We start from the raw sequence: 71582 nt of genomic DNA, 5'->3' as shown, positions 1-71582 counted from the left end.
GAGGCGGGGCGGCCTCCTCCATACTCCAGGTCACCTGCCTTTAGGGTTTACTTTCCCTAGGTGCCCACTGGTGCCATCAATTTTCTGTCATCAGCCTGAAGCCCTCCTTTCTTCCCTAGTATCAAGTGTGGACCTTCACAACGTGTTCTAGTGCCTGGGAGACTCAAATCTATACTCAAGGCTGGTACATAAGATAAGCCTGGGCTGAGCACATGGAAGGCATGCCTTGGGGAATTCTGTGGGGCCTTGTGATAGGATGAATGTGTGTGTGTCCCCAACTCCTAAGCCACATATTGAAGTCCTAGTCTTCAAAGGGACTTTGGGTCTAATTTAGGGTATGAGTTATTTGGCCCTCACAAATGGTATTTGTGAGGGACGATTCATTCATTAGAGAGTATTCTATTGCTAGTCTCTGACCTGCCCTTTTCCAAGCTGCCTTTTTTCCCCCTCAGTTTATCTTATGCGCTAGGATCACAGGTACAGTGGGCAAACACCCCGGACAGCAAACGGGCATGGGTTTCTTGTCTTCCAATATCACAGACCTGGATGCGTAAACAAACATACTGCAAAGCAAATGGAGACCACTTGCTGAGCTCCGACCGTTTCCTGAGACAGACAGAATGCACCCCTCTCCCCCCAGAGATGCAGCCACTAGCCCTGTCACTGATAGCACTCTGTGCCTTTCTTTCTTTTTTTTTTTTTTTTGGTTTGGTTTTTCGAGACAGGGTTTCTCTATGTAGCCTTGGCTGTCCTGGACTCGCTTTGCAGACCAGGCTGGCCTCGAACTCACAGCGATCCGCCTGCCTCTGCCTCCCGAGTGCTGGGATTAAAGGCGTGCGCCACCACGCCCGGCTCTGTGCCTTTCTTGTCACCAAGAAAGAAGTAAAGCGCTTGTAGAGAGGCTTATTCGGAGTTTGGAGGCAGGATGTGTGTGTCTCATGTGGGTGTATGACTCTCGCCATCTTATATGCCAAGTGGCTTGAACTCTTCTGGTTTTGAGGGACCAGAGAGGTGCAGGCTGATGTACAGACTGCTCTTCCCCTTGGGAACATGTAACCCACAGACCTGGTGGCAGATAGGGTTGTGTAGCGGTCAGAGGACACTCTGCGTGAGTGAAGGCCTGAGTGGGTGTGTGTTGTTGACATGGGCACGGCCACGTCATGGACAAATGCCTCAGCTCTTTGGGAATGTCAAATAAAGCCTTTGTGGGTGAGGCTCAGAGGGATGGCAGAGCCTTTCCTTAGGGGGGGCCAAGTTAAGGGACCCCAAGGTTTTCCAACCAGTGTCTTCACTTTAACTGCATATACTCTTCGGTGGTGAGGCTTAGCTCATGGTGAGGTAATGAAGCAAGTGATGAGTCCTTGCTCCTGGTTTTTTGACAGTTTTAGCTCCACAGTTGGAGCTGGAGGATTAGATCTCAGGGCCTGTTGTTTCCCTTTGTTATTTTCTCCAGCAACGCTACCAGTAACCAGCCTAGACCGTTGTATGTCTTAGTTTTCCAGAAACATCTCAAAGATTTTTGTATTGAATCATTAAATCCCTTGCCTGTCACAAGTGGTGAGTCACAGACTCATTCATATTATATAATCCATTAAAGAGTTCTCCTTGGAGATAATGTCCCCTCTATTATCAAGAGGAACTTTTTGTAACTGTAGGCATAGTCAAATTAGAGTCAATATGCCCCCCCCCCCAAAAAAAAACCCTACTGGGCATATTAGAAACATTTATCCTTACAATTCCAGTCCTTAAGGACCATGCTTGGTACCCCCCCCCCCAAAAAAAATCTGTATTAGTCAAGGTCCCTCAGAACCAATAGTGTGCATGCATGCGTGTACATGTGTGTGTGCGTGTGCATCCAGGACAGCCAGGGTAAAAACCCTGCCTTGAAAAAATGACAACAAAAATAATAAGATTTTTTTTATACTTAAAATCAATGCACCAGACATTACAACAAATACATGGCCATGATGGAGGTGTTACAGTAGGCAAATTAACTGGAAGACAAACATACGTTAAGACTTAAATAGGAGAACTTGCTTTTTAGTTATTCTAGGGGCTAGTGCAGTCTCCTACTTAACAGTACAGGATGCAGTGAGGAAGTCAGCTATGGTAGAAAGAGAAGGGGCTAGGAAGGGACAGAACACAGGAAGTTTCAAAAGCAGGAGTGACAGTAACAGGTTTAAAGGAAGAACAAAAGAAATAGTTTTTAAATATGGGAAAAATCAAGAAGAAGTATATCGTAGGAGGAAGATAAATTCACTTAAAAGTACAGCGAGTTTAATATAAACTCTGTTCCGGGACAATATAATAGGCCTCAATGTGGTAAGATTCAGAAATGAGTCTTTTAAAACTGTCAGCAGGCAAAATTGAGTTGTATATAAAGAAAAAACTTGAAAATACTTTAATTATAGCTTGTGCCAGTTGGGTGGCATTTTTCTACATATTTTTTTTTTTTTTACTTTCTTCTTATTTCCTCTTAATCTCTCTTAGCAATTTTGATTTGCATATTCCTCTCCACAGAAAAAGAGATAATGATTATAAAGTAACAAGCTGAGCTTCAAACATGCAGGAATTTATCCCAGATGGGTTTTCAACATGCATCTTGGCTTTTGTGGAATGTTGTTTGAGCTGTTTCAGAGCTGACCTATAGTCAAACAAGAAATCCAATTCTAGGGCCTGTGACATGGCTCAGCAGTTAAAGGTACTTACTTACCAGCAAGACGAGCAATGACTTTGAGCACCAGAATCTACTTGGTTGAAGGAAAGAGTTCACCCCTAACAATTGTCCTTTGATATCTGTAAGTGCCTCGTGACACACACACATACCACATATTAAAAATATATAAGGCGCAGTCTTGGGGGAATCAGCTCTGCTGGGTGATATTTCTAAGCTTGGAAGCGGATCTTCTGCAGAGCTAGGCGATACTCACAACCTATTCTCAGGAGTCTGGAAGAAGAGACCAGGAATTCACAGACAGTGATGGAGTGTGTTCAGTGGCTGTGGGAGTCTGGGGTCCCTATCTGGGATGGGGGACACCCAGTATGTTTGGGACACAGGGTCCTCGTGCAGGCCACATGGGTGGGTGAAACTGGTAGGAAGAGGCTGGGGGGTCCCAATATGGAGAGGGAGGACCTGCCATCAGGCGAGAGATATGTGGTCCTCAGGGAGGCTACGGGATGCGAGGGTGGCATTGGCAGTGTGAATCTGGTGTGCCTGTCTGGAGGAAAAGCACAGAGTGGGTGGAGTTGGTGGTACGAGTCTAGGGACCATTCCAGGAGAGGGGGGTCCAAAGAGTAGACCACTGGGTGGTAGCAGGAGTCTAGGGTCCCTACGTGGAGATGGGACACCAGGAAAAGTAAGGTGGAGGACTTGAAAGCCAGGGAGCGGGGCAGGCAGCGCGAGCTCTCCAGGTGAATGTTACTCTCCTGTGGCTGGGCTGCGCTCTCGCTGTAGTGCTTGTTATGCTGGCTTTCAGCTTCCTGACCAGCCTGGAGGTGAGCACATCGCTTTGCATGGCTGCTGTCACAGGCAGGAGCCAACCCCGCCACCGTGTGTCTCCTGTTCCTTCTCAAACCGAGGCACAGTTCTTCACCCTTTAAATTATTGCCATAAGTGGTTCTACCACAGCAACAATACAATTAGCTCTCATGCATCTGAGTGTACTCAATGCTAACTAACCATATAACTAAAATGGCTAAAATGGTAAATGTTATGATATATACTAATATATATACACAAACCCAAAATATGTCAGTAGACAAGGAGAAAAGAACTAAAATAACATCCAAAATGATCCTCTTTCTCTACCAAAAGGGGATTTATTAGAATGACTTACGGGGGGGGGGGGGGGCTGGAGAGATGGCTCAGAGGTTAAGAGCACCGACTGTTCTTCCAGAGGTCCTGAGTTCAATTCCCAGCAACCACATGGTGGCTCCCAATCATCTATAATGTGATCTGATACCCTCTTCTGGTGTGCAGGTGTACGTGCTGGCAGAGCACTGTATAAATAATAAATAAATCTTAAAAAAAAAAAGAAAGAAAGAATGATTTACGGGCTGTGGTCCAGCTAATCCAACGATGGCTGCCTATGAATGGAAGACCCAAGAATCCAGCAGTTGTTCAGCCCATGAGGCTGGGTATCTCAGATGGTCCTCCGTATTTTCCAGGATCCAGAAGCAGGCTCTAATGCCAGTGAAGGAACGGAACTTGCCAGCTGAGGAGAGGGCAAAGCGGCAAAGAGCAAAAGCTTCCTTCTCCCATGTCCTTCTGCAGAAGGCGGAGCCCAGGTTAGAGGTGAGTTTTCCCAGTTTAACAATCTGGATTTAAAATTGATCTTTCCACTTCAAGTTAAGCAGAAACCTCTCACGGGTGTGTCCCTCCATTTTTGGGTTCTAGTTAATTCTGGGTGTAGACAAGTTGGCCACCAAGAACAGCCATTTTCTTTTACAATGGTGCTTGCTTTACCTTATTTTACCATTTTTGGTAGAGAAGACAGTATATCTCCAGCAGCCAAGCTCCAGGTTCCATGAAAGAAGCTCTCAAAGGAATAAGATGGAGAGGGGTAGAGCAGGACACACACACACACACACACACACACACACACACACACACACACACACACGGCCAGAAAACCTCAGCTAGTTAACCCGGCTCCCCAAAGCAAATATGCTTGGTACTAAACGAACTTCAGAGGACCCTGCGCCCATTTCCATTTTGCCTAGGAGGAGAGCACATCCCATGGTCTAACAGAGAGATGCTCTGAGTGGCGCTAAGACTGTGACTGGTCCAAACGCAGGTCTTGATTGTCTCTGGTTGGCACTAAGAAGCAAGGTGCAGACTGGTTCAAAACACAACAAGCCTCAGTGCCTGATTGACGCTGAGAGATAAGACGGTGATTGCGAGCAGTTCTCAACCTGTGGGTCGTGACCCCTTGGGGGGCGGGGTGTCCCACATCAGATATTCTACATATCAGATATTTACAGTATGATTCATGACAGTAACAAAATTACAGTTATGAGGTAGCAACGAAATAATGATACAGCTAGGGGGTCACTACAACACGAGGAACTGTATTAATGAGGTCGCGGCACCGGGAAGGTTGAGAACCACAGGAAATGGTTGTGTTGAGCCAGATATCTCTTCCGGAACTATAATTAGTCTCCTTAGGCTAGCTCAGTGAGTCAGCCGGGAGATACTCTTGTGTTACCCAAATGACAGGCTTCTCCTCAGAGACCATTTCTTGGCTGTAGTCAGTGGTGCGGGCTGAGGTGGTGACGTGTGGAGAAAGCAGCAACAGAGACAGATGGCTTGTGGCAGAAGAGAGGCAGGCTCCTGGTGGTGACAGGCACGTTGCACCCCATTGATCCCCGCACGCACCCTGAAGTGTCCTTACTGTGGAAACGCTCATCTGGCCAGACGCCTGACAGCGGAAGACACACAGATTCACGGTTTCAGAGCAGCCAGACCAGGAAGAAGGAGGGCAACGGAAGTAGAAAATGGGAAGAGAAGGCAGAGAATTGAGACGATGGAAAGATAAAAAGTTGCAAGGAGCTAGAGAAGAGAAACTGTAGACATTTGTCACTGGAGGAGTTCCAGGCACCTGTTATGGTGGTGGCGCACGCCTTTAATCCCAGCACTCGGGAGGCAGAGGCAGGCGATCACTGTGAGTTCAAGGCCAGCCTGGTCTACAAAGCAAGTCCAGGACAGCCAAGGCTACACAGAGAAACCATGTCTAGGAAAACAAAAACAAAACAAAACAACAACAAAAAACTAACCAACCAACCAAATAAACAAACAAAAAACCCAAACTAAACCAAAAACAAAAACCAGGCGCCTGCAGAGGGCCAGAGATACAAGGATGTAACACTAGAGGGCGCTGCTTGCAGCAGCTTCAGCCTGCAGACTCCTCTTCACTGCTGCCAAACATGAGGAGAAATCTGCAGGTTCCAGCACTTGGAGAACTTCTTGCCTGTCCATAATGTCTAACGTAGTGGAGCAAAAAGACCCCTCAGCCAGCTGATGATTAACAAGACTCCCTTTGAAATTTGTGTGGTCTCATTGATTTGGAGAATGACACTTTGGGTCTTATTAAAGAAGCTGCTTCAGGTCTTATTAAAAGAAACTACAGCCGGGCGTAGTGGTGCATGCCTTTAATCCTAGCACTCAGGAGGCAGAGGCAGGAGGATTGCTGTGAGTTCGAGGCCAGCCTGGTCTACATAGTGAGTCCAGGACAGCCAAGATAACATAGAGAAACCTGTATTGAAAGGAAAGAAAGGAAGAAAGAAAGAAAGAAAGAAAAGAAGCTGCAGTCCATAAAGCTTCTTGTAATCCTCACTCACCTTATGACATAAAAATTCAGTCAATGGGCTGGAGAGATGGCTCAGAGGTTAGGAACACTAGCTGTTCTTCCAAAGGTCCTGAGTTCAATTCCCAGCAATCACATGGTGGCTCATAACCATCTATGATGAGATCTGGTGCCCTCTTCTGGTATAAGGGATATATGCAGACAGAGTACTATATAAATAGTAAATAAATAAATCTTTTTTAAAAAGTTCAGCTAATACAAACACTTTAGCTACAGTGAGAGACTTGATGAATATACTTAGCTACAGGAAACACAAGGATACCGAAACAGTTCCATGAGAATTTACTTCTTATTGAAAGAAAGGGTCCTAGTCTTTAAAAATCCCACTCTTAGAATCAACTTCTGAATATTCAGGTTAAAAAGAGTCAATTCCAAGTATCAGGAGACCCACATATATCTTACCTGCTGCCAAAGTACTGGCTTGGCTGGTTCTGTAGCTTCGTATACGATGTCTGGAGCAATGCATAACAGCCACCTTTTCAAGCCTGAGGGTGGCCTCCAAGAGTTAATACACCTCCTAAATATTTTAATGTCTTCTTTAGTTAGAGGTTGGAGCTCTCTCTTTCTTTATGTGGCTCCAACGTATGGACCACCAAAAATGATATTTTGAGTCATCATAAATGGTAGCTCACTTTAATCCCAGCACTCGGGAGGCAGGTGGATCGCTGTGAGTTTGAGGCCAGCCTGGTCTCCAAAGCAAGTCCAGGACAGCCAAGGCAACACAGAGAGACCCTGACTCGAAAAAACCAAACCAAATCAAACAAAAATGTTAGCTCACTTCTCTTTTGAGGGCTCCAGAGTTCAGGCAAGGGCTATTGATTCAGTCTCTTGAGAAAAATATGTCTAGTGTCTATGTGGAAGGTTGAGTCCAGTGACCTCTGCATGGTTACTATTGCGTAGCCGGCTTTGTGTCGTCTGAGATCTGGAGAGCCATTCCCAGGTAGTCTGTCAGATCTGGTGTGCTGGAGAAACCAAACCAAACCAAACCAATCCAAACCAAAAACAGCACCAGCCCTTGCACACAATTCAGGTGTGTGTGGAGAGGTCAGAGTGGTGGGGATTTAAAGCCATTCTTTTTTGTTTGTTTGTTTTGTTCTGTTTTGTTTTCGAGACAAGGTTTCTCTGTGTAGCCTTGGCTGTCCTGGACTCACTTTGTAGACCAGACTGGCTTCGAACTCATGGCGATCTGCCTGCCTCTGCCTCCCAAGTGCTGGGATTAAAGGCGTGTGCCACCATGCCCAGCTAAAGCCATTGTTTTTAAAGAGTTACATTGGGGTTATCAAATTGTATGGTCTGATATTTACCTAGCCTCCTAGCAGTCAGCCAGTATCTGTTCTTCTGTTCCATCAGGATTGAAGCCGTAATACTGTACAAATATGGTGATTGGCTGCTCAAATATAATATATTCAGCTCCTTTTAGCAACTCAGCACTGGCTGCCAACACCTGAGCGTTCATCCTTCCTGGAGGGCAATTGACTGTTTGTGTGTCTACTTATTTTGAATCACAAATTGTCGGTGAGAAGGCCTCTCCCGGTAACTTCCAGGAACCCCAGCTTCCTGTGGTTAATGCACGCACTATCTAAATGGCTTTTATAGAGCCAGAGTAGACATTAATTGATCTTTGAGAACGGTCCAAGCGGTTTGATGCTCTGTTATCCAGGTTACTCCTAATTAGGGCCTTTGTTACAGGTCTGTAATTATGCACCCATATTGTGTGATAGTCTACCATCCACAGCAGTGTTAGCTAGCTGCTGGGGAGTCTTGGGCTCCTGAATGCTGGAATTGCCTGTTTCCAGTTGACTTCTAGGCTTGGCTAACCTTGCTGCAACTGAAGCCCCAGGTAAGTCACTCATCCCTTAGGAATTTGTGCTTTAGGGGAATTCTTTATATCTATATCCAGTGAGAGGTTAAGAGTCTGGATGGTATTTTCAAGGCAAAATTCTTTTCTAAAAAAAGATGTGTGTGTGTGTGTGTGTGTGTCCTATCTGCATGTACACCTGCAGGCCAGAAGAGGGCATCAGATCCTATTATAGGTCGTTGTGAGCCACCATGTGGTTGCTGGGAATTGAACTCAGGACCTTTGGAAGAGCAGATAGTGCTCTTAACCGCTGAACCATCTCTCCAGCCCCCAGGCAAAATTCTTAAGTCAAAATGGCAAATAGCAAGTGGTGGTGGAGCAGAAGGAATTTGCCTACGTCCAGTAGAGTAAAATAAGATTATTGAGTACACAGCAGCAAGGACAATGACAGAAACACGGACTGCTTGTAGATAGTGGCCCATGGGAGTCTTGATTCAGCAGCTATCATCTGTTTGTGTGTGAATTCTCCTTCATATAATTCCCACCATGCAAATGAAGGCAGTCCTGATTGGCCAATGTTTGACTCTGGGTAGGGGGTGGATTTACAGGGCTACAGATCTGTGGAACTAGGCTATGGTTAATTGGATTGGCCATGCCCAGTCATGTGATCCTCTACTCATGCTTTGTACAGAAAGGCACCCGTACTTTCTTTTATGGTATTATTAGGAGTGCTTCCTGAACCAGTTTGTACTGTGGAAGTCCTTAGTAGAAACCCATTCCTTTTTTTTTTTTTTTTTTTTTGGTCTCTCATGATTTTCTTTCTACACAAACACAAGTGACTGCATATTCTAGTGAAGTTTCCTGTGTTAATGTAATATTTAAAAACCATTAGCCAGAGGCTAGAGAGATGGCTCAGAGGCTAAGACTGCACTTCCAGAGGTCCTGAGTTCAATTCCCAGCAACATCATGGTGGTTCACAACCATCTATAATGTGATCTGATGTATACTGTATACATAATAAATAAGTCTTAAAAAAAAAAAAACCCATTAGCCAGCAGAGTGTGGTGGCGCACGCCTTTAATCCCAGCACTCCGGAGGCAGAGGCAGGGGGATCACTGTAAGTTCAAGGCCAGCCTGGTCTACAAAGCGAGTCCAGGACATCCAAGGCTACACAGAGAAACCCTGTCTTGAAAAGCCAAAAAAAAAAAAAATGGTGGTCAAGTTTTTAAATACTTGGGGAAAGATTGCCCAGACATACTGGGAGGTGGGTTTTTTGATTTTTACTTTGCTGAGGAGTGAAGGTTTGTTCTTTTGAACTAATTGTTGCAGGGGTGGGGTGGGGTGGGGTGGGGTGGGGTGGGGTGGAGGGGTGGCTCAGCGTGGAGGCGGCTGCTATTCCAGAGGACCTGAACTTGCCTCTTAGAAATGCCTCCATCCTGCTGCTTAGGTTTGGATATGTTCGACTGTGTTTACTTCCTGCTGTTTTTGCTGTTGTTGACATGCAACTTTAACCCATGGTGGTCAGATAGGATGCAGGGCGTTAACTCAGATTTCTCATATCGCTGAGACTTGGTTTGTTTCCTAGTTATGTAGTCAAGTTTGGAGAGAGTTTCATGAGCTGCTGAGAAGAAAGTATGTTCTGCAAGTGTTTCTGGAAGGTTCTGTGGATGTCTTCTCTCTAGATCCATTTGATTTATGACATTACTTAACTACAACATTTCTGTTTCGTTTTGGTCTGGGCGACCTGTCTACTTGGAAGAGTTTCATAATGAAGTTGCCAACTGTCACTGTCTGAGGGGGTCAGTGTGTGATTTTAGCTGTAGCAGTGTTTCTTTTATGAACTCAGGTGCCTTTGTGTTAGGTTCATGGATACCAGGAACTGAATATTGTCTTGGTGGATTTTTCCTTTGATGAGCGTGCAGTGTTCTCCCCTATCTCTTATGATTAGTTTTGGTTTGAAGTCTACTTTGTCTGATATTAAAATGGCTATGCTGGATGGTTTCTTTGATCCATTTGCTTAGAATGTCTTTTTCCATCACGTTACCTGAGGTGATTGTCCTTGATGGTGAAGTGTGTTTCTTGGATACGGTAGAAAGTCAGGCCCTGTCTGCTGATCCAGTCTGTTAGCTTGTGTCTTTTTATTGGAGAATGGGGACCATTAATATTTAAGTTATGAATGAACAAATGTGGGTGATCTGTGATATTTATGCCTGTCAGTTTGGAATTCTTTTTTTTTTTTTTTAAAGATTTATTTATTATGTATGTATAGAATGTTCTGCCTGCATGTACACCCGCAGGCCAGAAGAGGGCTGTCAGATCATATTACAGACGGTTGTGAGCCACCATGTGGTTGCTGGGAATTGAACTCAGGACCCCTGGAAGAGCAGACAGTGCTCTTAACCTCTGAGCCATCTCTCCAGCCCCCGAGTTTGGAAGTCTTACTCTGTTATTTTCATAGACTATAGCAGTTTGAAAGCTCACATTGAATCTCAGCACCTCATTCCCAAGCTGTGTGGCCAGAGACAAATTATTTAGTTCATTGATTGACTTCCTCTGTTGCTGGATGGTTCTAAGGAATCAATGAAAACAAAACAAAACAAACAAAACAGTGTCTTAGTTAGGGTTACTATTACTATGATAAAACATTATGACCAAAAGGTTGCAGTTTTTTGTCAGTATGTCCTAATAATGTTTATAAGACCTATAATTATTATTATGGCGGTATTTTCTAACCTGCTAGCAATCAAGACACAGACACCTGTTATATTTTAAAATAGCCTTAGTTAACCTGGGGTAGGGCAGATATTAGTTCCCTAAAGTACATCCTATATTGGGGCAGGTATCATCCTGCCCCAATCCCATATCATCTGCTCTTCTTCTTCTTCTTCTTCTTCTTCTTCTTCTTCTTCTTCTTCTTCTTCTTTTTCTTCTTCTTCTTCTTCTTGGTTTTTCAAGACAGGGTTTCTCTGTGTAACCTTGACTGTCCTAGACTCACTTTTTAGACCAGGCTGGCCTCGAACTCACAGATATCTACCTGCCTCTGCCCTCAGAGTGCTGGGATTAAAGGTGTGCGCCACCACACCTAATTTCCGTCGAGCTACCTCCCATCTATAATCCCAAATACTTGCTACTTAACATCATCTGGGCCAAATCTCCATCCACACCTGCCATGTGCTTCTCCTCCACCTGACCCATGGCACAGCCTTCTTCTTCTTCTCTTCTCCTCCTGTTGCCCTCTTTCCCAAGATCCTTTCTGTCTCCCAAAGCCCAGGGAACCTTAGCCATGCCTATCCTATTTGCCCTGCCCAGGTGTGATGGCCTTTTACTGGTCAAACAGCAAGGTCCTCAGGCAAGGATATATTGTAGTCTTGGGGCAGCAAGCAGTAATTAGCATCAAAATACATCAGACCAGCCTCCAAGAAAAAGGAATTTGGGCAGGAAAGGATTTGTCTTAGTTAGGGTTTCATTGTTATGAAGAGACACCATGGCCATTGCAATTCTTATAAAGAAAAAAGTTTAATTAGGGGTGGCTTACGGTTCAGATGTTTAGTTCATTCTCATCACGGTGGAAAGCTCTGTGGCACACAGGCAGACGTGGTGTTGGCCAGATAGCTGCGAGTTGAACATGTGGATCAGCAGGCGGCAGGAAGAGAGAGCCACACTGGGCCTGGCTTGAACTTCTGAAACCTTAAAGTCCACCCCTAGTGACACATTTCCTCCAACAAGGCCACACCCACTCCAACAAGGCCACACCCACTCCAACAAGGCCACACCTCCTAAATGCCACTCCCTCTGGACCTACCAGGACCATTTTCACTCAAACCACCAAAGAGTTTATTTGGCTTACACTTCTGTTTTGTTGTTGTTGTTGTTGTTGTTGTTGTTGTTGTTTGGTTTTTGAGACAGAGTTTCTCTGTGTAGCCTTGCCCATCCTGGACTCACTTTGTAGACCAGGCTGGCCTCGAACTCACAGCGATCCGCCTGCCTCTGCCTCCCAAGTGCTGGGATTAAAGACGTGCGCCACCACGCCCGGCTTTGGTTTACACTTCTGGATCACTATAGTTCATCACCAAAGAAAGTCAGCACAGTAACTCAAGCAAGGCAGGAACCTGGAGGCAGAAGCTGATACAGAGGCCATGGAGGGATGCTGCTTACTGCCTTACTCTTAATAGCTTGCTGAGCCTGCTTTCTTATAGAACCAGGACCATCAGCTCAGAAGTGGCCCCACCCACAATGAGCTGGGCCCTTGCCCATCAATCAGTAATTAAGAAAATGCCCTACAGGCTTGCCTACAGCCTCATCTAATGGAGACATTTTCTTCATTAAGGTTCCCTCCTCTCAGATGACTTTAACTTGTGTCAAGTTGACATAAAGCTATCCAGCACAAGAACCTATAAAAATTGCCTGACGCAGTGAACACTACATAAATAATTTTTTTTTTTTTTTTTTTAAATACAATACCAATTGGAGTTTGCCAGGTTTGAACTTTGGGAAAAGAATCTTCAGGGAGAACTGTGTATTCAAGACCTCTGGACTATGATTCAGCCAGAGTCAGCTGTCAAATTTTCCCACAGCTCAACGGAAAGTCACTGAACTCAGCAGTGGCAACCCTCCAGCGTCAGTCTGCTAGAACTCATGGCTGCCTCCTGAGCTCCGACACAATGGTGTTCTGTCAGGGATTGGAGTCTAAACAGGCTTGATAGGTTTTTTTTTTTTTTTTTCTTTTTTTTCCCCTGACTGAAATGCTAAGTGTCTTCAACTGTTTGTTTGCTTGCTTCCTTTGTTATCTATTTATGTTGCTATACCAACGGCACACTAAGACTCCGCTCTCTTCTCAACTGAACAGTGAGGCAAAGAAGAAAATATTTTGACTTCATACCGTCTTTCCAACAGAGACAATGATGTAGTTAGAAATTGTCACCGATCTAATCCCTAATCTGTCCCTAATCTCACATGTAGGTGCCCTAGGGTCCAGTCAGGAGGGATATTGTTATGATTGGATTCAAGGCAGTCGGTCACAGGCCTTTGTTGGCTGAGTCAGGAGAACTGAAGATTCCAGGAACACCTGGGCTAAATAACTAGTGATCCTGCCTCAAATAAAAACAGAAAAGAGTATAAATGCCTTCTTGAAATATATATGCATTAAGAAAAAAAAGACAAAATAACAAAAAGACCAAAGAGGTTGAGGGATTTAGCTCAGTGGTAGAGCACTGGGTTCAGTCCTCAGCTCTGGAAAAAAAAAGATGAAATATATATGCATACATGATATTACATATTATTTAATATACACTACATATACAGTTGAAGGCTGGCTGGTCTACATAGCTAATGAGACCCTAGCTTTTTTTTTTTTTTTTAAGATTTATTTATTTATACAGAAGAGGGCATCATACCACTTTTTTTTTTCTTTTTCATATACCTTTCATTTTTTTTTTTTTTCATTTTTTTATTAATTTATTCTTGTTACATCTCAATGTTTATCCCATCCCTTGTATCCTCCCATTCCTCCCCCCCCCCACTCATACCACATTTTAGATGGTTGTAAGCCACTATGTGGTTGCTGGGAATTGAACTCAGGACCTATGGAAGAACAGTCAGTGCTCCTAACCACTGAGCCATCTCTCCAGCTCCCGAGACCCTAGCTTTACAAAATTGTTTTGACCCAGTGAGACAGGATAAGAGAGGTAGTGGGGGCAAGCCCCAAGGGGCTCTCGAGGAAATCATTAAGGAAGTTAGCACCTACATTAAGAAAATTGGCTACAACCCCGACACAGTAGCATTTGTGCCAATTTCTGGTTGGAAAGGTGACAATATGCTGGAGCCAAGTGCCAATATACCTTGGTTCAAGGGCTGGAAAGTCACCCACAAAGATGTTAGCGCCAATGGCAACACACTGCTGGAAGCTTTGGATTGTATCATGGCACCAACTCGTCCAACCAACAAGCCCCTGCGACTGCCCCCTCCAGGATGTCTACAAAATTGGTGGTATTGGCACTGTCCCTGTGGGCTGAGCGGAGGCTGGTGTTCTTAATCCTGGCATAGTAGTGGTTATCTTTGCTCCAGTCAATGTCACAACAGAAGTCAAGTCTGTTGAAATGCACCATGTAGCACTGAGTGAAGCTCTTCCTGGGGGCAATGTGGGCTTCAATGTAAAAAATGTGTCCTTCAAAGATGTTAGACGTGGGAATGTTGCTGATGACAGCAAAAATGGCCCACCAATGGAAGCAGCTAGCGTCACTGTTCAGGTGATTATCCTGAACCACCCAGGCCAAATTAGTGCTGGCTGTGCCCCTGTACTGGATTGCCACTCCCCTCACATAGCATGCAAGTTTGCTGAGCTTAAAGAAAAGATTGATCGTTGTTCTGGCAAGAAGCTGGAAGCTGGCCCTAAATTCTTGAAGTCTGGTGATGCAGCCATGGTTGATATGGTCCTTGGAAAGCTCATGTGTGTTGAGAGCTTCTTCTCTGCCTATCCTCTACTGGGTCGTTTTGCTGTTCGTGACGAGAGGCAGACAGTTGCTGTGGCTGTCATCAAAGCTGTGGAGAAGAAGGCTGCTGGAGCTGGCAAAGTCACCAAGTCTGCCCAGAAAGCCCAGAAGGCTAAATGAATATTATCCCTAACAACTGCCACCCCAGTCTAAATCGGTGGAAGAACGGTCTCAGAACTGTTTGTCTCAATTGGCCATTTAAGTTTAATAATAAAAGACTGGTTAATGATAACAATGCATCATAAAACCTTCAGAAGGAAAGGAGAATGTTTTGTGGACCACTTTGTATGTGTGTGTGTGTGTGTGTGTGTGTGTGTGAGAGAGAGAGAGAGAGAGAGAGAGAGAGAGAGAGAGAGAGAGAGAGAGTTTTAAATTATTAGTTTTCAAAACCAGTACTTTTTAATGAAAACAAAAAAATCTGCCACAGAATTTTGAGACCCATTAAAACAAGTTTAATGAGAAAAAAAATTTTGTTTGAGTCCCTCCTCTTTATAGATCAGACATTATTGTAACACACATACATTTTTCTTTATGGGAAAATTATGTTTATATATAAATGTGTGTATCTATTGTATTTAATTTTTTAAATTGACACAGAATAATGTGTGTGTGTGTGTATGGCACCAGGTAATATTTTGGTGCACGTGTGTATTACATAATGTTCAACTCAGGCCTAAGATATGACTTCTTATTTACCACTTTTTGGTAATAAAAATATTGGCATTAAATACAAGAGTAGGAGGAAAGGTTCTCTTATTGAAGGCAGTTAGAACCCAGGCAAGGACACGGCTCTGGGAAGCAGAAGACAAGAGGCAGGGATCGCACTGTGGACCGATGAGGAGGTGCAACTGCGTGACACAAGGACCAAGACACAAGGAGAGTTGAGGGTCGACTTCCGCCACACCCTCAGCCCACTTGAGAGTCTCACGCAGGCAAGCAGATGCGCCAGCCTCTCTGGGTCCGTGTATTTCTACAGCTGCGACTCAAGAGCTGCTTATCTTCCCTCCAAGAGGCTTCTTGGAACGGAGCCAGTGGGAGTCCAGGCTCTGGGAGAGTCTCAACGGAGCAGATGGGGCAGCGGCAGCCAGCAGGCTTGTTGCCTTTGGCGGAGAGCACCATCCTGGAAGTGGATGTCTTGTGAGTGAGCCCGGGCAGGCTCTGCCATAGGTCTGAGCCAGGCAGCCGGCTTCTAGAATTTTCCCCATCTTCTCTGCATTTTCTGTGCCTGTTGAGAAGTTAATGCTTTCGGTCCCATGGAGTAGTCACAAGCGCGTGGTGCGCAGGCTCAGGGGGCCTGTGGCCAAATTGTCCTTCCCTGGAGCCACAGTGTTGTCCACTCTAAGGCTGTTCATAACAAGTTACGTAATCTCACTGGATTCTTTCAATAGTCTCCTCTGATGTGTGTGCTGTTACTGTCTGACTTTTACAGATGAGGAAGCAGAAGCTTAGACTTTTCACACCCTAACTACCCATTTAGACTTTGCCCTCCTCTGGCATGGTGAGGTGCATCTGGAATCTCAGCTAGTCACCAGTTTTAAGCAGAGGATCACTGGAGCCCAGAGTTCAAGACCAACCTGGGGAACCTAGCAGGTCTGCGTCTCAATTTTTTCCATCCTTTATTTACTTATTGGAGGAGGGGGTTGTGCTTTCTCCACCGTGCTCATGAGGAGGGCAGAAGATACTTGGCTGTGATCACTCTCACCTTCTTTTTCTGTTTTTGTTCGTGTTTTTCAAGACACGGATTCTCCGTGTAGCCTTGGTTATCCTGGACTTGCTTTGTAGACCAGGCTGGCCTTGAACTCAGACATCTGCCTGCCTCTGCCTCCCTGAGTGCTGGGGTTGAGGGGCTTGGTCTCATCTTCTACCATGTGGATCCTGGAGAGCCATCTCCAACTGTTAGGCGTGCCGGGCACCCATTGTGCACTTTCTCTGCTTGATTTTGGTCCTAGAATTTAGTATCCCTTACTATGTTACTTCTGTTACTTTTTCCTCCAACCCTCTCTTCCACCAGACCGGAGGTCCCTCTAGGGAAGGTCTTTGCTGCTGTCTTTATTGTTTGATCACAGTGTCTGTCCCCCAAGGCCTAGAATTATGTACTTAAATACAGGTTGAGTTAAAATAGTAATTCTTGGTAGGGATGTAAATTGGTATAGATTCTACGGAAGCTTATTCAACAATGGCAACGCTTGACATATCCTGACTTGGGCCCTTGCACCATGTAACTGTGAATTTAGCCTAGACACGAAAGGTTCACATGCGTGCACAAGATCATGAGTGAATGGATGTTCACTACAGCATTGTTTTCTAGTAAGAGGCTAGAAGCAATCAGCCTGGTCATCAATTTAGGGACTCTTTAAACAAGTCCCTAAAGTCTTACATGGATTCTAGATAGGACGAACAGAGACATATAAATATTTTTTGTTTGGTTTTTCTTTTTCTTTCTTTTCTTTCCTTCTTTCCTTTTTTTTCCCCCCGAGACAGGGTTTCTCTGTGTAGCCTTGGCTGTCCTAGACTCACTTTGTAGACCAGGCTGGCCTCCAACTCACAGCAATCCACCCGCCTTTGCCTCCTGAGTGCTGGGTTAAAGGCGTGCACCACCACGCCCGCCTTGTTTGGCTTTTCGAGACAGGGTTTCTCTGTGTAGATTTGGCTGTCCTAGACTCACTTTGTAGCCCAGGCTGGCCTCGAACGCATAGCAATCCACTTGCCTCTGCTTCCAGAGTTCTGGGATTAAAGACATGCGCCATCACACCTGGCTGGCATCCAGTTCTTGTACCTCGATCCTGGACCATAGAAATGGTTGGATAATACATGTTTGTTGTCTGAGGCCACAAATATTAAAGTCATTTGTCCTGCGGTAATAGACAGTAACACCTAATGTACTGTAATGCGTGACAGCGACAGACACAAGACCCAGCTCAAATTGTCCTCTGCCTTCTCCTTGCCCAGAGCAGCCTCTGCCTTCTTTAAATGTGCTCTGTGCTCACTGGTCACTTTGCACACTGCTGTGGTATTTTTCCATCCTCTCTCGGTTTTTGCCCTTTTCAGTAACCAGAGGCCAGAAACAGCTTACTTTCCTTTTGCTCCTTTGGAGAGAGCAAGTGTTTGAACAAAGAGATAAAGAAGTCCGTTTTGAGACGTGAGAATTGTGCCAGGAATGAGCTTTTCATTCATGCTTGGAAGCTCACTGATTTGAGGAGTGAACCCCAAGCAGGTGTTCAGTTTGGGAAGAATTGGGTTTTGCCTGCATCAGAGGTAAACGCCAGCGGCCAGTCCTCCTTGCAACTGGTTTCTGGTGATTTCACCCTCCTTGTGGGCAGCTCAGCCTTGTTGGCAACTGCGAGCGGCGACAGAGATGGCAGCTCTTGGGCACTTGAGGTCACTTGAGAGGAGAGGAAGCCAGCTATTTTCTCAGGCCTCCTTGTCTCACGTCTGTTCTTTGAGGGGCCTCTGCGGCGGCTCTGGCCAAAGCCTGTTTCCTACACGTAGCACCCACTTCTTAAAACACAAGTCACACACACACACACACACACACACCAAACCAAGCGGAGGGAGGAGGAGGAAAAGCCCTGAAGTTCAGAGTCACCGAGAGGTCAGGCTAAGAATAGAGAGGAGCTCTGAGAGCTTCTTGGCTGTGTGACCTCCTGCAGGGACTGGGCGAGAGGCCAGGGCAGCTCTGTCCTTCCTCTGCCTTGACAAAGAAAGAGCTGGCCTCAGAGGCAGGAGACTAGGTACCAGGCTGGACTCTGACAGGTCTGTCTCTCTCTCTCTCTCTCTCTCTCTCTCTCTCCCCCCCCCCCACCCACCCCCGCCCCCGTGACCTTGGCAATGTCTTTCTTTCTAGGGCTCATTTCCTTGTTTCTAAAATTGAGGGGTTGGACTAGGCTTCACGATTATCAAGTTTTAAGTATGAGAAGGCACAGAAGAACAGAGAGTGAATCAATGCTCGCTGGCATTCATTCACGCTGGCTGCAGGACGGAGAAGCCTGCCTTTGCATCCCGACTCTTGGTTCCTAAAAACCTGATCCCTAGGGCTGGAGAGATGGCTCATTGGTTAAGAGCACTGGTTGCTCTTTCAAAGGATCCAGGTTCCGTTTGCAGCTCAAAACTGTCTGTAACTCCAGTTACAGGGGCTCTAACACCCTCACACAGGCACACATCCAGGCAAAACACCAAGGCACATGAAATAAAAATAAATCTTAAAGAAAAGAAAAGAAAGAAAAGGCCTGATCGCCACTTCCTCCTGTATAAAAGGTGCTATGTTCATTCATCCAGTACTTGATGAAATGTTTCCTGACCACACACCAGGTGCCTGGCTTGGCGGTAGAGATGCAAAGGTGTGTCACACGCTCACCATTTGCATGTGAGTTTCCAGTTTATTGGACAAGGCACAGGAAGAACCCATGCACTGTAATCGACTATACAAGTGAAAGTGTGGCACTTGGTCATAGTCTCCATTACTTGCAGTGTCTGTGACCCAGTTTGGGGGGCACAGAGAAACCCTTTAAAGCTATCACTTCTAAAGCCAGTATCCTCAGCCTCCCTCCATTCTACCCCCGGCCTGCTGGAGATGCACTGTCTGGAACCCTCCACCTCACTCCTGTCTCCCTCCCTTCACCAGTGGGCACAACTGACTCATTCGTTGACAGGGATATGAAATGTTTCACACCAATCTGCGATTGAAACGTTTGAGTTCCACATAACCTGGTCCGTCAATGAGTTAAGGACCCCAGTGGTTGGGTAGGTCAGGGCAGGAGAGATGGTGCAGCATGTAAGAGCACGGACTGTCCTTCCTGAGGAACTAGGTTCGAAACTCAGCACCCACTGGGTGGCTAACTCCAGTGCCAAGGAATCTGACATTCATTTCTTCCCTTCTCTGGGCACTGCACGAATATGGTGCACAGACACACATGCAGGCGAAACACTGATAGACATAAAATAAGTAAACTAACTTACTTATTAAAAAGAACTAATTAGGGGTTTGTCTCCTCCCGGTCCCCCCTGCCCCTCCCTTCCCTCTCCCTTCCCCGTCCCTTAGTCCTCAGAATAGGGAAGCCCTCCTCCCCTATCAACTGACCGTAGCCTACCAAGTCTCATCAGGACCGCCTGCATCCTCTTCCTCTGTGGCCTGGCAAGGCCACCCCACCAGGGAGGAGTGATGGAAGAACAGGCAACAGAGTCCATGGCCAAGACAAGCCCCTGCTTCCCTTCCGAGGCGACCCCTATGGAGACTGAGCTGCCTATTGGCTATAACTTCTACAACTTAGCAGGGGGCCTAGGTCCTCTCCATGCATGGTCCTCGGTTGGTGCAGGCCCCCTTGGACCCAGATTTGTTGGTTCTGTAGGTGTTTTTGTGGATCTCCTGTCCTCTCCGGGTCAGGGTACAAAGTCCCATTCTTTACCGCTGGACTGGAAAGGTTCCTGGGACTTCTAAAAGATACACCAACCTAAGCTGGGGGTCAGGGGGTGGGGGGCACACACCTTTAATCCCAGCACTCAGGAAGCAGAGGCAGGTGGTGGATTGCTGTGAGCTGGAGGCCAGCCTGGTCTACACCATGAGTCTAGGACAGCCACAGCAACACAGAGAAACCCTGTCTCGAAAAAACCAAAAAAGAGAAAGAAACTAGACATAACATAAGCAATTCAGTTTTAAAAAATGGACTGTGGAAAAAAAAAACAATCCACATACATTTGTAACTAAGCAACTTGTTATATATTAACAGACTATAAGCAAGCAAGGTAATTTCTCAGCCAGCTTTTCTTTTTTTGGTTTTTTCGAGACAGGGTTTCTCTGTGTAGCCTTGGCCATCCTGGACTCATTTTGTAGACCAGGATGGCCTCGAACTCACAGCCATCAGCCTGCCTCTGCCTCCCAAGTGCTGGGATTAAAGGCGTGCACCACCACGGCCGGCTGTATTGTTGTTTTTAAATTGCCAATATGACCTAATAATGTTTATTATCAGGCTTATAATTTCTTTCTTTCTTTTTTTTTTTTTTTTTGTTTGCTTTTTGAGACAGGGTTTCTCTATGTTATCTTGGCTGTCCTGGACTCACTTTGTAGACCAGGCTGGCCTCGAACTCACAGTGATCCACCTGCCTCTGCCTCCCGAGTGCTGGGATTAAAGGCGAGCACCACCACGGCCGGCTTAGGCCTATAATTATTATTACTTCAGTAAAACCCACTGGCAATCAATCAAGACTCAGACACTTGTTATATTTTAAAGTGGCCGTAGTTAACCTGGGGTAGGGCAAATATCAATCCTCTAACCTACTTCCCATAGTGGGGCAGGTATGGGATCCCTGCCCCAATCCCATGCCATCTGGCTCTAATAATTTCTATCACGCTACCTCCCATCCATAATCCCAAATAACTTGCTAATGTTCTTCATCTGGGCCAAATCTTCCATCTACACCAGCCATGTGCTTCTCTTCCATCTAACCCATGGTGGCCTTCCTCCCCTCTCTCTTCTGGTCTCTCTCCTTTCTTTCTCCCAAGATCCTCTCTGTCTTTCTAAGCCCAGGAACCTTAGCCACACCTATCTCCTTTGCCCTACATCAGATCATCCTCCAACAGTGGGTTCTTAGAAATAATTTATTTTTCATGTTTGCTTCTCACCTATAATACATTAAATATTTGATCACATGACGGCAATGGGGAACATGTTTTCTACTCACTGTAATCATTCACTTGAAGAAAAATAGAATGTAACCACATTGTGAATTTGTACTGCTTGAGAGGTCTTGCTCGGATAGATAAGCTATGGGAGAAAGAATAAAGTTGTTGGAACTCTTTGCAGTTTGTTCCATCTACCAAGATGTGTGTATCTCTTCAATGGGCAGGCATGGGGCCTCACGGTGTCTACAGGCCTTTGGTGGCCAGCACACCCTTGAGGCCAAGATAAGCCCATGGTCTCTGGTACAGAAAGGGATTCAAGGTCCCTAACTGTCACCTTAGTTAACAGGCTGAGAGTACAAGCTCCCTCAGGGCCTGTCCTCAGTGTCCTCTCCAGACTTTGGTTTTATTTCCCCCCTCCCCCACACCTCTCAGAAGCTGCTTCCTGCACCAGCACCCAGTTTTGCTTGTGCGATCTGTGTCTGCTTCTCACAGCTGGCCCCAGCCTGGCAGTCCCTAGCTCTGAGGATTATCCAATTATCCCATTAGCCCAGCGTGTCCTTCCTTCCTCTGAGCTTTTAGCTCCCCCATCTCTCTCTCCCTTTCCCAGGGTTTCTCACAGCCTCCCTTACTATTTCCTTAGCTGGTTCTAAAGCTGAGCCCACCCCCAGTCATAAGGGACACACACACACACACACACACACACACATACACACACACACACACACACACACACGTCCACCCATCTGCTCCATCATGCAAGGAAGGAACACACTCCTCTTAAAACCAGAGTCACATGACCAGTTAGTGGCAGCAGAGAACCACACCTGGACCTCTTGTCCTCAGGGCTGTGAGTTGCCTCTTGGATGGAGATACTAACCTGAACCAGAAACCCAGAGCCACAGAAGAATGGTGGAACCAAGGAGCTGCAGGCAGCCGTGACAGTGGCAGAGGTGAAGCCACAAGAAAACAATGGAGAGAGTGGCAGCTTTGACATCAGCAATAGTAAACAACACTCAAAAATAAGGCTAAAACCAGGAGGTGGGGAGGAGGCAGACACAGGATGTGATCCCAGTTAGCTCTTTGCCTATTCATAGGCAGAAAAGCAGTGTCTGCACCAATCGCAGTAGGTTTCCTTGCAAAAGAAGGGCTGTGTTCATGCCAGTTGTGGTATTTATCTCCACGACACCAGTCACAATAATCCCTCTAGGCCACCAGGGGAAACAGGCTTTCAGGGATGTCTAGAGTTCAGTGAGACTTGAGATGCCAAAAGGTATAACGTACAACCATCTATAATGTGGTCTGCTGCCCTCTGCTGGCTTACAGGTGTACATGCAGGCAGAGCACTGTATACATAATACATAAATAAATAAATAAATCTTAAAGAAAAAGGTACAGCACAAAAGGTACAGCTGAGGCTGGGGAGTTACCTCAGAGGCTGCTGTGTTGTGCTTCGGCAGCGAGTAGCTACAACCACTCGATAGCTTCCTCAAGCCCTCCCTGCCAGCACACGGGGAATCTGGTTGGCTGCTTCACTGACTGTTCCTTGTACAGGATCTCGTCCAAGGAACTTCCTGAGGGACAGTGGGAAGCCTGGTGACACACGCCTGAGACCCACAGGGAAGGCCAGCAAGAAGGGCAGGCTGGGACTCGGGCTGATCATCTGCTCCACATATAGATGTTTCTGGTGGCACCCATCGTGCCATGGGCAACCGCTTCTGTGTTTGCCATGGGATGCAGGGGCATTAATGTCTTCAAACCAAACCAAATGAAGAGCATCCCAGGCACCTGGAAGCAAAGAGAAAAACTCATTCTTTAAGACTCTGTTCCTCTGGGATCGCGTTTGGCATCGAAGTCTGTATCAGTTAGACCCAGCCAGAGGCGGAACTCGCAGGGTATATATTAGGAGATGCTATGAGGATGTGGAGGGCGTGGTGGTGGCGGCTGGCCAGGTAACTCGTTAATAGCCCCAGGGAGGTATTCAGGGAGGCAGGTTGAACTTGTCACCAAGGGCTGGAACTGCTGTCTACGCACAATTCCTTCCTCCCCACAGAAGGCTCAAGGATGCTCATTAGCACTGTAAACAGATTGAGCGAGGCCCACCTTAGTTTTATGGCCTCATCTCACTCAGCCAACAGGTTATAAACTTTAGTCACATCTGTAAGATTCCTTTGCACGGGGCTGGGCACAGTGGCGTGGACCTGAGTTTAAGACCAGCCTGGGCAACACAACTGGACCATGCTGTCTCCCCTCAAATCCTTTGCATATCCTCTGCCTGGATACTTGGGCTTTCAGCTAAGTTGACTTAGCTCACCCTAACAACAGCCTCGCCCCCGGGCCCCCTTCCCCCACCTCCCAGTCGTGCTACTGCCTCTGTGACTCTTCACCTGCCCAAACCCTCTTCTCACTGGTACAGGGTTTTCCAAGTTGACCCTCAGGGATCTGATGGAACCCTGAGACAGGATTGGGATAGACAAGGGGATCGCGACGCTGGGCAGGAGCAGGGAAGAGCCGGGACTGGAACTCAGCCTGAGGTCTGCCTGGTCCCTGTGGCTTCTATGACAGACACAGATGGAGACCAGGGGTGGAAAGCTGAAAAGTCTATCAAAGCTGTCAACTCCCAGGTATTCCCTCATCCCATCCTCCTCTGGGCCAAATCCTTTCAATGGCCTGGATATGAGCTTATAGCATCTAGGAATTTCTTAGCCTGAGGTAGAATTTGCACTGAAAAGAAAGAAAGAAAGAAAGAAAGACTTTTAAAAAATATTTATTTATTTGTTATGTATGTGGTGCACATTTGATCACATTATAGAAGGTTGTGAACCACCAAGTGCTTGCTGGGACCACTGGAAAAGCAGTCAGTCACTGTTGAGCCATTTCTCCAGCTCTGAAATGAAACACTTTTAAAGTATGCAATCCAGTTACATTTAATAAAGTCTCAATATTGCTGAACAATCTTTTTAATCATAAAACATTTCTAAGTCCTGAGGGGGAAAAACCCCATATTCATGATTAGTAGTTATCCCCCAATACTTGCCCATTTTACCCTCCTCCTGCCTGGGTAATGAAAACCCCCTGTATACATTTAAAACTCATCCACTGGGGCAGAGACGTCCTCGAACCTAACCTGAGCTGGGGGCTTGGACCAGGCCTTCCTTCACAATGTTGGGACTATAGTTGGGTTTGACAGCTTCAGTGAGCTCCCGGGCATACATCTCCAACCGGCCTGTCATCTGAAAACAAGACACACAGGTTTGGGAAGATGTGAAAATCTAGCCCTTACTCGCCATCACCTTTGGCCACTAGGGGGCAGCCACAGGACAGAAACGCATCCACAGCGTGGATTGACAGGGCTATTTGAGACTGTAATAAAGACAGGGAATTGCATTGTGACCTCATAGTGGGTTCCAGTGAAATTCAAGAACGCATGGTGATTCACACAGTCCATCCCAGGTGACCTTGACCTCTCAGACCAGGAGGTCAGGTAGCATCTTGTTGTAGACACAGATGGAAACCAGGGGTGGGGGTGGTGGAAAGCTGGGAGACCTATCAAGTTCCCTCACAGCCTCCCCTGTGCCAGTCAGTCCCTCCCACCACCCCTCGGAAGGCTTTTGTTTTGAGAAAAGGTCTAAGAAGAAACCACTCTGCCTAGAGCTCCTAGATACTTGGTTTAAAAAAAAAAAAAAAAAAAAAAAGCTGGCCACATTCCTGGCTCTAATTTCTGACTGAAAAGGAATCGTGTGTTAACCGCAGATTCTCACCCAACCTGGGTGAGAATCTGAGTGTCTGGAATATGAGCAGGGACTCGTACTCAGGTAAAATCAGGTAACAGGGGGCTGGAGAGATAGCTCAGCGGTTAAGGGCACTGACTGCTCTTTCAGAGGTCCTGAGTTCAATTCCCAGGAACCACATGGTGGCTCCCAACCATGAGTTCAATTCCCAGGAACCACATGGTGGCTCCCAACCATCTATAATGTGATCTGATGCCTTGTTCTGACTTGCAGGTGTGCATGCAGGCAGAGCACTGTATACATAAATAACTTAAAAAAAAAAAAAATCAGGTAACAGAGCCCAGAGTACACACCTGGCCTCCTCCAGTCCCACAGAGCAGAACATTCATTTTTCTCTGTCTGGGAACTGTGGGTGGTGAGTGTAATTCCAGGAGTCCTGGCCTTGGCTACCACTGTCTCATCCCACCCAGCATGCCAGGCACCTGCCCTCTCAGACTAACGGCCCCATAGGCTAAGTCCTGGGGACGGAAGATGTTTGCTCCAAAGGAACTGAGTAAGGTGGAGTGAGAGCCAGGCGGAGAGCCAGCTTTCCCACGTGACCCCGATTCCCACTATTGTCTCACTGTGGGACTGTGGAGCCTGGTCGCAGGCAGAATGAGACAAGCACATTTATCTTGTGACAAGTGCAAATGCCTGAAAGGGGGGAAAAAAAAAGGAAAAAAAAAAAAAAAAGGATTACAGAAGCCAACCCACTGTGTTCTCTAGACAAATGAAATTGAGATTAATTTGGGTGAAGATGCCTAGACTCTAAATCAAATGAAGGGAGCATGTACTGAGCTCTTCTGCCTGTGCATCTTTTCACTCAGGGCTTCCTCCCCAAGGACAACAGATTCTTGGCCTTCTGCTCTGGAAAGAGCTGCATAGTGGTGCCTCTTCCCGACTGCCGGCCGGAGCAAACCTGCTCACGGAAGTTCCTGCAGCCGCAGCCTGGATGGAGGCCGAAGCAGAGTAGCAGGGACAACAGAGAGGGACGCAGGTACCCACCTTGAAAGTCCAGAAATCATTAATCTGCTGGCAGAGATTGAGGTTGAGCTCAGCGACCAGCAGCCCATCCTGATTACGCGAGAGGCCGGGGGTCCGGCTGCCGTCGGGAGCTGCCACGTAGCTCGAGCCATAGAAGTAACCAAGGTCATGGTGGGCTTTAAAGGAGCAAGGGGAAGTAGCAATGGGCTTGTATGCAGGGTGGGCTCTGAGGAAGGGTGGGCAGGCAGGCACGCGGCAGGATACCACCTCTCCTCTCCCCCTCCCCGTGTTTGCCAGCTTCCGGTCTCCCTTCTCAGGCCTAAACGGTCCTAGGGAAGGAGGTAGAGCTTTGCTTTCCTGCCCCTGAGGACATCTGTAGATGTCTCACTTTAGGTAGGTTAGCCCTTCTCTTTCAACAGAAGCTGCCCAAATCCAAAGGGGGGGGGGCGGTGTCTCTAGCTCTAGGCATGTTCCGTGTCACCCACTTCCGGTGGCGGGCCTGCCCGGTGAACGGAGGGTCCTGGATGTGGCAGACTTGCCCTTCTTCTGTATGCCTGAGCTCTTCACCAGCCACACAGCTGAGTGGAGATGGACCCTCTCTCTAAGACACCCCCAGAACCTCCTTTCCCACTTCTCTCTGTCCGTCATCAGGATGCCTCTGGGATTGGAAGCCCTCAAGTGTGGGGGTACCATCTGGGACCTCAGAAGGTGGAGTCTAGGAGACAGTTCTGTTTTTCCGCCTGTATCTTTTAGAGGGGGACCCACCTAGCCAGGTATAACATTCCTTTGGTGGGGGTAATTGCCTTCAGATCACAACCACCTGAGGACCCCAGGACCTATGGCAACCTATGCTGACTCAGGGGACATCATCAGTACCAGCTGGGTCAGGGGGGTGGGGGAAGGAGAAGGAAAAAAGATGGGAGCCTATGTGAGAGCCCCCCGCCCCTTCTAGAGCTCACAAATGGGCTCCCCATAGCTTCATAGTCAAGTTTCACACAGTCCTGGGGAGGCAGAGAGACCAGCCCCATTCCCTGTTTGATCCCCATCTGGGGAACAAGGTGGCCACCCGTGGAGGATCCACACCCTAGCCATAGACTCCCACACTACACACAAGGAAGGAGAGGAGAGTTGGTGCTCCCTTCCTCTGTGGCCGATGAGCAGGCACAGGCTGTGGAGCAGACCCTGCCCAGAGGAAGTAGGTGGAGCGGGGTGGGCATGGGGAGGAGATGAGGCCCACAGACAGGAAAGTTCATGAACATACCTTTCTTTCCATCTCCAGAGGTAAACTCATTGGGGTAGTGTTCCTGTGAATTAAGTGCAATGCTTAGAGGAACCTCTAGGTGGCAGCACCAGGACGGTCATTCCAGATCACTCAGCCAGCCCCAGAGCAGCCAAGGGCCCAAGCAGGAAACAGTTAAAGGGAGGCAGAGGGTCTGCACTCAGTGGGCAACCAGCAAAGTGTTTGTTCAATGTTCAGCAGGCCAGCAATGGGCCTTAGGAAGCCAGCAAGGAATGTGACAGGCAAGGCAAGACCTGGATTTTATATTTGGGTTTATAATATTGGAGCAGGTAGACACTGGGTACCCGCAGTTCTCAGACCTGGGAAATAATATGTGAGGTCAGCCTGTCTGTGGAAATAACGCCCTACCTTGAATAAGAGAGAAGAGAGGAGGGGAGCAGAAAGGAGGGGAGAGCCAATATGAGAGGAGAGGTGGGGAGGAGGAGAGGAGCAGGGGAGGGGTGGGGAGAGGAGAGGCCCCAAACCAGAAGAAAACTACCAGATCAAGGCATTTTCTCTCAGTACCCTAAACTTTGTGGGCATGCACGCAGAAGGAGCAAGCAGACAGGTGAAGTGTCCCCTCCGAGGCAGACACTCAGTGGCCCCTTCCCTTAGCTGTACCTCAGACACTTACCTGACCCACACGGTTAATGGCACAGGTAAAGCAGTGATTAGCAATGGCTGCGTTTCTGGCTTCGATTGGCCACATGGACTCACTGTGAGAGGGTAAGAAGGAAGCAGGCTGTAGACCTCTCTCGGGCACTCCGAAGATGCTCAGCTCTAAGATGCAGGGCTGGGCATGGTACCAATCTAGCACTTAGGAAGCCCAGGCAAGAAGTCCGCGTTAGAAACCAGCCCAGGTTACACAGGGAGGGCCGGGCCCGCCTGAGCGAACTAAGACAGGTCGGGAAGACAAAAGACCTACAAGCTGATTGTCACTCAGCTGGCAGCTTCCTAGGGCATGCCAGCTAAAGGTAGGGTGCATATGGCCGCGGTCTACTGGGGGTCAGACAGCCCTGTATCAAGCCTTTACCCCAAGTCTCGGTCTCCTCTAAAACATCCCACAAGTGAGGTGCAGCAGCTTGAATGACCATGACGATGCTGTTCCACACGGCTGTAGTTTTCTGTCATGGAATCCAAGGCTAATGTGTTATCAGAGAGGAGGTACGGGTTTAGAGAGCTAGTGTGTAGCCTATGTGGAATGGGCTTGGAAATTGTGACACACCAGAGGGGTTTCCCTAGCACTGTGTGTGTGGGGGGTGGGGTGGGGTGGGGGTGGAAAAAGAAAGAAAGAAATGCAAACACTCACATATTACTTTAAGAAAATTTCCCAGAATCCCTGCCAGCCTAATAAACTAGTTGCTATCATTTTTCCATTCTGTATGACTATCCTTGCCCACAGCCCCTCCCTCCCACACACAGACGTCGCCGGCTTCTGACCACATGGCCACATATAGCGGGGGGGGGGGGGGGGGGGGGGGCATATCTCACGTCTTCTCATTGTGTGTAGATTTTATCATCATGTTACCCCGTCTTCACAGTGACTCAGTGTCACCAACCCGTAGAAGGAATAGCTTGAAATTTCTTTAACCCTGGCGTTTCTGCTGCAGCAACGCTTCTCTCACGAAGACCGTCGCTGCCACCACATCCATCTCACGCGTAACTTGGTCCTCTCTGACATTGTGCCTTCCTTGGGCTACCATTCTATGCTCACTGCTAACCGGTTAAAGGGCACGAACTCAGATGCTCATCCCAGAAAGCACACTGCTTTCCAAGAGACCAGTGCAGCATTTCCAGCTCACCGCACCCTTGGAAGTGGAAGGCTGCGGAATTCTTGGCCAAGGAAGGAAAAACCAATCATTATTATTAAGGCTGCTGTGGACATAAGAATTTACCGGCATATTACATTGGGGCTACTTCTGTTTGCTTAATTGCAGCTAAGAAAAGCTCAAGATAACAGGCCAGGGAGGGGCCTTTGCATACATAACCTGAGGTGGCTCTCTGGGTTTTCCCAGAAGCCAGTTCACACCCATGTGCCCAGGAAGTAAACTTTGGGTCCCTCTAGGGAAGCCTGAGGGAAAGGGGGAGTTCCCCAAATGTATTTGAAATTTAAAAAATTAGCACTTGGGAGGCAGAGGTAGGCGGATCGCTGTGAGTTCGAGGCCAGCCTGGTCTACAAAGTGAGTCCAGGATGGCCAAGGCTACACAGAGAAACCCTGTCTCGGAAAAAAAAAAATTTAAAAAATTATATCTTTTTATTTATTTTTGTGCGTGCATTCGGAGGTGAGAGGACAGCTTTGTGGGAAGCTGGCTCTCTCCTTCTGCCATGTGGGGTCCTGGGGAATGTACTCAGGGTATCAAGCTTATACACAGCTGGTAGGAGGAGGATACTTCAGGATGTGGCCTCAAAGTCCTACTGAGACCCAGTGGATGATAACTACCAATCATCGTGCCTTTCAGCTGACAATGGACAGCTACTTGCACTCAAAGCACCATGAGACATATTTTCTGGGTGGAAACTCTGAGGGGGAAAAAAATCCAAAGTCTGATCTTTTTCCTTCTACCTAAAAGCATGTCTCCTAGACCCAGACCACAGCGCCCGCGCCCGCGCGCTCTCTCTCTCTCTCTCTCTCTCTCTCTCTCTCTCTCTCTCTCTCTCTCTCTCTCTCTCTCCACATATGCACCTAACAGCAGTTCACCCAACAGAAGAACTTCATTCTAAGTCTCTTAGGGGCCTGCTTTGAAGACTCTGAACTTGGTGGTGGTGATGGTGGTGGGGAAATGTTACTCAAGAAAGGAGCATCAGTGCTTCAGAGTGAACGTAAATAAAAAGAATTGCATCTGACATTTAGAAGAAACCGGAATAAAATCCACTGAGCGTGGGGTGCTTTTCCCATGACCCCCAGCCCTATTGGGACAGAATACAGACATCACAGGCACAGGATGGAAGCCAGCACCTCCTGCTGTGCCCATCCATCCTGCTCTGGAGGGAGGCGGATCCAGGTTGGGATGTTTGCATGTAAATTCCTAGAGCGGGTAAAACTTGAGCCGGTAATTTGGAGTCACCTAGGAGACACACTCCTGAGCATACATAGGAGGTTGTTTCCTGAGAGACTTAACTGAGGAGTGTCCCACCTTTATCCCCCCCACGCTTGGGCAGTACTCCTGTGACCTGGAGTCCTAGACTGAAGAAAAAAGGATGGAGGACAGGGCCAGCTGGGCAGCAGCCCTAATCTCTCTCTGCCTCATCCTACAGATGCTGACCTCACACTCCCACTGTCATGCTTTTCCTGGCCTGATGGGCTGAACCATAAAACCACATGCTTTCAAAATAAACCATATTTCCTTTGAATTACTTCTTGCCTAACTTTTGGTTCCAGTAACAAGAAACACAACTGTTTAGATAACATATTGGAAGTGGGGCCTTTGCTTTTTTTCTTTTTTGGTTTTTTGAGACAGGGTCTCTCTGTGTCAGCCTTGGCTGTCCTGGACTCGCTTTGTAGATCAGGCTGACCTCGAACTCACAGCAATATGCCTGTCTCTGCCCCCCTCCCCCCAGGTCCCTGAGTGCTGGGATTAAAGGCATGCACTACCACACCTGGCATGGGGCCTTTGCTGTGAGAAACCCTGGTTGTATAACTCGTAGGCTTTTTGAGGGAAACACTGAAGTTTGGCGCTGTGGACCAGAGATGACAAAGAATACTGTAAGGGAAGTTAATGGGCCATTTTGGTCAGAGTTGAAAAGACCTGAATGCTAGCCAGGCATTGTGGTGCACGCCTTTAATCCCAGCACTTGGGAGGCAGAGGCAGGTGGATCTCTGTGAGTTCAAGGCCAGCCTGGTCTACAAAGCAAGTCCAGGACAGCCAAGGCTACACAGAGAAACCCTGTCTCAAAAAACAGAACAAAACAGACTCGAATGCTAATATAAATTTAGGTGGCTAAGACTCTATTGATAAAGTGGGGAGAATAAAGGCTATTAGGAAGTGGGGTACCATCCATTCTAGATTCTAGCAAAGAATGAGGCTATATTTATGCCAATATACTTTAGCTGGAATCTTGAACAAAGCTGAATTCAAAAACAAAGACTGATTTGTCTGGTCAAGGAAATTCCAAGATAGCATAGCTTTGGCATGGATACTCCTCTCTGCTCTTACCCATGTTTATAGTGAGAGAAAAAGAGACTGAATGAAGGCCGGATGGTGTGCACGCCTTTAATCCCAGCACTCGGGAGGCAGAGGCAGGTGGATCACTGTAGTTCAAGGCCAGCCTGGTCTACAAAGAGAGTCTAGGTCAGCCAAGGCTACACAGAGAAACCTTGTCTCAAAGAGAGAGAGAGAGAGAGAGAGAGAGAGAGAGAGAGAGAGAGAGAGATTGAATAAAGGAACAAAGGAGACAAAGGTGTCTTGGGGGGCAGAATCCAGTTTATAAAACTCAAATTTGAAAGAAAAGTGACTGAACTGAGAATGCCCTCCCAGGGGTCCTGTGCCAGAAAACTACTAGCTCGGGGAATGCTCTTCCCCAGGTTCAGCCACCAGGCACACAGAGGCCGCTGTGGCTGGAGTAGAAACGGCAGGCAGACTTCATCTCAAGCTAGCACCAGAATTTGACGGCTTTGCTTGCACAGTACTGGTTTTTCAGGCATGCAATAGAAAGACATAGATGGCCATGATGGCTTAGATCAAGATTCCAGAAGGCCACGTAGTGGTAAGTAGGGCCAGATTTCTAGCAATGGGGTCCTTAAAGTCCAGCGAAGGAAGCTGTGAAATCTAAGTTGCTATGGAGACCCCAGGACATTGGAGATGTGGGGACTGTGGGACCTCAACTGAGGAAATCGGCAGGGATGAGAAGGAACTGGACTAAGAGAGAGGCTACATGGTCTGCTTGCGATAGAAATAAAGAGTTAGGTCTCCTCAAGACTGTAGGAGCCCAGGCGATGCCATCAAGAGCCTTAGAAGCCAGACATGGGGGTTCAAGACTTAGTGTTTTCTCTGCTGGACCTCAGTCTTGCTTGGTCTGATATTTCCTTGTTAAGCTCCCTTTTTAAAAAGGAATGTTTACTCTGGGTCATTGTTTGTTGGAATTGTGACACCGCCCACCCCCTTCCCCAGGGGCTTACAGATTTCTCTGGGTCTCAAAAGAGACTTTGGATTTCTGAACAGTTAGCATTGTTAAGACCAACAGGAGACTGTTTGCGTTATGAGATAGAAATGAGGCCTGAGGACCAGCAGTGAAGGTTATGAGTTAAAAGCTGTGTGTTTAGGCTGGAGAGATGGCTCAGAGGTTAAGAGCACTGGCTGCCCTTCCAAAGGTCCTAAGGTCAATTCCTAGGATCCACATGGAAGCTCCCAACCATCTATACTGAAATCTGGTGCCCTTCGTCTGGCATGCAGGTATGCAAGCAGGTGAAACACTGTATACATAATAAATAAATGAATAAATAAATAAATAAATAATTTAAGCCATGTGTTTGTGTGTCAAGTGTAATGAATCGACTCATGGTGGTTAGATCTCCACTGTCACAATCATCTCAGAGGCCTTCTGTGGGCGAGTCTATGAGAACTTCTCCATAGATGTTTAGAAGAGGAAAAAAGACCCATCTTAAACCCCACTCCAAGTCAGCATCAAACCAAGAGCTGGTGTCCTGGCCTAAATAAAAACTGGGAGCCAGGCATGGTGGCTCATGCCTGTAATCGCAGCACTCGGGGGAGGCACAGGCAGGTGGATCACCGTGAGTTCGAGGACAGCCTAGTCTCCAAATCAAGTCCAGGACAGCCAAGGCTACACAGAGAAAGCTACCCTGTCTCAAAAAGTCTAAACCAAACCAAACCAAAACACCTAAAAACCAGGGGAGTCTCAACACCAATCTCTCTTTGCTTCCTGACTGCAGATGCAATGTGACCAGCCAGCCACCTCAAATTCACTCCTCCTACCTCTTCACCGTCACGGCCCAAACCTTCAAACTGTGAGCCAAAATGAAGTCTCCCTTCTTTGAGTCTCCTTAGAGATCGATACACAGCAATGAGAAAAGTGACGGATGTACTTATAAACCTCCCAAATGCTTAGCCAAAGAGGAAGAGAGACGAAGTGGCCTAAGTGCAACCATATGGGGGTGGGGGGCTGCTTCAACTGTCTCCCTGTCCTATAAGTCCTGCCCAAGTGCACACTCGCCGCAGCCCTTGCCCAACAAAACAGTTTAACCTAGATTAGAGATGAGGCTGACAAGAAAACACTTCCCAGTCCACATAGTGAAAAGGAGACTTTTCATTGGTTAAAAATAACTCTCCTGGCTGATTCCTTGCTCCTGGGGTGGAGTTACTGCCTCTGTTCCTCTCCCCTGGAGGACTGCTCTTCCTAGTGGGCGTGGTGGAATTGAGGCTCAGGATTCTGAAGACCCCTGTCTAGGACCTCCTGCTGGCCAGACACCTACTGAACTCTACTTAGAAGTCTGGCTTTGAGACTCCTGACCATCATGCAGAAGGGTAAGGATATTATCTTTGTGCCAGTGTTCAGAATCCCAGAGAAGGTTGCTACCAGTGGTAGAATGCCTCTTTAGGGAGGTCCGATTTTGCACGGTCATATTGAGCAATCCCCCCCGCCCACTGAAAACCTAGTTAAATGTGCAACATGCAACCCACAGGGCTGGGATCTAGACATCCTGGTGTTCGTGCCTGCTTCCTCCAATTCACCAAACCCAGGCCTGAATCTCACAGATCAGCCCTGGGCCTGAAGCAGCAAATGAGCCCTAGAAAGACCCTCCAGATATCTCCCACCCAAGTTACCTGAGCTCTCCAATGGTGGCTGAGGGGTTGAAAATGATCTCGGCTCCGTTGATGCTATACATGAGCCAGTTGAGGGGGTGGTGCCGCCCGTAGCAAATGTTCACTGCAATCCTGCCAAACTGGGTCTGGAACACGGGGTGGCCCAGGTTTCCCTCCATGTAGTAAGTGGACTGTCAATTACAAACAAAGAGCTCTATGTTGGTGCCTCAGAGCAGGGAAAACACTTCTGCTTTCTTTAGACTTGGCAGAAGTGAATATCACCAGTAATCTAAATTTAACATTTGGGTTTGACTCTATTTTAAATGTTAGAATTCGGGTGTGTTAGAGCACACACAAGACCCAGACACAACAACAAAGCAAACCTAAGGGGAAAATACAATAACCTAAGTATTTAACCCACCATCTGCTTTGTGGTGTATCATATGGTTTCCGGGATAACCTATAGTACCGTTTCAATCACCACACAAGAGAAGGTGCAGTTAGGTCGATGCTAATAAGAGTCCTTACCAACCACATGCAGAATGCTAGAGGTGAGAAGACCCAGGCTCACCCAGAGACGCTCTTTCTTTTTGGAAACTGCGTGACACTTGAGTTGGTTTGGGACTTTCCCAACTAAGACCAAATCCGAGACTAGAACACATACTGTGCACACAGAGGCTTGAGCATCTTGCCTAGGGTTAAGGGTCCCCTGCAGGACCAGCAAATGGGAACCTCATGCTCCCATCCCTTCCTCCCTGCTTGTGAGCCCCGAGGATGCCACTTCCGGGGATTTGATGGGGGATATAGTTGAGGGGAGGATAGAGGGCAAGGTGGGTCCCAGACAGATCTGCTCCTAGAGCTTTTGGCTTTCTCTCATTAATTTAAAACTTGGCCGAGTTAGACAACAACCAGGATGTGTGCACGTTGTGGACCCTGAGCAGATCCTCCTGTCCTCAGACCAGTGATATCTGTTGGGAGCTAAAGATTAACCCCAGGGTAAACAGGTGGGGAGCATGTCTGTCCCACCCACCTCCGGATGCTGCTTAGAAACAGCAGCTCTTGTGTCTCCCTGTAGCCCTGTAGATGGTATTTCACGAGAGCAGCATGCATTCCCCAAACCAAGGATGAGGTGTGGGGAGCAGAGGATCATGGACAGCATATGCTCAACGATTGGTCCTCTTGAAAAAAGTCAAGTTCAAATTCAGACGTAGTACCCTGGCATTGTGCAGGGTTCATTTTCCTCTTTCAAATGCCCTCCACCACCATCCCACCGCTGGTGAATTGGCATTTGCCAAGCAAAACAGCCCCTCTCCCAGAATTCCTACCTCCAGCGAGCTTAAGAAGTCCTATATAGCCACCGTTGTACACAAACAGGCACATGCAAGACATCTACCTGAACATGAGCCAACTTAGATACCATGTATGTCACAGAGAATACCATCCACTGGGATTATATCACAGCTACCTCAGAGCTCAGAGCTCCTTTACAAGGGCTCGCAGGAATAATGTCATATTTGTATATTATTTATTTGCATTTTACTTTATACACCAATTACCTCAAAGGAATATTACAGATGCCAAGTTACTGCAAACACACACAACGGATATATAAATCGCATGGTGCTAGAAGTTTTTGAGACTCAGCTATCTCATCTGTCCTTGAGACGCAGGTTAATGCTATCAGAATCTCTGGAGTCACCGCCTCTGATACAGAACTTCTCCCTGAGGAAAGCCCACCGAGCTCTGACTGGCACGCACCTCATTGAAGTCACCCACTCTGGGAATGTGGTTCTTCCTGGTCTTTCCCATCACCACTCCTGAATTGGAGATCACCACAGCCGTGTTCCACAGAACTCCCCCGTGCTCTCTGTCTCGTTCCAATATTGGAGATACCACCACCATGTTATGCTTCTTTGCCAGCTGGGGAATTTCAGGCAAATTGATAGGATGTTTAATTGAAGAAGGATTTAATGATGTTTCTAAGTAATTAGACTTAGTTTTCAGCTATTACTTAAAGCATTTAAAAAAAAAAAAAGTACTAAATGTCACTGTTGTTTTATGCCTATAGCACCAAGAATGATCGTGGTAGCACACATATTTAATTCTAGCATTTATGAGGCCAGACTGATCTACATTGTGAGTTCTAGGCCAGCCCAGGACTACATAGTGAGATGTGAGAGAGAGAGAGAGAGAGAGAGGTGAAATGATGACTATGAATCATCATCCTTGTGCAATGTTGGGATGAGAATATAAAATGGTACAGGTACCCTAGGATTAGAGCTCCTAGGTAATTATATGGATGCTCCTTAAGGTTAAACAGAGAACTAGACACGATTGTGTCACTTGTGCATACGTACCTAAAGACGTGATCTGCGCAATGATGAACCCCTATTCAGAGAAGCACTGATTGTCATCATTAGGAGGCAAGAGGTAGAAGCAGCTTTGCTGCCCATCAGCAGATGATGGGCTGAACAAAGAGTGGCGTATGAAGGCAATGGGATATTGTACACCCACACCATGCAAGGACTTCCTATGCCATGCTATAACACTGATGGACCGTGAGGGTATTATGCTCAATGATACCATCCTGTTAAAAGGCAGCATATGCTTTTTACCTATAGAGGAGTCCCAGAGTAATGAAATTCACAGACACAGGAAGCAGAGTTTGCTTCTCAGGGGCTGGAGGGGAGAGGCCTTAGGAGACTCTCTAGTGGATACAGTGTCTTAGATTCTCAATGCAAGAGTTCTCATGGCCTACGGCACAACAGCCGGGACACATTTATAGAGTTGGACCGCACAGGCAAAAGCATGGCGGATGATAAGTTTTATATTCTTTATATAATAATAAAAAAAAATGAATTGGACTCTTGAGTTACTGAAACCAAGGAGAGGACACAAAGGTTGGAAGGGGCCGTGTGTGTGGGTGTCCTATGGAGTGGGAAGAGAAGCTTGGGGGATGTGTAGGATCAAGATACACTGTATACATGTATTAAGTTGCCAAAGAATAAAGGAAAGATGTTAGAAAATTTAAGTGAAATGGAGTCAGGTATGGTAGCTCGCACATACAACCCAGGACTTGGCAGGCTGGGGTGAGAAAATTTTGAGTCCGAGACATAGACTGGGAAACATATTTAGTGAGCTCTAGGCTACGAAACGTAGAGTAAGATGGTGCCTCAAAAGATTCTTAGTGAATTATCACTATTTGTCTCATCTCTAGTAAGATACCTTGTCAGTCTGTTTTTTTTGTTCTTACAACAGAATAATAGAGATCTGGTAGGTGACCCATGGAGGACAGAGAATTTCCTTGGAGTTCTGGGACCAAGGTCAAACATGCAGCTAAACCGCTGGATAGTGGAGCGTACGAGCATACAAGGAGACTGACCTAGCTTTTATCAAAGGGAAAACACTAGAGACACTGATGCAAATCCACTCACAAGAGCTAAGTCCTCATGACCCGCCCACCTTTATAATACACGCCCTCACAGCACTCTGTATATTACAAATTCATTTCCTAACCAGTTTTGGAGAACACACTCAAGCCACGGCAGGCATCAAATTCTTTCTGTCCCTATATGAATACCAGGGACCTGCTGACTACGTGAGTGACTTCAGATGGTCACTTGTCCTCAATACTACCTAAGCTTCATTCCCTGTGACCTTAATGAAGGCTCCTGGTCCCTCCTGATGTTGACAGGTGGTCTCTGGCACCAGCTCTAACCACGCTCTCCCTCTAGCCCTAATCCAGGCTTATCAACAGTTCTTTGCCACGGCAATGAATCAATTAACTCGGTGAGAGGTTTTTCCCCATAGCTTGAGAGAAACGGATGTTTAGAGTCACAATTTTGTACTGATAAAAATCACTATGATTGTGACTCTGTCCGAGATTTAAGCATAGTACAAAGTCTGAATGAAAACAGAAAGTCCTGCAGCTAGAATAAGGACACATGACCACCCTTACTTTCTTGGCTAGTGCGGGTTTTTCTGATAACAGCTTTACTAAAATATATCCACATGGCACAGACTCTTCCTTCTCCCCTTTCTTTCTTTCTTTCTAATACAGAGTTTCTCTGTGTAATCCCAGGTGTTCTGGAATTCACTCTGTAGACCAGGCTGGCTCTGAACTCAGAGATTCGCCTGCCTCTGCCTCCCGAGGGCTGGGAATAAAGGTGTGTGCCACCACCTCCTGGCCAGAATCATTCTTTTAAGGTGTATAAACTGCTGGTGTTCAGTATATTTTCAGAGTTTGTGCAATTGTCACAGTGAGCTAATTTTGGCACATTCTGATCACCCTTAGTGGAATCCTTGAACCCAATAGCAGTCACCACGCTCCTTCTTTCTCCTTCTCCTCCTTCTTTTTTTCTTCTGTTTTCAGAGTTTTGATTATTCTGGACAGCTCATATAATGGGGATCAGCAAGGTTTTAATTAGGAAAAATGAAAACCAATCCCTGCACTATGAGACACACCCATGTGTTGAAGTTTTCACTGAATTACACAAGTGGCAAGGAGAGAGGACAAAAGTCTAGAAAAGATAAATGCCCCTCACCCGCTGTGCGAGCTCTGCCACTTGCCAGATTTTCCATAAAGTCACTCCAAACCCCTGGCTGCAACTCTGTCACCAAACAAAGCCAAGAAGGGCTGTTCCAGCTCTGAAACTATGATCTCAAGTGGGAGTGGACTCTACAGCAGCGAAAGGATCAAAATCTTACCCAATCTTATCTGGTAAATATTTTCCACAGAGAAAGGGACACATCAGACCGCTATGTTTGTGCTCTGCAACCTGCGTGGGTTTGCCAACCACCAACCCCAGCACAGCTAATATCTCACCTTCTGGCAGAACCTGGTAGTGAGCCCGTCCTCCGCAGACTCAGCAAATTCTGTCCAAGGAAGTTTCTCTCGTGTACAGAAAGCGAAGGGCATATCTGTTAAAGGGGGGAGGGGGAGGTTAGGAATGAGTCACTTGGCTCCTAGTGGGCCAGTCAGAGTAGTCGCCACTGGGAACCTTCTTTTCCTGGGGAGAGGGAGGCTTCTTCAGAGATAAGCCTTCCCATGATCCTAGACAAGCTTGAAAACCACTATTCAGAAGAAGCACACCCAAAGATAAAGCCGTTCTTTTCTGGATCTCTAGCTAGACCCTGCCAGGGCTTTAGTCCAGTGGACACTTTTCGCTAGGCTGTGCTTTCTTTGTTGGGCTGGCTTTATTCTGGTATGTGGGTGTGTGCATGTGCCTCTGGGCAAAGTAACCACACTAGCACTATCCGTGCCACTGTTTTCAGTGCTAAGGCTTAAACCTGGGGCCTTATGCATGCTGGGTAAGCGCTCCACCATTGGATCACACACCCCTAAGCCTAAGCTCACTGGTTTGTATTGGCTTCTTCTTAACCCTGACACAGACAGAACAGGATGTGTGTCATCCCCACACATCTGATGTTCTCAGCGGCACTTTTCTGTACATGGATGTGCTGGTGTGAATACAGATGGCCCCATAGCCTCATGTGTTTGAATGCTTGGCTCACAGGGGGTGGCACAGGAAGTATGGTCTTGTTGGAGTAGGGTGTGGCCTTGTTGGAGAAAGTGTGTCACCATGGGGGCAGGCTTTCAGGTCTCCGTGCTTTAAACCCAGGCTCAGCGGCTCACAGTTCACTTGTACTGTATGCAGATGAAGATGTGGTGGCGCACGCTTTTAATCCCAGCACTTGGGAGGCAGAGGCAGGCGGATCTCTGTGAGTTCGAGGCCAGCCTGGTCTAAAGAGTGAGTCTGGGACAGCCAAGGCTACACAGAGAAACCCTGTCTCAAAAAAACCAGAAAAAAAGAAAAGCTGGGTGTGGTAGTGCATGGCTTTAATCCCAGCACTCAGAGGCATAAGCAGGCGTATTGCTGTGAGTTCCAGGCCAGCCTGGTCTACAAAGGGAGTCCAGGACAGGCAAGGCTACACAGAGGAAACCCTGTTTTGAACAAACAAACAAACAAACAAACAAACAAAAAACCAAAAGAATTCTTCAGCTACCTCTCTAGCCCCACATCTGCCTTTGTGGCACCATGTTTCCTGCCAGGATAGTAAGGGACTAACCCCAATTAAATGTTGCTGTGGTCATGCTGTCTCTTCACAGCAATATAAACCCTAACTAAGGGGGCTGGAGAGATGGCTCAGAGGTTAAGAGCACTGTCTGCTCTTCCAGAGGTCCTGAGTTCAATTCCCAGCAACCACATGGTGGCTCACAACCATCTGTACTGGGATCTGATGCCCTCTTCTGGTGTGCAGGTGTATATGCAGTTAGAGTACATATATATATATTCTAATTAAGAATTAGAGGGTCTGAGAAATCACACGGGGAGTGGATCTCAGCCATATATAATGTTGTTATATTCCCTGGGCAAATCTGAATTTACTGTAATAACGCAGTTATCTTTCTGTCTGGCACTGTGTATTGCAAACTGATATCTCACCATAATTAGACATGTTTTCCTTGTCCTGGAAGCAGCTCAGTGGTAGGACACCTATTTAGCCTATACAAGGCTTAGCTAGATTCAGCCTTAAAACTGCAGAAATGACAATGTTTGCTGTTCCTGTCGTGCTGAGTGCCCTGCTGTACATCTCCTGGGGATTCTGGACTCAATCTCTCTTCCTTGTTCACACCCTGCCCATTGCCCTGGCTGTTTTCTACTCAGATGTTTGGTTTGTTGTTGTTGTTGTTGGTTAGTTGTTTGTTTGTTTTTTCTTGATGTACGGCGCATGTCGACCAGGCCCATTCAGCACTCTTTACCTTCCTGAGTAAAAAGGAGCTTTTATTCACCTGTTTCAATAGTTGTTTCAGAGGCTTCCTGCCTCTGTCTGCTAACCTAGGCCTAGTCCCGGAAGCTTCTAGCCTCCATACAATCTAACCTAGGCCTAGGATGTTTTTAGCCTCTCAGACTTACTGCTTAATAAGCTCACCTTTTCTTTACCTGAAACTTGCTCTATACCAGGCTGGCCTTGAACTCAGATCTGCTTGTGTCTGTCTCCTGGATTCCAGCCTAGAAGGTCTTCAGATGTGATCTCTTGCCAGAGCAACCACGTTCTGAATAAAAATTCCTCTACATCCCTGTCTTACATGAGCCCATCTCCTTTTTGTTTTAAATTGACTGGCTGAATGGATGTTTCCTGATGTTTGCTATTGCTCTTCTGGTTCCAAACTGACCTATTTTCAAGAAACACATCACCTCATGACGTGACCCGGTTGTGTTTAATTTGTGTCAGCATGGGGTTTGGGGCTTATTTAGGAATTGTGACAACAGCCAATGTTTGCCAAACATGGCACCTACCGCGAGAATCAGACCATGGTGCCTACCGCAAGAATGGGCAACTCAACTCTCACACCTTGGAAAGCAGTGCTATCCTCCTCCTTTACATCAAAGAAAGAGAAGACATGTCTCCTGGGCTTAGTAAGGCTGGTCCTAAGGCTACACCTGAGCAATAGCATTGCCATTTGGCCAGACCCACAGAACAGAAGACATTGCCAATGAAGTCCAGGAAATCTTAGTCCCAGGCTCAAAGCTCCCCAACATCCTTTCAGTCCAGACAAGAAAACCATTTTAAGGAATCCAGCAAGAAGAGCTGCTAATAACAAAAATATTCCCTAATGGCCATTAATTCTCAGCTTCCAGAACATAAGAAGTGACTTAAGTGTCCCTGGAGAACAACATTTCCCAGGCTGATTTCGTTTCAAGTTGTTAAGGGCTCCAAATTTCTTTTTCCCCTTTGAATGGCTTCTTTTCCTGTGGACATAAATATCCCAACACAAATAAATATGTCAAAAGAAGATATAGAATAGAGATTAGAGGAAGCCAGGGGCTACAAAATCCCAGTAAGTATTTTTGTTTTTCAGCTAATGGGGGAACAGGCTCCATATTCTCAGACCTAACACTGAGTCAGCCTCATGATTAAGACATTACTCTGTTCTCAAGAACTGTTGGCCTAGAGAAAAACCACATTGATTAGATCTGACAGAGTTGTACACTTGGAATCCAGGGACTCAGAGGGTAAGGCAGGATCATCCTGAGTTTGAGGCCAGCTTGTGTTACCCAGAGAAACTAACTCTGTATCAAAAGAGCAAAGAGAAAGAGGCAGCTTATGATCTTGGATGGTGTACTAGTTGCTTTGCTATCACTCTAATAAGAATATCATAACCAAAACCAATTTATATGAAGTTTACTTTGGCCCACAGTTCCAGAGGGAGAGTCCATAATGGCAGGGAGGTGTGGAGCCAGTAGGCGGAGCAGGAAGCTGGGAGATCACATGTCTGGTCTCAACCATAATAGGAGGGAGAGAGAGGGGTTGGGGGGGGGCAGGGGGGGGGAAGAGAGCAAGAAGTGCAGCTAGGCTATAATCACTCAGAGCTATCTACCAGTGACCTACTTCTTCCGTTAAGGTTACACCTTCTAATTGCTGTTGTAAGGTTGCTCCATGGCCTCCCCCAAAATGACCAGCAACTGGGGACCAGGTACCCAAATATCTGAGTCTAGGGGGCCCATTTCTCATTCAAATCACCACAAACGGCCATACTATCTAGGAGGACAGAGGACCAAAACCACCCTGGGGTGTCTCCAGGGTCTCATAAAGGAGGAAGTGCTCGCGTGAGGCACTGACGGCCGAGCAGGAGTTCCAGAACCAACAAAGCAAAGAGTTGGTTAAATCATCCAACAGATGCTTTAGTGCCTTTTGTACATCAAGGATTATTATAGCCACTATAGATAAGAGAATCAGAGTTCCCCCACCCCCAAAAAAAACCCCAACAACGGCAAGCAGTGGTTTCATAGAGCTTTATAGTCTAATGGAAGCTGCAGATGAGAGTCAAGCAAGAATGAAAAGATGAATATAGCAAGAACAGGGGTCAAATAACATAAAGACTGCCATTTGTCTTCTTTCTCTTCTTTGCAGGAGGGTAGAGCCTTTTTCTTGAAAAATCTGACCAGTCTGGAGGAAATAATCAAGAGGTACTAACCCTGGAATTACCTAGGCCAGAGCATCCTAAGCAGCACTCAGAGGACAAGTCTCTCGGGATGCTCATTGTGGAGTATTCATCCTTTAATCCTCAGCCTCTGAAACATAAGCGGACGTATGAATGAAGGGGCCGGCTCAGAATAAGTAAGGACCATACAAGGGGATGAAGTGTTACTTAACGGTAGTGTCCTTGGAAGGAAGAGAGGATGCTGCAAACATGAGACAAGACCAAGCTGTGACGAAAGGCGGGGTTCAGGGTAAAAGAACTCCCATCCATTCAGAGTATGACAATGGAGAGGAAAGGGTGAGGGCAGAGGAGAGGGCTCATGGGCACAGTGCATCCTCCAAGCATGACAACCTGAGTTTGGATTCCTGGGACCCACATAAAAAATAGTTGGGTGTGCCGGAGAGGTAGGGATAGAGAAAGGCAGACAGACTCCTAAAGCTTATTGGCCAGAAAATCTATCAAACTTGATGCGCTTCAGGCTCAGTGACTGTCCTGGTTGGATTTTTGTCAATTGACACATGCTAGACCTTTTTTCTGGGAAGAAGAACCTTCATTGAGAAAAATGCCTGCATCAAATTGCCTGTAGGCAAGCCTGTGGGGGCGTTTCCTTGATTGGTGATTGATATGGGAGGACCCAGTGTGCAGGAGACTATGCAAACCTCTGGGCTTTGCACAGTCAAGTGGTCCTGAGTTGTACGAGAAAGGCTGAGCAAGCCATGGAGAGCAAGCCGGTAAGCAGTGTTCCCCCATGGCCTCTGCTTCAGCTCTTGTCTCCAGGTTCTGGCCCTGAGCTTCCACCGTGACTTCCCTCCAGGATGAACTCTAACCTCTAAGATCTAATGAACCCTTTCCTCCCCACGCTGCTTTTGGTTGTGGTGCTTATCACAGTGATAGAAAAGTAATTAACACGGAATTGGTACCAGGAGTAAGGCAGTTGCTGTGACAGATTCTTTCTTTCTTTGTTTTAAGGAATGTGGAAAGCTTTGGAACTTTAGAAAAGTGATTGAAAACTGTAAGCAGAGCTTAGTTGGGTAGCTCAATAGGAGACTGAATGACAGAGCTGAGAGCAACATGGACTTGGAAGGCCTAGCTCAAGAGGTTTTACAGGAGAACAGTACCAGCAACTAGGCTAGAGAGAGTATGTACCCGTGATAATTTAGCAGAGAATGTGGTTGTTTTATGCCCTTCTATGAACTTGCCTGAGGCTCAATTTAAAAGTAATGGACTCATTTCTTTGGTAGAGGAGACTTCAAGACAGCATAGTATTGACTCTGTCCTGTGGTACTCTAGTGCAGGTCTACATGAAAGAAGAGAAAGTGGAGCAAGAAGAAATATATAATGTACTTTGCAAAGTAATGAAGAAAGTAGAAAAGTAGTAGAAAATTCTAGAACTAGGCTAGAGACAGGCCCTAACGGCTATTCAGAAGTGAAGATATGGAGTGGGCAGAGAAATGTTAAATAAAAATTGTAAGAGGACATCATTTTAGTCTAAGCCCAACAGATCGGACTGAACCTCAAAATGGTGTCACTTATGCTAAAATTCATGATACCACATAGCAAATTTGTTGTTCATCGCCTTATTTTGGAAATAGATGGTAGCCAATTTCCCCAAAAGAGCAGATTCAGTACCATCTCCTCTGCTTCCACCCTCACCAAAGCAAAGTGTGCAAAGTAATGTTGCCACTCAGTTACTGTTCTCCTTGTCCCTAATTTACAAGGAAAGTGCTGTGAAATGGCTGGTCCCCTCTCCCTTCTTTGTTTCTACTTTATACAGACCTCTCCATAAAACCAAGCTTTTCTGCTCATCTCATCTCAACATGTTCTTTTATGGAAAGAAGTTATAGCCTGATTTTAGAATAAAATTAATTAAAAACTCTAAAATAGCTGGCATGGTGGTGCATACTTTAATTCTAGCACCGAGGAGGCGGAGGCAAGTGGATCTCTGTGAGTTTGAGACCAGCCTGGTCTACATAGAGTGTTTCGGGACATCCAGGGCTACATAGTGAGACTCTATTTCAGCAAACCAAACAAAATCCTCTAAGATCATAAATTTGCTTTTTGGCAAGGAATAAAAGAATGCAAGAAAACATAGGAAGACAGAAGTATCTATACTGAAAGACTCCTGGAAGCATCTAGAATAATCGATTGAAAAAGGTACACACAATGAAACACCCTTACAAACTATAGCAATATTAGCAAGACCAAAAGACCTACAATCTTCTAGAGAAAAGCAAACAAGTCTGAGTAGCCAGCAGAAGGGGGGCAAATCAGACCAAAGCAGTCAAAAGCCTGAGAGGTTCTTTCTGAGATGGACTTGACAGGCAGCTTACTTATGGAGTCTAAACAGGGTAAGGAGACTTAGAAACTGATAGAAAGTATAGGACAGGAATTGTATTAGAACCCAAAGCAAATTGTAGGGAAAACAGTGATTTAGGAAAAAATGGCTTGGCAGAGGCTGAATGGGCCCAGGCCAGGGAAGGTGTACATGTGTAGAGGATTGTTATGTTTACTGTGATGAAGGGTGTACAGATGATTTGAAACTGAAAAATTAGGGGACTAGCAAGATGACTCAATGGACAAAGGAGTTTGCCTGACAACCTGAGTTCAGCCTGTAGGTCCCACATGCCGAAGAGAGAGAGAGCCGATTCCTGCAGGTTGCCCTCTGACCTCCCCATGATGCGTGCATGTGTGTGCATATACATACACGCCACAAAGAAATGTCTAAAAAGCTGAAAACTAAGAAGTAGCTTCAGAAACAAAAAGAAGTTCCGAGGGGACCACCAAGTATTGAAAGCACTGTCTCTTGGAGAGCACTTACTTTTTTTTTTTTTTTTCCTTCTTGCTATTTGAAACAGGGTTTCTCTGTGTAGCCCTGGCTAGCCTGGAATTTGCTCTGTGGACTAGGCTGGCTTCAAAGTCAACAGAGTTCTGCCCGCCTCCTGAGTGCTGGGATTAAAGGTGTGCACCTCTGCCACTACCATGAGGCTCAGAATACATACTTTTTTATTTTAATGATAACAGACCATGGACTCATTTTATCTTCCTGACAATGAAAACATAACAAGATGAAGAAAAAAAAAAAAAAGGTATGTGGCACCAAAAATGTATACAACAGAAAAGTCGGTCTTCTTTAAGGCAGGCGGCTGGGGGGCCCTGAGCTGCCATTAGGAGGTGAAGAAGAGCAGCTGGATTGACTTCACAAAAGCCAAGGACAAGAGTACGGATGACGCTTGGTGGGAAAGGGTGTGCTTGGCATGTGCACAGCCCAGGTTGGATCCCTCAGTGCTCAGAGAAAAAAGGCTAACATGCCTGGCTACTGGCAATTTCACCCCGATCCACAGAGGTAAAGGCAGGGAGGGGTGAACGATGGGGAGACGCAGGCTCCTTGCTTTCAAATGTTGTCAAGATATGATCTAGGCCTGCCATCCTGTCATGTGCTTGGAATCCCAGCACTTAAAGAGGCAGAGGCAAGAGGGTTATTGCAAGTTCCAGGCTGGCCAAAGGTACTTAGTCAGCTATTGTCTTATAATTTTTTGATGCCTAAACATGGCCGTGGCACAGGCCTTTCATCCCATCACTCAGAAGGCAGAGATAGGCAGATCTCTGTGCATTGGGGCCTGCTTGGTTTACAGACCGAGTTCCACAACAGCCAGGGCTACACAGAGAAACCCTGTCTCAAAAAACAAACAAACAAAAACCAATCAAAAATTATAGAACAAAAAAAGGAGATTAAGAAAAAACCCAAAAACCTCAGGCAGTAGATACTCCTGAGGGAGGATGCTCAGCAGTTTAAAGGGGGCCGAGAAAGAATCTTGGTAGTGACTCACTCCATGCCTCCTGGAAACAAATGACGTTGACTCCACACATTGCGGCCACCTCAGCAATAGCCTCTATGCGTTCGTGGAGGGCAGAGACCTGGCAATATAAAAAGCAAGGATTAGGGTGGGTTCATTACTACTGCTGAGACAACTTTAAAGAATTTACCCCAGTGCAGACGGAACAGCAGAACTCCCACCTGGTCACGTGTGAAGGAAAAAAAAAGGGGGTGGGAGGTTTGTGACCTGTTTGTTATTTTTTTTGGGGGGGGGTAGGTGGGTGGGGGAAGTGGGGTGGGGAGGTTTGGTTTTTTTCGAGACATGGTTTCTCTGTGTAGCCTTGGCTGTCCTGGACTCACTTTGTAGACCAGGCTGGCCTCAAACTCATAGAGATCCACTTGCCTCTGCCTCCCAAGTGCTGGGATTACAGGCGTGTGCCACCACGCCTGGCTGACCTGCTTGTCATTTTCATCAGACTAAAACCTGCAAGATGGAAGAAAACAGCTCTGGGCTCCACAGATAGGGACTCGGCCTCTCCCCAACCTTTATCCTTCATATACCACCCCCACCCCACCCCCTATGATGGAGAAGCAACACCTTTTCTCATGGTGTTGCTGACCAGTGTGAGTGAGTATGGCTGTACTTCCAGGACTCAGGTACCGTCCCACACAAACAACCATCCCACACCCTAGGCCAGTTACTCTCTGAATCAAGGGCTGTCTCCTCCGCACCATCCTGCGCACACAGCTTCAGTGGTCTTGCTCAGCCACTTCTGCTGCCCTGTCAAATCTGGTTTCTGGCTGGTTTGAGTCTTAAATGCACTGGGAAGTGGTCTTGGCCAGGAGTGTGCCACCTTCTCCTCTCCAATCTTCTAGAAGGTGCCACCCGTATCCCACCTCGCCCCCCTACAACCTCTCTCAGCTGTTGGTGGGCATCCCTAAGGCAGTACTAGTCACATGGTGGTGCTATGGTTCCTCTGTTGTTTGTTACTCAAGAGAACCCTGCAGGCTCCTTGGGGGGAAAAAGAAAACATACTTTGTGTCCTCAGCACAGGGTCTGGCTCCCAGAAGACAAGAAGATATGTTTGTTCAAAAAAAAAAAAAAAAAAAAAAAAAAAAAAAAAAAAAAAGTTGGGGGAGTCACGCTGAAACTCCAAGGAGCACATACTTTCCTGTGTTCTTATGCGACAGTCTCTTCCCTAGAGGCCGTGAGCTCTGCTCAGGCATATGAACCTATATTTGCTCAGCACCACTGAGACGCAAAGTGTTACTTCCAGATACAGTGTGGGTGAGAGTGTCCCTGTCCTTGCAGCCTGACAATGCAGATGACAAACTTGTTCACAAACAACAAATCCAAGGGAAAAGTAAACTGATAGTTACATCGTGTGTGTGTGTGTGTGTGTGTGTGTGTGTGTGTACATGTACGGTGTGTAGTGTGTGCATGTGTGGTGTGTAGTTTGTGTGTGTGTGTGAATGTGTACATGTGTAGTGTGTGTCCTTTTACCCTTCTTTCATGTATATGGAAACATAGGACCAGTCTGGCCTGGAATTCAAGTGACCCAAGGTTTCCTGCAAAACGCTTAAGAATGACCAAGTGTTATGGTGAGATAACCTCTATAGACAATGCCATCGAAGTGCCAGCAAAACCTTAAAAAAAAAAAAAAAAAGTACAGCTGTGAAAAGCTGTATAAATAACTACTTGCATCTGTGACATGATATTTTAGGGAACTGTAAAATACCACTACGTTGATTAACTATCCGGTAAAGGAGTATCTGCCAGATTCTCGCAACCTGTAGGACTCTTAGTAAGTATGGAGTCCCACGTTACTAAGCACGTAGGCCCAGTGAGCTCCTGGCTTTATGATAAGCAGAAAAACACAGGTTGGTAGTGGTCAGTGCACACCTGCAGGCGGCCTTCTGCCGGGAAGCATCCTGTGGCGAGTTTGAGCTGTCATAGGGGCGCTTTCCCGGTTGGTAAGTGAAGCGTCCTCAGATCAGGAGTGGGAGAAGAAGCTGAAGGATGAGGAGAAGGAGAAGAGGAGAAAAAGGGTAGGAGCCAGAGGGAAGAGCTGGAGACACGGCTGAAGGAAGAAGACGGGACAGAGAGGAATGACCCAGTTGCCCGTCTGGTACGTGCGCTGCAGATCCTGAGCTCGGCCAGCTAGAGACTGCACAGCGGGACAAGCCAGAGCCCCGTTTACGTGTGTACCGTTAAAAAAGAAAACATGACAGCACCTGTTCTGCCACAAGTGCAGAAGTGGGGAGCGGGATTCTGTTTTGAACCAGCCCCACGCGAACTATCCGGGGGCTTCTCTGCTGCTCCTTGGCTGCCCCGAAGGCATATCCCTTGAGTTCAAAGTTTCTTTGTGCTGCGGCTTCTAAAGCTTGTCTGGGGAGATCGAGATCCCTGAAAAGGCAGGAGAGAAGAGACAGAGAGACATTTCAAAGAGTCCAATATACTTAACCCACCCCTGGGGGAATGACACCACGTGTGAAGCCCTGGCTCAGACTCAACACAGGAGAAAAAAAAATCCCCCTAGGTCCTCTGTAGTTGTTTATCAGATAAAGAAGACTTCTGGGTATCTTTTCTGGAAAGCTTCCAGCGCAGGGCCAAGAGACCTGTAGAGCCGTAGGGCTGGGACATGAATGGACACTTCACTGATAGTGAACTGGGAGACTCTAGCATGCAGGAGCCCTGACCAGGCCTGGGGAGGAAGTACTGGAAATCAACAGGCTGGTGTCTGGAGTTACAGAGGAGCAGGGTAAAGACTGAAGTCCCAGGGGCCAGCGCAGACAGGAAGGAATTGGCTCAAAAAAAAAAAAAAAATGTTTTTGAAGCAAGATCAGAGAGCTATGTGGATCCTGGAGTGTGGGCTAGCTGTGCTATGAGAGAGAGAGAGAGAGAGAGAGAGAGAGAAAGAGAGAGAGAGAGAGAGAGAGAGAGAGAGAGAGAGAGAGAGAGAGAGAGAGAAGCGAGGGAGGGAGGGAGGGAGAGAGAAAGAGAAAGAGAGAGAGAGAGGCGAGGGAGGGAGGGAGGGAGAGAGAGAGAGAGAGAGAGAGAGAGAGAGAGACACATCCCAGAACAGTGGTCTCTCATATGCCTTCAGCTGGTTCCATGTGGTGCCGGGTGGGTGCCTGGTAGGTGCTGGGTGGATTTGAAAGGGTGCAAGTGTAAATGTTCACCCGCATTTGTGGTCCATCACTAACTGTTAGAGGACTATTGATTTTCTACCACAGAGACCGTGGGTCAGGCAGCCAATACCCCCAATGCCTGGTGCATGCCCAGGGCTGGGGTGAAACCCCAGGGCACAGTTCATGGCCAGGACTGGCTCACCATCTAAAGGCAAAATGATTATGAAATACCAAGAACACATCAAAAAATAACCTGACAGGCATTACCTAAGAATAATATTCCTCTCCTACTTGAAGTCACTCTCTTAAAGACATTTCTTTCCAAATCACAGCCCTGTCAGTCCAAGCCCCCTGTCTCCACCCCCTGCCAGGAGCTTCCATGACAGCTCTGAGCTGGGTTCCGCCCCTGACAATCAGCCTGCTTTTCAAGCAGTCAAAGCTCCCTTTCCTCTGGCAGGTTAGAAATAGCTGCACTGCCCACACCTGGCCTCTCCTCACTGCACTGCCTCAGAGAATCCTCCCACCCTTGCGTGGAGGGGCCTCTCTTGTGGGTCTCAGGCCCTGGGAAATCTTCCTTGGTGGAAACAGTCCCACAGCCTCCCGGGAGCCACTTGTGGACGCGACACAGGGAGAAAAAGAAGAAAGGCTGTGTGTGTCAGTTTCCCAAAGGCTATGGGCTCGGGGCTGCCCTTCCAGAGTGTTCTGTGGTCTCCGCAGGGGAAGATGGCAGGTGCAGCAAGCCTGGCTGGCTGGTTTGCATCTCCCTCTATCATACCCCACAGCCGTCTGTCTGTCTTCGGAGCACCATCATCCCGTTATTTTAATCTCTCTTTCCCTCCTCAATTCCATCTGAGTCTAGCGCTGCCCTCACTGCAGCCTGCCATGAGACTGCACTGGATCACTCCCAGCTCCCTGCAGACACACATTTTCCTGAGCCTGAGGGGTGGCGGCCTGGCCTGCTCGATACTCCAGTCACCTGCTTTTGGCTGTAGGGTTGTGTATCTTGACAACATTATCTATTTTTATGATTACTGGTGGTTAAGATCACTGGGCCGACCTGCTATTCCAAGTTGTAAATCTTCCTTCCTTATCCTGTTTGCATCCAGGAGTTCCAATGCTACACTCAAGGCCAGGGTTTGGTTTGGAGGAGTCTGAGGGACACTTCACGGACAATGTGAGTGAATGAATATGTGCCGCCACCATCACTTGGAGTACTGAGATCCCAACCTCTGAGAGGGCCTAGACTGTGACTAGGCTGTGAGAGTGGATGCCTTACAAATGGCATTAGCACTCCTATTAAAGAAGTCACCAAGGGTGTGGTGGTGCATGCCTGTAACTGGCAGATGGATCTCTGTGAGTTTGAGGCCAACCAGGGCAGCCAAGGCTACACAGAGAAACCCTGTCTCAAAACAAACAAACAAACAAAAAACAAAACAAAACAAAAAAAACCCAAAACCAACCAACCAAACAAAAAACAAAAAACCAAAACAAAACAACAAAACAAAGTCACCATTTATAAATCCAGAAATGGGCCCTTACCAGACTCTAAACCTACTAATGACACCTCAATCTGCAGACCCATGGGCAATACATTTCCCTGAAAAGCCACCTACTTGATGATGTCAAAGCTCAAAAAGAGAACAACAAACAAACAAATAAAAATCAAAAACCCATACAAGCACTAAATGAAATCAAAGCCCAGGAAGAAATAGAAGCCAGAAAATGAGCCTCAAGTTCACTCAGGTATCTCCTGCTGCATATAGCTCTGTCCCTTAACAGAGTTCCTCATGCTCTGGTGACGTCCCCAACCATAAAATGATCCCATTGCTGCTTCATAATTCATTTTGCTACTGTGCTGAATTGTAATATAAAGATCTGATATGCAGAGCATCAGCTATGTGACCTGAGGCCCACAGGTTGAGAACCATTGCTGTACTTGCTTTCCCTGTCTCTGCTTCTCACTCTTGCTATGAAGACTCTTGGCTCCCCTCTCCTCAGCCCCAGCTTCAAGGAGGAAGGCTTGTTACTTCTCATCCTGGCTCCAACCCACACTCCTGGGTCCCCCATCCTTACTAGGGTCGAGGCAGACCTAGCCTAAGGGCCCTAGGCTTCTGCTGCCTCGGCTGCCTCTCACTTCGGTATCTTCATCTCTCTTCCTCCAACGGCTCTTTGCCTTTAGCGCTTTAAATTATTAAGCTGGGACACGGTTACAAAGGAAGCATGTTTTCGGAGTGGGAAATCACAGCACAGGGGGAATGAAACGTAAGTCTTCCCCACGTTCTAGTTCCAAACCTCGGAAAGAGCCCTCTTAATGTTTCCTGTGTCCTTCCAAAGAGGATCAGGAATTACAAACAGAATGGCTGCGTTCCACTTTGTCTGCTCTTCATCCTGCCTGCTTCACTTGATAACACAGAGAAATGTGGACGTGACGACTTTTCTATCAGTGAGGGACCGCATAGGTTTCTTCAGTCCCCTACAACTACAGTGGACATGAAAAGTTCCGGTCACCTTGTGATATCTAGTTGTCACGATATCATAGTCCATTATATTACTGTGTTTGTAGTGACCCTGGTATAAGCATCCGCAGTATAGCCAGTTGTATAAAAGTCCAGTGTATACGATTATGTACAGAAAAGAACACTTGATGAGGTGGAGATAAACCTGTTTCTGTTTTGATCCCAAGTGTGGGATGGAGAAGAGGGCAGGATGTTTACCACTTAGATGTGAGAAAGCAGGATGTTTTTCCACTTAGAAGTCAAACTACTTTGTGGAGGAGCTTGGTGAAAGACATCCTTCAACAGACTGAGAGGATATACAGACACACACATATATACATACATATATGTGTGTGTATGTATGTATGTGCATATGTGTATGTATATATGTGTGTATACACACACACACACACACACACACACACACACACACACACACACACACACACAAAACAGGAGAGGCGGCTTTTTGCTGGGACTTGGTTTCTGGCTGTTCATGCCTGCACTTCAAGAGGCTCCTAAAGAGAACTGCTCCAGGGAAAGCTTCAAGGCTTTGGACTCCAGCTGAGGCTTGAAGTTCCAGCTACTGTTGCCGATTCCAGCAACAACACTGGTGGGATTTCAGGTCTGCTGAAATCCTGCTGACTACACCAGGAGAATCATTCCTTGGAGCTGATATCCTTAAGGTTTCATTATAGTGTTCTTTAATCTCCTTTTCTGATTGGGCTAATCGGGTTGTTAGGGAGGTAGGCTCGTTTAATAAGTTCGTAATAAAATATAATTGATAAGAAAATTGAGCCTACAACTGGATCATAATAAACAGTGTTATTATTATTATCATAATAGCCAGTGTTACTGGCTTCTGCAAACACTACACTTTTAAATTAGAATGGACTTTAGTGTCCATTTAATATCAAGCAGGACATTGTACTGAACTAACAGAAACCTCATATCTCACATGCATAATCCTGCTTGACATCAAGTGTCTATGTCAAAGGATTGCAGTTTAGGTCAGTGGTCCCTACCTCCTGTGCTGACTGCTTTTTGTCAGCTTGACACAAAATCCAGACATGTGTAGGAAGAGAAGGTCTCAATTGCTGGACTGCCTCCATCAGATTGGCCTGCAGGCAAACCTGTAGGGTGTTTTCTGGATTAGTGATGGGTGTGTGTGTGTGTGTGTGGGGTGACCCAGCTCACTTTGGGTGGTGCAGCCTCTGGGCTGGTGGTCCTGGGTCTGTAAGAAAGCAGGCCGAGCAAGCTGTGAGGAGCAAGTCAGTAAGCAGCACCCCATCGGTGGCCTCTGCTTCAGTTCTAACCTCCATGGTCCTGCCTTTAGTTCCTGCCGTGACTTCCCTTCAGGATAGACTGTGAGGTGTAAGCTGAAATAACCCCTAAGTTTCCTCCCTAAATTGCTTTTGGCCATCGTGTTTTATCACAATGATGATGATGATAAGTCAAAAAACAAAAACAAAAAAACAAAAAACCCCAATTCTCCTGACTTTCAATCCCTAACACCACTTAAGAAAAATCTTAAGAAGGGGAGGGAAGGGAAGGAAAGGAAAGAAAGGGAGGGAGAAAGGAGAAAAAAAATCCTAGGCCAAGGGATTAGCTTATACCATTTAGGTTGGTGCAAGCACCCTTTGTCAAGTTCACACGACCACAAAATCACCTGAAGATGACCACGCTCACGCTCCTACTGCTCAACAACACACGATACTCCGCCTGAACATTCCTCCCAGGGTGCACAGACCCATCGCAGTCCCATTAATGGTGATCAGGTCTCCGCCATTTAAGGAACAGAGAAAGGTGTGTATGTGAGAGCATGCACAGCCCCTCTCCCCTCATCAGTGAGCTTCCACACAAACGTCTTCTCACCTTAGTACTCTGTCTCCATCGCCCTCTTTAGCCCTGTTCTCTGGCTCAACGTCTTAGGAACCTCCCTACCTTTTCATCACTTGAGTCACAGAGGTCTGCAACGGACAGACGGACATCTGCGTGCCACCTGGAGCTGCTTCCCTGCCCAGCCTGGCGCCCTCCCACCTATTCATCCTTATTCTAAGATTCTCTGCCTTACACTTTCAGGTTAGAATAAATATTTAAAGTAGAGATCTCGGACACTCCTTCCCAGCTTTCCCCAGTGCAGCACTGGCTCTTTCTCCCCTTGTGAATGACCATCTGAACACAGTACCCAAGCTCCCGGAGATCCTTGTAAGACCCACTCCCACACAGCAAACAATGCTGACACTGCCCACTCCCCCCCACCCCCCGAGACCTTGTGTTACCTACAGGACACTGCACCATGTCTGTGTCTTTTTATCATTTGTTTTTAATCAAATGATTGTTTTTCTATGACATACATTACTGGGCACATATTTGGCTTTAAAAAATTAGCAGTTACAAATGAAGAAACTATTTTTTTTTTCTTTTTCTTTTTTCCAACCAGAGGGATCAAGCAGTTGAACCTTAAAGGCCCCAAAATGTTGCATTCTACCATTTTCACTGAATGAGATCTCCTGTTCTGATGATTTCTGGTAAATAGTGAGTTAGTTTACTCCCAACAGCCTCCATTCACCAAACAGCCTACTGCTTTCAGGGGATCCTGCCAGATGAAGCTGCTAGCATTATTTTAATGAGGTCCCTATCCTGGGTGACCAAGGCGTCCTGGTTTATCTGCTAAGCCTTCATTCTGCCCAATATGATATTCCTGAAACCTCATGGATGTACCTATGTGTCATTCCTTAATATTTCTGTCAGTGATGCTCTGGACATTCAGGTTTCACTTCTGTGAGGTCTTTAATACAGTAAAAAAAAAAAAAAAGTGGATTTCTGTACATTTATTTTAAGATTACTGAAAATCAATTCTTTAAAGCATTTGGTCAGATTCTGATATCTCTGTAGTCATGTTCAGCACTTGCCTAGTGTGCAGAAAACCCTGAGTTTGGGTCTCAGTGCCATCAGCAAAAATAATAGTAATAATAAATATTAATTAATAATAATAAACAAAAAGACCTCCCCCCTGACACACACACATGGGCAGGGATCATGTGCCACTAACAGAGGCATACTAATCTTGACTCTGATGTCCTGAGCAAAAATAAGTGCGGAACAAATGCTTACAGGATTAATGGTTCTGTTCTTCGGGGCCTCGTCTGTCCTAGTGTAGGCAACACTCACTCATGTACCTCTCTCAGTTAGCAGATATTTCCTAAGCATTGTCAGTGGAATCTGGAGTTACGATGATTAGGGAAGTGGCCATAAGCAAGTTGCCCCCGAAGAACAAGCAAGAGGTCTAGTGAGAGGAGTTTTTAAGATTTTAAAGATAGGATAATTATCTATCTTCAGCTGAAGATTCTACTGACAGCCAAACCTCACCCAGGCACAGGAATTAAGCACGTATGAAGGTTCACATCTTAAGAGAGAAAACATGAAAAGGTCGCTAGGGAAACAGAACCTAAGACAAGACTGAGAAACAAGAGAAGGGTGCTTGCTTGGCCATTGGGAGCCAAACCCCAGGGTTAGGGCCTGGCAGTTGCAGGTCAGCGTTTTACCCTCTATTAACAACATTTCCCTGCTCTGTGGCTCTCCAAATGCTGATACAATCCCTCTGTCTTGGCAGTCCTTGGCCTGGCCTCACCCAGAATCTGTACCAGCCGCTTCTGTGGGAAATATTTTCTTTTTTAATAACGCACCTCGATTTTACCTCTGACACCAGCAAACTTACTCAGTTCCAAGGATAACGTGCTCACTTTACCCTTAAAACAGAGCGATTTCCATCTCTAGAAATTGGGCTGAGATACTTCTTGCTTCCTTAAACAAACAGAACTTTTGGGAGCCTCCTTTCTAACACTTCTCTGTGACTAATGTGCTGCTGCTGTTGTTTGGGGCTTTGTATGGGGTCGTGGAAACCCAGGCCTCTGGCATGCCCTGCAGGCCGCTGAGCTTCCTCACACACCCATAAATGATTGACTAATCTTGTAAGTACAGTAGACGGTTGAGCATTTCAGGGTCATCTAGCCCCTCACAGATTATGAAGAGGGTATTTTTTTTTTTTTTTTTTGAGGGCGTATGTGTCAAAATGTCAATCAGGTTGTTCTACCATCCACTTGCTATGGCAGATTGAGTGGACTGGGGCTCCCTGCAGAACCCTAAAGCTGCCAGGAACCACTGATTTAATCAGCTATCTTGGGCCGGTCAAGGTCCTAATGCAAGGTCATCAGCACAAGGTTGTAGAGCAAACAAGCAAGATTGGAGAATGCCTGAACAAGTCAATATAAACAATGAGGCGGACAGAGATTTGACAAGGTCAGAGTTCACATTTCACTCTAACAGCCTAGACAACCCCTTACAGGGTTTAAACAAAACAAGGGCACAGTCCATCCAAAGACAGCCTTCTGGTTGTTCCAGGAAAGCGGATTGAAAAGAAAGACCAGGAGGGGGCATTTTCTCCAGCTCTGTTATACCACATGCCCAACAGCACCACTCTTAAAATTTTTTAAATAAAATGAAAAATCTGGTGATCCATTGCCAGCGTGCCCAGAGTGGGAAAACTTGTGCTGTCAATTCTTTTGGTTTGACAGTCTGGAAGCTTCCTTAGCTAGTTTGATCCAGTAGGCTTCCATCTCTGAACTGCTGGGTCACAGTCAGGGGACCCTAGTTAGAGGCATTGGGTAGACCCACCCCCACCCCCAGCGAGGAAGTTGGGAAACAGGAGTGTTGGGGTGGCCACCAAGATAGCTTGAAGGGACAGATTCCCTTTCTTTCCTATTTTGTTCCACACAAGGTGGGAGCTGCGGGGGGTGGGGTGGGGAGGGGGGAGTGGTGGCGGTGGAAGCACAAAGTTTGTAAGCGTCACCCCTAAAGACCCTCAAAGATCTCACCCGATCTATAGTGTCTGTCAGCCTAATATGGTTCTTCATCATTGCCCCCACAGAGCCTTTCGCATCCCAGAAGCCCTTCCCTCTGCTCCCCCTCCCCCCTCCCCTCACCCCCGCCGCCGCCCACAAGGTGCCTCCAAATCCCCCAAACTCAGCCTCTGGGTCTCTGACCTAGTCGGCTTGCCATAGAGAATTCGCTTCACCTGGCCCAAATCATCAGGCGGCAGGTGCTTTTCCAGGCTCTGCTCCAGGGACTGCCACTCGGGTCCCGCCATGGCCAAAGGCTGCAGGGTTCTGATGACCCACGGGAATGGCCTGCTCTCTGCCCCTACGTATGGGGAGAAGAGGGCAGAAACCTGGCATTTCTCCAGCAGCTTTGGATTTGGTGCTCTGTGGCGGGGAGGGCTCACCTGCAGACAACACCCGCCTCCCGCCCCTCTGAGAGCCAATCCGCGCTCAGACATTCCGGGCTGAACCTTTCTATTGGCTCTCCATCTGGGCCAGTGTGGGGCACAGCTGGAGGCTTACCCTAGCAGCTTTTCCTAGCCTAGGTGTCTCCTCCTTCTTCCTCCCTCTTCCTCCTTTCTTAGGTACAGTTAGAGATCTTTGAAAGGTAGGGAGTGGTGGCCGGGGCTGAGGTGAGTCGGCCTTGGTCTTAGTCAGCAGAACAGTGCAGCGAGTGCAAGGGCTCAGTGCAGGGAGCTGCCGTTGGACAAGAAATGATACTTTGCATTGAGTAGTTCTAAACCCCGAGGGGCCCAGTCTAGAGCCATAGAGTAAACAGGTTAGCTTTGGGGGAGGTCTGAACAGGCCACTGTAAATGGACAGAGATTTAGCAAGGTCAGAGTTCACATTTCACTCTAACAGCCTAGACAACCCCTTACAGGGTTTAAACAAAACAAGGGTACAGTCCATCCAAAGACAGCCTTCTGGTTGTTCCAGGAAAACGGGTTGAAAAAGAAAGACCAGGAGGGGGCATTTTCTCCAGCTCTGTTATACTGCATGCCCAACAGCACCACTCTAAAATTAAAAAAGAAGAAGAAGAAGAAGAAAAAAAATCTGGTGATCTACTGCCAGCGTGCCCAGAGTGGGAAAACTTGTGCTGTCAACTCTCTTGGCTTGGCAGTCTGGAAGCTTCCTTAGCTAGTTTGATCCAGTAGGCCTCCATCTCCAAGCTCCTGGATCACAGCAGGATGGAGGGTTCAGGGGACCTTAGTTGGAGGTATTGGACAGACCCAATCCCACCATAAGCGAGGAAGCTGGGATCTGAGTCAAAGGTAGTAACTTCCTGCCTGGGTGTGGTGGCGCATGCCTGTAATCCGAGCACTCGCAAGGCAGAGGTAGGTGGATCTCTGTGAGTTCTACGTCAACCTGGTCTACAAACCGAGTCCAGGACAGCCAGGGCTACATAGAAACCCTGTCTCGAAAAACCAAAACAAACCAACAAATCTAGTAGCTTAGGGAAAGAGGACTGTTGGGGTGGGAAATTCCCTTTCTTATTTTGTTCCACACAAGGTGGGAGCTGCGGGGGGGGGTGAGGGGTGGAGTGGTGGCGGTGGAAGTTCACCCCTAAAGACCCTCACAGACCTCAACCCGATCTATGACAGCCTTTCGCATCCCAGAAGCCCTTCCCTCTGCTCCCCCTCCCCCTCCCCTCACCCCCGCCGCCGCCCACAAGGTGCCTCCAAATCCCCCAAACTCAGCCTCTGGGTCTCTGACCTAGTCGGCTTGCCATAGAGAATTCGCTTCACCTGGCCCAAATCATCAGGCGGCAGGTGCTTTTCCAGGCTCTGCTCCAGGGACTGCCACTCGGGTCCCGCCATGGCCAGAGGCTGCAGGGTTCTGGTGTCCCACGGGAATGGCCTGCCCTCTGGCCCTAAATATGAGGAGAAGAGGGCAGAAGCCTGGCATTTCTCCAGCAGCTTTGGATTTGGTGCTCTGTGGGGAGGAGGGCTCACGTGCAGACAACACCTCTGCTGAGAGCCAATCCGCGCTCAGACATTCCGGGCTGAACCTTTCTACTGGCTCTCCATCTGGGGCCACACTTGCGAGTGTGGGGCACAGCTGGAGGCTTTCCCTGGCAGCTTTTCCTAGCCCAGGTGTCTCCTTCTTCCTCCCTCTTCCTTTTTTCTCAGGTACAGTTAGAGATCTTTGATAGGCAGAGAGTGGGGCCGGGGCTGAGGTGACTTGACCTTGGTCTTGGCCAGCAGAGCAGTGTAGCAAGCAGCGCTGCCTTACTGTACGGAGCTGCTCATGGCCAAGAAGCAATAGTTTGGCGTGTGAGTATTTCTGGGGCCAGTCCAGAGACCTGACGCTGTGGCCACGCCGTGCTTTAGGCTTCCTTTGAGCCACAGGTCAAATGAGTGATGCAAGCTGGTACCGCAGGCACTTTCTTGGAGAAACTATTGCAGAACACCGGATGCCAAGGCCTCTGATGCCACTTCAGGATCTCTATCTCTCTGCAGTACGCATGCCCATGCGGGCGCTTTGCCAGCTGCATTAGACTTTTCTCAGAGGTGGTGATGGTTAAAGATCCTCTTGCTGTTCCCTCTAGGCCACAGATGTCGTACACTTGGGAGCTAAAGAAGAGTTCGCTTACAAAACCTCCCGTCAGCGACGACGACATCATAGCCACCTTCACTCCAGACAGAATGGTGGGAGATGCAGTCCCGAACCCTGATTTAGTCCCCGTGGCCTGGGGAGTTATCCTGTTACATGGGTCATCTGTCGCTCTCTCTTTGTGACGTTGGAATGGGGTGACCACTTTACATCCTTGCAGGAGTTTAGCTCAGTGGTAGGGCATTCTTTGTTACAGGCTCTGGAGGAGAGAGGGTGAGGCTTAAAATAGTTCAGTTTATCACTGCTTTGATGTTATCTGACAGTTTCTGGTGTCTTCCTTTTCTAGAAACTAAGCGCTTTGTGTGGGAGACTTCACAAAGAATAACACAAAGACAGTAGAGACAGATGGAAAGACAGCTGGCCCTCCATGTGTAGGTCCCACAGCTGCATATGCTGTGGGTTTATTTTACTCACAGTTACAAATAGCAGTCCATTATTAAAAGCAGTGAGGGCAGGAACCCGGAGGCAGGAGCTGATGCAGAGCCATGGAGGGGTGCTGCTTACTGGCTTGCTCTCCATGGCTTGCTCAGCCTGCTTCCTTATAGAACCCAGGACCACCAGCCCAGGGATGGCACCACCAGCACTGGGCTGCGCCCTACCCCATCAACCATTAATTTTAAGATTGTCCTACAGGTTTGCCTACAGCTTAGGGAGGCATTTTCTCTCTCTCTCTCTCTTTTAAATTTAATTTTATTAATTTATTCTTATTACATCTCAATGGTTATCCCATCCCTTGTATCCTCCCAATCCTCCCTCCCTCCCTCCCATTTTCTCCTTGCTCCCCTCCCCTATGACTGTGACTGAGGGGGACCTCCTCCCCCTTTATATCAATTGAGGTTTCCTCCTCTCTGATGACTAGCTTGTGCCACACTTGACATAGTTAGGTATTATATCTAACGCAGAGACTATTTAAAATAGACGGTACAGTGTCTCTGCAAATACTATTCTATGTTAAAGAAGCGACTTATGCTTCCAGAATTTGGGATCCTTAGGGGTCCTTTGGATACCTAACCTTTTAAACAATGTAACTTTAGAAGCTGGGAAATTTCACATATGGCTATTGTTAAGACACTTAACTGTTTCCTTCCTTCCCTCCCTCCCTCCCTCCTTCCTTTTCTTTCTTCCTTGCTTCCTTTCTTTTTTTTTTTTTAAATTGGTCTTCTAGTGTATCTTTGACTGGCCTGGAACTCTCTGTATATATCAGACTGACCTAAACTCACAGATCCATCTGCCTTTGTCTCCCAAGTGTTGGGATTAAAGATGTTCCCTTCCACACACAGAAAGCATACTATTTCTTGAAAAGCAATGTCCATGTCTTGGGTATCCTGTGCCGAAGAGTGTGAGTGTGTGTGTATGTGTGTGAGTGTGTGTGTACACGCATGTGGCATGTGGGTGCCTGCTTGCCCCACCCCAGGGCTTAAAGCCTTTCTTTTGGGGGGGGATTTATTTCTAATTTTTAAGATCTTATGCATATGCATGTTGTGTGTCTGCATGTTCATCATGTGTGTGATGTTCATCACATGTGTGATGGTGCCCTCAGTGTCTAGAAAGGGATATCAGAACCCCTGGATCTGGAGGTACAGGCCCTGCTGAACATGGAGGGTGAGGACCAAACTCAGGTCCCCTGGGAAAGCATCAAGCGTTAACGCCTTATCTTACTTAGTAAACTCCAATTCTGCCTCATTCTGAAACTTCTACCGTGAAGATAGGATCCTGCTTTCTCTTAATAGAAGTTTCTAGGAAGGATCCCAAAGGCTGTCACAACCAGTACCTCCCTCTCCTGCAAATGACTAGGGCTGCTTACAAAGAAGCAAATTTGCATATCTGTTATTGATAGGTTTTTTTTTTTTGTTGTTGTTGTTTGTTTCTTTTGTTTTGTTTTGTTTTTTGAGACAGAGTTTCTCTGTGTAGCCCTGGCTGTCCTGGAACTCTCTTTGTAGACCAAACTCACCTGGAACTCACAGAGATCCGCCTGCCTCTGCCTCCCTGAGTGCTGGGATTAAAGGCATGTGCCACCGTGCCCAGCTATTAATAACTATTTAATAAAACAAAATATAATTTGAAGTTGGAGAAAAGACTGAAAAAAAATCATGGCCACTCACATCAGAGAAAAGGGCTCAGCATCCTTCAAGGCCATCGGTCTTCTGCATTTTTTTCTTTTTTAGGAAGATTTACTTATTTATTATCTATACAGTGTTCTTGTTATAGACCTTGCTATAGATGGTTGTAAGACACCATGTGGTTGCTGGGAATTGAACTCAGGACCTCTGGAAGAACATCCAGTGCTCTTAACCACTAAGCCATCTCTCCAGCCCAGTCTCCTGCATCTTCAGAAACCTAGTTTTTCATGGACTCCCTTCTAGCCTCGCTTGCAAAGTTAAAATCTGTCTTGTTATAGAGAAATAGCCGTCTACAGCACCGACAGAAAATGACTGAACACTGGATGCTCTTCACACTCTGCCGGACCCCCGACTCCACATCCCCCTCCCCCCTCCCCCAGGACTCCACTAGATCTGCTTATTTTGTTTTGGAATTGCCTGTTATTTCCCTGGTCACCCGAAAGCACTGTTATGTTAGTGAATGGTTAGAAGTCTTTGTGTTTGGGACAATGTCGAGACGTCACCTACTTCAATAGGTGATGGTATCACGATGCATTGCATAATGACAAATACCATAGCTGCCTTGGGGGCCAGAGAGATGGCTCAGCCACTAGGAGCACTGACTGCTCTTCCAGAGGACCTGGGTTCAACTCCCAGCAACCACACAGCAGCTCACAACTGTCTGTAACTCGGAGATCTGACACCCTCACAGAGATACACATGCAGGCAAAACATCAATGCACATAAAATAAAAATAAATAAAAATTTAAAATCCCATAGCTGCCATAGGAAAAGGACTGCCTGTATAGGGGGTGGGGTAGGGCGGGGCAGTGGTTTGTGTTAAGTCAGCAAAGATTTTCAAGAGGAGGAGGGGCTAGTGGATGTGTTGTCTGGAGCCCTCTGCCCTGTCATCTGCACCTTCCGTTGCCTTTAGACCTTTTTTTTATTTTGGTAAGTGTAGTTTATAGGAAACTGGTAGCAATGAGGATGATTCACAAATGCAAATCAGTTCTGCCCAGTGGAGATGCAATAGTTCATCTCATTGAGTAGTTGGGAATCCACCTGTAAGTCAGTTTATCTGGCTTTATACCCTTCTGTCACTCTTGGTAGGGAGCCGACTAGCATGCTGATGACAAGCTCTTCAGGACGACTCTATGTGACATCTGTGTTCATTACACATTTAGTTGTTAGCTCTAGGGCAGCGGTTCCCAGCCTTCTTAATACAGTTTAATACAGTCCCTCATGTTGGCGTGACGCTCGATTGTAAAATTATTTTGGTTGCTACTTCGTAACTGTAATTTTGCTACAGTTATTAACTGTAATGTAAATACCTGATATGAAGGATATCTGATATGCAACCTTTATGATAAGAGTTGTTCGACCCTCCAAAGGGGTCAGGGCCCATAGGTTGGGTACCACTGGTCTAGGGACACTGCACACCTTCCAGGACTCAACAGGACTCACCTTGAGGGTACCCGATTGCTAACTGGGGTGGGATTTAAGCACACATTCTTTCTAAAATAATTGAAACCTGCAATAAATTGAAACACGAAAGGAAAACTTTAGAGAGACCAAAGGAGGCTTTTCCAAGTTGGATAGGCATCGAAAATACTCTTTACCCTACTCATTGAAGACTTATATCTGATTAGAAAACAACCAGAGCAGGGTGAGGTGGTGGTGGTCCAGGCCTGTAACCCAGCAGTGGGAGGCTGAGGTGAGATGCTTAATACTTGGAGATTAGCTTGGGTTACATAGAGTTACACTGTCTCAAAAATATAAACAAACAAGGGTTAGCAAAGAGAAGTCAAGAAGATGGTTCTTCCTTGCTCCGGCTGTTACTTCTTTAGTTTTCGTTGGTTTTTATTTTATGCATCACACTCATGCAATGCCTACAGAGGCCAGAAGAGGGAGGTGGATCCTCCAGAACTGGAGTTACGGGCAGTTGCCAGCTTCCCTGTGAATGCTGGGAATTGAAGTATGGCCCTCTGGAAGAGCAGCCAGTGCTCTGAACCACTGCTCCATCTCTTCTGCCCCTGTTTTGTTTTGTTGTTGTTTTTTCTTTTTGTTGTTGTTTTTTCAAGACAGCGTCTCTCTGTGTATCCTTGACTGTCCTGGGCTCTCTTTGTAGACCAGGCTGGCCTCAAACCACAGCAATCTGCCTACCTCTGCCTCCCAAGTGCTAGGATTAAAGGCGTGCGCCACTACCGCCCGGCTCTCTTCTGCCCCTGTAGATGACTTCTTAAAATCAGGAACTTAGGTTTATAATAAGGAGGTTCACTCTCACCTACTTGCACTAAACCTTCACCCCTTTCTCAAGTCTTTCTGCTAATGTTGCTTCTTTGAGATTTAGGTTTTCCTTGTTTCAACCAGGATTCAGAAATGCAATTGTAGGACTGAGGATTGCTTATACTGTGGAGGGACCGATTAGGTCCATAGCTGGAACGCTTTTGAAAAACTAGCAAGGGATAAAATATGAAACTTATTTTATGTATATGTTATATATATTAAGTCAACATATATGCTGATATTTATAAGTCATTAATGTGGCTATCAAAGATGTCTGAAAAGTGAGTGGGAACTCCTGAATTTAAAAAAGACGTGAGCTCAAATACTTTACAATGTATACATGACTCAGTAAAAATAATAATTAGAAATTAATTGTTTACATTGTTTTTTGTTTTGTTTTGTTTTGTTTGTTTTCTTTTAGAGGTAATCTCACTGGAATTGGTCTGGTACTTCCTATGTAGGCCAAGTTGGCTTCTAATGAGCAATTCTCCTGCCTCAGCCTCATTAGTGCTGTTATTGTTAAGTTCACTCCAGGATACCTGGAATCATATTAGTTTAATAAAAAGCTGTAGTGGGCACAGAGGTCTTTGTGCTCCCAGATAAGCACCAGGGAAACCAGCAATGTTAAACACACAGGGTTGTGTCTTCAGATAGAGAACTGTATAACTTGTTTTCTGCCCAGAAGGCTGGGAGCTGAGGTAGTTAATAGCCTGGTGACCTTTGTGCTATGCGTATGATCAAGACCTCACCAGACCCTCCCATAATCCCTTATCATGAGCTTATTTTTCTCAGTCATTTATAGACCCTGTCCTAATAGACGGTGTCACATGTACTCAATCTATCGAACCTGTCTTTATGCAAGGTGTCGCGTGTACTTTGCAAAGAGTTTCAATGTAGTCGTGTCTTAAGCTTTGTCGTGCACACGGGATGGAGTTAATTATACTTGGAAACTTTTTTTTCAAAATTGTATATGCCTAAAACAGACTACTCAATATGCCTAAAATAAACCATTCAGGGTCTGACTCTTTGAACCGACACCATGTTGAAACAAACTGCCTTATCTTACATGGATTGTTATTTTGCTGGTCATGGTGGTCAAAGATAAACCCCACAAAAGGCAGCTGCATTTCTTGCTCAACAAAATACTTATGTCTTTTATATACTTTGCACTGAAATGTTGTTCAACACCCACATACTAATAAAACAAAAAATCTATCTCCCCAAAATAAATAAGAAAATACCTGTAAATAAACATAACCAAGGAGGTGAAATACTTCCTCATGGAAAACTTTCAAGCATCGAAGAAAGAAATTGACGAAGGTGTTAAAAGGTAGAAAAGTCTCCTTGCACATAGATTGGCAGAATTACTATTTCGAAAAGGCTATATCAAAATTCTAATGACAGAGCCAGTGGGACGGCTTAGTGGCAGAGGCACTTGCCACGAAGCCTGACAACCCAGTGAAAATTGGGGTGGGGTGGGGGGTGAGGGGTCTGTCCCCAGAAACCACCCTGTGAAAAGTGAGAACTGACTTCCACAAATTGTCCTTTGACAACTTATTAATACATTTATTATTTCTTATTTATTTGTGTGCACTTACACACACACACACACGCACATATATATATGTGCGTGTGTGTGTGTGTGTGTGTGTGTGTGTGTGTGTGTGTGTATACATATGATCACATACCTGCATGCCACAGCATGTGTGTGGAGGTCAGGTGGAGAAAGAGCTGACGTCCTTTACACACACACTATACAGTCACACACAAATTCCAATGACATTTTTCACGGAACTGGAGGGAAAAAAACAGTTGAAAAATTCATGTGGAAGCACAAAGCAATCCCAAGCAGAAAAAGGATTAGTGCTGGCATCCATACTTGGCCTCAAATTGTACTATAGCTCTGTCCCTCAGACCCTCTCAGGTGTTCCTCCTTGACTCTCTCCATTCCTTTCTGCCACCTACCTACCTACAGAAACACTCTCTACCGGGGCCACCACAGCCACAGTGCTCGCCTGGGATCCAGATACGGCAACAAGAACCAAAGAGCACAATACCGAGTCAACAAAGACCAGATGACACCAAGAAACATCTCAAACATCATAGCTAGAGATGCCTAGATCCAAGGCAAAACACGAACATGACCAGCCAAGTCAATACAGACGCCTCCACCAGATGTCAGTAAGCCTACTGCAGAAAGCCCTGAGCAATGCAGTGTAGCCGAAGCACCAGACCAGGACTTCAAAATAACAACTATGAATATGTTTTAAGGACCTGAAAGAGGATATGAACAAATCCTTTAATGAAGTCTGTAAAAACATAGTTAAATGAAATCAGGAAAACAATTCTTAACATGAAAGCATTTAACACATAGAATCACTCAAGAAAACGAACTGAAAACTGGAAATGAAAAATTCAGGATGTCAAAGGAAACCTCAGAGGTAAGCCTCACCAACAGAGCATAGGACACGGACGAGAGAATCCCAGGTGCTGAAGGCAGAATAGAAGAAATGGGTACCTCAGCCAAAGAGAATGTCAAATCTTTAAAAAAAAAAAAAAATCTCCATGCACAAAGCATCCAGGATATCGGGGACACCGTGAAAAGGCCAATTATGAACAATGGGAAAAGAGGAAGGAGAGGAAACCCAGGCGAAAGGCATAGAAAATACTTTTTAACACAACTACAGAAAAGAATACACCAACCTATAGAAGGAGGTGCCTACCAATGTACAGGAAGCATACAGGACACAAAAGAACCAAAATACTAAACCTACAGAAGAAAGAATATTAAAAGCTGCAGGGAAAACACAAAAACAACTCATGCGTGACTTCTCAGAGGAGACTCTAAAAGCCAGAAAGGTTGGGACTGACGTTGTACAAACTCCACGAGACAGCAGATGCCAGCCTAGACTACTATAACCAGCAAAACTATCAATCCCAAGAGATGGAGAAAGAAAACCAGCCCATGGTAAAAGCAAATTTAGGCAACCTCTCTCTGCGAATCCAGTGCTACAGAAGGCTCTTAAAGGAAAACTTCAGTCTGAAGAGGTTAGCCACATCCAATACATAATCCCAGAATAGTTTATTAAAAGAGGAAGGAAAACCCTCACCATAACAATAAAATAATGAGAACCAATAAACACTGCTCATTTATAACTCTCAATGTTAATGGTCTCAATTCCCCAATAAAAAGACACAGACTAAGCCGGGTGGTGGTGGCGCACGCCTTTAATCCCAGCACTTGGGAGGCAGAGGCAGGCAGATTGTTGTGAGTTCGAGGCCAGCCTGGACTACAAAGTGAGTTCAGGACAGTCAAGGCTACACAGAGAAACCCTGTCTCAAAACAAAACAAAACAAACAAACAAAAGACACAGACTAACAGACTAGATTAGAAGATAGTATCCATCTTTCTGCTGCATGCAAGGAACACAGTTTACTATCAAGGATAGACATCACCTCAGGGCAGAAGGACAGAAGAAAACATTCTAGCAAATGAGCCCAACCAGCAAGCAGGTGTAAACATTGTAATGTTTGACTAAATGGACTATAAACCAAAACTAAGCCGGAGAGATAGAGAAGGACACTACATACTCAGGAAAGGAAAAAAGCCACCAAGAGGACAGTCCAATTCTTAATATCTATGCACCAAACTCAAGGGCACCCAAGTTGATAAAAGAAACACAGCTACAGCTAAAATCACATAGTGACCCTCACACACATATAGTGGGAAACTTCAATACCCCACTGTCATCAATAGGCAAATCATCCAGGCAAAACACTAAACAGAGAAAATCTGGAATTAAATAATATCACAAATTGAATGGATCTAGCAGACATCTAAAGAACAATTCACTCAAACACCACAGAATATACTTTCTTCTCAGGAGCTCATGGAACTTTCCCCAAAAGTGACCATATACTAAAACACAAACAACCCTCAACATACGTAAGAATTTTGAAATAACAACCTGCATCCTATCTGACCACCATAGATTAAAGCTGGACACTAACAGCAACGGAAACTATACAAACTTACGGAAACTGAACAACTCACTTCTGAATGAAAAACACGTCAAGAAAGAAATAAAAAAGGAGATTAAAATCCTTTTAGAACTGAATGAAAATGAAAACACAACATATCTAAACCCACAGGATACAAAGAAGACAGTTCGAAGAGGCAAGTTCATAGTGCATACATAAAAACATACTGCATACATTAAAAACTGGAGAGGTCTTACACCAATAACAGGGATATACCTGAAAGTTCTAGAACAACAAGAAGAAATGGCATCCAAAACCAGTAGACATCAAGAAATGATCAAAATAGAGGCTGAAATCAATGAAACAGAAACAACAACAAATACAAGAAATTGATGAAGCAAAGAGGTATTTCCCTAAGGAAATCAATAAGATCAGCAAACCCTTAGTTGTGTTAACTAAAAGAAAAAAGAGAAAGGGTTCAGACAAGTAAAATCAGAAGTCAAGAGGTAGACATTATGGGCTGGAGAGATGGCTCAGTGGTTTAGAGCACTGCCTGCTCTTCCGGAGGTCCTGAGTTCAATTCCCAGCAACCAACCACATGATGGCTCACAACCATCTATATAGTGTGATCTGATGCACTTGTCTGCAGATAAAACGCTCATATACAATAAATAATAAATCTTTAAAAAAAAAAAAGAGGTGGACATTACAAATGGCACTGAGGACATTCAGAAAATCATAAGGATTTAAATTTAAAATCTGTACTTCAGCTAAGTGGAAAACCCTAAGAGAAATGGATGAATTTCTTGATACAGGATATATATGATCTACCAAATTTAAATCAAGATCAAATAAACAATTCAAACAGATCCATAAAACCTAGGGAAGTGGGAGTAATTAAAAGTCTCCCAGCCAACTAAACAAACAAACAAACCAACAAACCAAGGGCCGGATGGATTCAGTCCAGAATTCTACCAGACCTTCAAACCGAGTGGTTTTAGTTAATTCCAGATGCAGACAAGCTGACAACCAAGAACACCCATCACATGTGTGGAACCTACATTTAACCCAGAGTGAATTAGACAGTCAGTCTTGTCTGAGACCTAAAGCAATGGGCCCAGACACCACGATTTGAGCCGTCTGAAACTGAGATGTAATAGACCTCTGCTTGAGTTTTCGTTGTTTTGTTTGGTGTTTTTTCACCCCCCCCCCCCCCCAGGCTTCTGTCAGAGGAACCAGGAACTAACTCGAATGAGAGTGAAAACAGGCTAGGGACACGTCCTGAGTAACTCTACAGTCAGAGAGCCCTGTGCTAGTCCAGGAAGCACCCTCTGACTGTCAGCAGCCTTGGAGGGAAAAGGAAAGTGACCAGAGGCAGCTAGCTGACAGTCAGAGGGTTTTTAAAGTAGCACAAACAAGAGTCTCTTGGAAGCAGCTAAGCAGGAGCTCCAGGACGGAAGGTGAATAAAGGAGAGGAGATTGGGCTCTTCTACTTGCTGCTTACCTGCCGCCCCCCCCCACCAGATTCTCCTTCCCGCCTCGCCCCCCCCGTCCCTCCCACCCCTGCTTGCCCCCTCCCGCAGTAAGGATACAGAAACAGCGAGCCTGTGCTAGCAGACTCCCTTCCCCGACTTCTCCAAATAGCCCCTGCTGTTCTCAGGACATCTATTCCATTACCCTGTCTTCCCCTGCCTCATCCTCACTTTAGCGAGGTATCCCTCAGAGAAAGACCTTATTCTTCGCCTTTAGACTGGAAAATTCTAAGGAAAAGGAAGCCAGCAGGCTTTCACATCATCGGGATACTCATCGAAGACTGTATATGACCAGTGCCGTGCTGGAGACATTGACCGACAAACACGTTGGTCTCTTTCCACAGTATCAGAATTTATTCACTAACAATAAATTCACAAAGTTTAGCAGTTTCCATGACAGCAGTTTGTCAGAAAAAAATCTACCTACCTTCATATCTTGGCAGAAGCAAATACAAGTTCTTGTTTTGTTCTTTTCGAGACAGGGTTTCTCTGTGTAGCCCTAGCTGTCCTGGAACTCACTCTATAGACCAGGCTGGCCTCGAACTCACAGAGATCCACCTGCCTCTGCCTCCCAAATGCTGGGATTACAGGCGTGCGCCACTGTACCTGGCCAAATGCAAGTTCTTTATTCCAGTCTTTTTATATTTTATTTTATTTTTATTTTTTAAATTTATTCATATTACATCTCAGTGGTTATCCCATCCCTTGTATCCTCCCATTCCTTATTCCGGTCTTTAATACAAGAACTAATAGCAACAGCATACAATAAATACACACACACACGCACACACACACACACACACACACACGCACACACACACACACACACACACACACATATATATGGGTTACACAATAAATACACGTTAAAGAGGCTGCAACAGTGGCTTCAGAAGCAGGCCGAGAAAGAGCCTGTGCCGATAAGATAGTGAACCAAACCAGCTCCAGGAGGGAGCTGCTGCAGGAAGTCAAGTGAGAACAAAGCTGCATAATTCAGCTGAGAGGTGAAAGATCAAACTGGGTCCAGAGCAGGAAATGAGTCAAGAGCAGGAAACAGTGGGTCAGGCCCAGGTCCAGATGGGCCAGCAGGTGGATGGGCAGGCAGTCAAGTAAGCTGTATCAACAGCAGGGGAGCCAATCAAGTCTGTGAGGAGTCCTCCTTCCTTGCCTCATCCACACAGATATCAGGTGATAAGTTGGTGAAGCATCCATTACTTTAAGGGGCGCAGACAATGAATTTATATTTTTTCCTTGATCTGGTGATACAATAAAGTCTAGTTTCTCTGATGTGACTTTAATATGTTCCTGGACCCCCACAATTAAAAAATAATAATTTATTTACTTTTATCTTATGTGCATTAGTGTACGGTGTCAGATCCTGTGGAACTGGAGTTACAGACAGGTGTGAGCTACCATGTGGGTGCTGGGAATTGAACCTGGCTCCTTTGGAAGAGCAGACAGTGCTCTTAACCACTGAGCCATCTCTGCAGCCTGATCCCCCACAATTTTAATCCTCCCCAATAAACTTACAGGATGGCTCCATTTCTAGTCCCAGGAATAGATCAGTTATCAGTCTGCTGGGTTGGGCTGCCTGAGAGGTGATGGAGTTGCACTTCGGCAAGGTTCTCTGTAATCTTTGTACAGCTGCTATCCAGTACAGACGGGGCCTGGTTCCCCGAGTAGCTCCAAAGGCAGTGGATGTTGGCAG

The 71582-nt window shown here is 46.4% G+C and overlaps 1 protein-coding gene and 1 pseudogene across 1 annotated transcript; one reads left to right on the top strand and one right to left on the bottom strand.

The window, feature by feature from the left end:
• The first annotated feature begins 13856 nt into the window (after positions 1-13856).
• Positions 13857-14771, top strand: LOC127195697 (elongation factor 1-alpha 1-like; annotated as a pseudogene).
• Positions 14772-24300: 9529 nt separating this feature from the next.
• On the bottom strand, positions 24301-59211 carry Upb1 (beta-ureidopropionase 1). The gene is made up of 11 exons (XM_051153225.1): positions 59077-59211; positions 57529-57651; positions 49092-49263; positions 46870-46957; positions 38882-38976; positions 35815-35976; positions 34078-34247; positions 27932-28013; positions 27280-27322; positions 26040-26194; positions 24301-24497 (listed from the first exon to the last, which is right to left on the bottom strand). The coding sequence occupies exons 1-11, from the start codon at positions 59178-59180 to the stop codon at positions 24387-24389; spliced, it is 1305 nt and encodes a 434-aa protein (XP_051009182.1). The 5' UTR covers positions 59181-59211; the 3' UTR covers positions 24301-24386.
• Between the last annotated feature and the right edge of the window lie 12371 nt (positions 59212-71582).

This window comes from Acomys russatus, chromosome 11 (assembly GCF_903995435.1).
Source record: "Acomys russatus chromosome 11, mAcoRus1.1, whole genome shotgun sequence".
Taxonomy (NCBI): Eukaryota; Metazoa; Chordata; class Mammalia; order Rodentia; family Muridae; genus Acomys; species Acomys russatus.
This window is presented reverse-complemented; position numbering and strand designations above follow the sequence as displayed.

What these genes read in the sequence shown, in the direction of transcription:
- Upb1 (XM_051153225.1), bottom strand. Translation starts at nt 59,180, where the DNA reads ATGGCGGGACCCGAGTGGCAGTCCCTGGAGCAGAGCCTGGAAAAGCAC. An exon ending in CTCTGGAGATGGAAAGAAAG is followed by an intron (nt 26,195 to 27,279) that starts GTATGTTCATGA and finishes GCTCCTTTAAAG; the next exon opens with CCCACCATGACCTTGGTTAC. An exon ending in ATGATTTCTGGACTTTCAAG is followed by an intron (nt 24,498 to 26,039) that starts GTGGGTACCTGC and finishes TCTTGTTTTCAG; the next exon opens with ATGACAGGCCGGTTGGAGAT.